We start from the raw sequence: 68,901 nt of genomic DNA, 5'->3' as shown, positions 1-68,901 counted from the left end.
CTCAGCCCCGCTCCTTGCCCAGGACCCTCCTGTCCTCCTTCTCCCCGGGCCAGCCTCAGTGATGCGGGAACGGGCCCTTCTCCCGCGCCTCTGCCACCGGCAGTAAGGTGTATGGGCAACGTCTTGCTTAACCCTGGGAACAGCAGGGCAGGAAAAGGGAAGGAAATGAAGCGCGCCTGATGACACGGCGGGGGCCAAGCCCTGGGACGGCAGCAGTCACTTCTCACACTGGCCGAGGGCTCTGTCGTCAGCCCATTTCACGGGTGGGAAAACCGAGGCCCCTGGAGTGAAGTGAGAGGCTCTGGAGCCGTGTCCCTCGTGCCCCGCAGTCCTGTGTCCCTTCCTGGAATAGACCCATTACCCCAGCAGTGTGATAAGCAGGGGGCATGAGCGAGGGAAGAAAAGCCCCCCAGCTCCCATGGCTTGGTTCCTTCCAGACCCTCTGTGCGTCTCAGCCACATGCAGATGTCACGTTGGCCGTTGTGACCCTTGGGGCCTCACAGAGCTGCTGTTGCCCCAAAGCCCCTTCACTTCCTTGTGGCCACACCAGATGTGCAGTGACGAGGTTTTGAAATCTCTGCGGTTCTTTTTTTCTCACATTAAAAATTCTATGTAATTATTGCCAAAAAAATGTAAAAATAGGCAAAAAGAAAGAAAAACCACCTGTCATCCCATGACCATTCAGCAGCGCCCGTCCTTTGTTGATGTTCATTGAGCAGAGATTTACTGAGCACCTACTATGTGCCCAGGGTACAAAAATGAACCAAACAGAGACGTGCATTTACAGAGAGGGCCGCCTCAGTACCTCAGTACCTCTCATCTGTGCCCCGCCCCCAGCATGTCACGGCTGGGGCGCCGGGCAGCTCAGTCTGCGGAGCAACTGACTCTTGGTTTCCTCTCAGGTCTCATGACCTCAGGGTCCTGGGATGGAGCATCGCCTCGGGCCCGTCGCTGAGCAGGGAGTCTGCTCGAGATTCTCTCCCTCCCTCTGCCCCTCCCCTTGCCGGGCGCTCTCACACTCTCTCTCTCTCAAACAGATAAATCAAAATCTTTTTTAAAATAGAAGAATATCTTCTCTTTTTAAAATTATTTATTTATTTATTTTTAAAGATTTATTTATTTATTTTATGGGGGAGGGGCCGTGGAAGAGGGAGAGAGGGAGAATCCCAAGCAGACTCCCTGCTGAGCCTAACACAGGGCTCCCTCTCATGACCCTGGGATCAGAGCCTGAGCCAAAATCAGGAGTTGAATGTTTAACTGACTGAGCCACCCAGGAGCCCTAATAAATCAGTCTTCAAAGAAAACAAAGCGTGTCATGGCGTGGCTGTCTACACCGCGGTATCTCAAACAGTGTGCCTCCAGGCCGCTCCCACACGTGCCATTTAGACGGGTATGCAGGGCATTCCACATCACAGATTTCCCTGCCAAGCCCTTCCAGGTGCAACCCTGTGTCGCCGGAGCGATGGCCCAGCTGCTGGGGTGAGTCTGCGGCGTGGAGGTGACGGGGCCCTGGCTCCCCACCCTGGGGTCTTCCCCGCCGTGCCCTCCTGTGGGGCACACTCTCGCGGCTGGGCTCGCTCTGGAGGAGCCCCTCGTCCTCCCACGGGGCAGACTGCTGGCCCCTCAGACCAGAGCTCCCCTGCGACACTGAGGGCAGGAGGGGAGGGGCATCTCAGGAGGCAGCCTGTGCACTTGGCAGGACGCCAGCCCTGATCTCGCCACGAGGGAGGTGTTAGGACCCTCACTTCTCGGATGCAGAAGCAGAGCTGGAGCGGAGCGTGTCTCCTGCCTCTGGGTTAGCCAGTCCTCGGGGCTCACGGTGCACCGCTGGCCACCTTGTCATGGAGAATGAATGATGGATGAATGAATGAATGCTCCATCTCTGGGCCCATCTGCCTGGGCTGCAGCAGAAAGGAGACTGGCTTCCAGGCCCGTATGCCCTTGGGCGAGCCACCTCCAGGTCTGGTGGCAGGGGACTCCGGTGTGGGGAGCCTGTTCTCTGGGACCCTGGGCATGAAATGCTACTTCTGCTGGCCTTGGAATCCTCAGCCCTCACGTGGGCATGATGAGGTTTCCCGGTTCGGGAGGGTTCAGGGCGATGCCGCTAAGGCCCCGGCACGGTGCCCAGCGGGCAGCAGGTGCTCCACGGAGGCTCAGTGCTGCTGGCCTCGTCCTCACCACTTCCCTCGCTGCCGGGGCCAAGCTGCCCCCCCTCCAGCCCCAGGCTGATGGAGAGCGGGCGAGGTCTGCGTGGGTCAGCCCCCAGCCAGGCCCGGGTGCAGAGAGGGAGTAAAGACAGGAGACAGAGCTGCCCCACGTGCCTGGGACAGACCCCAGGAACAAGCAAGGTCAAGTGGGAGCTTCCACCGCAGGGCAGGTTCCAGCCATGAGAAGACCGGCCCACCTCCCCCAGCATGCCCGGGTACGCACACGCACACACTCATGCAGACGCGTGTGTGCACATATGCACAGTGACACACGTGCCTGCACACCTAGATACAGACGTGCACACACATGCATGCACACAGACACACTCATGCAGACGCGTGCGTGCACATATGCACAGTGACACACGTGCTGCACACTCAGGTACAGACGTGCACACACACAGGCAGACACGTGTGTGTACATGCACACACGCAGCGATACGCACATCCATACACGGAGACGGGAACAAGCACGCACACACACACACACTCCACCCCTGCTGCTTTACTTTGCTGCCTGCATGTATCCTCACCTAACATACTATTTATTTCACGTGTTTGTAATGAACTTGGGGTTCAGGTTTCCTGGACTCACAGCCGGGCTCGGCCCCCGCTCGGTCAGCTTGGGCTACTGTAACGGGCACCACAGACACTTATCCTCAGTCTGAGGACGCAGGGGCCTGAGAGCAGGGAGCCGGCTGGGGGGAGCTCCTGCGGGGCTCCTCCTGGTTCAGTCTTCTCACTGTGCCCCCACATGGTGGAGCGAGGCCGGCTCCGCCCTCACGACCTAACCATCTCCTAACGCCCCACCTCCTAATACTGCCCCAGTGCGGGTCAGGGTGTCACCACGAATTTGGGGTGACACAAGCACGTAGTCCAGGGCAGCGGTGTGCTGGCTGGGGGGCCCTGGGAAGCTGCCATCCTCTCCGGCACCTGAGACTCTCCTCCGCAGACAATAACGCGTCTCCGCGCGGAGCCCCGTGGCCTCTGACTCCCAGGCGGCCCCTCAGCTTTGCTCTGGCTGCACCCACCCCACCCAGACTGGCACCCGCCACGCAGCGCGCATGCAGTCCATGCTCGAGGATGCGGGCGCAGCCCCGGGCAGCCTGCCAGGGCTCGGATGTAGAGGGCGCGGGGCCCAGGTAGCCCCCGGCCCAGCTCCTGTCCATCAGGAAGTCAGAGCTGACTCAGGAGGGTGGACAGCTGGGGCCCAGGGCCAGGCCAGACCCTGGGGAACTGGTTTGAGACGCTCTTCCTCTTCCCAGCACAGCTCGGCATGTGGAGGGGCTGGGCAGGAGGGAAGGCCTGTAGTGCTGCAGGGGGCAGGCGGTGTCCTTCCCTCCCGAAAACTCTGGGTTGCCGAGCCAGGCCGCACTCACCCAGGCCTCAATTCCACCGCAGCAAGGGCCTGGGACTCCCCGGCCGGACAGGTACCCTCCCTGGCAGCACCTGGCACTTTCTCTTGGCCTCAGGGCCCCTGTGGCCTGTCCAGACCATGTTGCCACATGTGGACCAGCTGGGAGCCAGGGCTCTGGGCTCAGAGAACCCCAGGTCAGACCCTAGCTTTGCCAGTCTTGCTGGGTCACCCGTGCAAGTCCCTCAGCTTCTTCATCTGTGAGACAGAGTACCCTTCTGTTTGTGTTCGTGGGATTTCCAGCTTTGCAAACACTGATCAGCTCCTACCATGTGCCAAATGTGGCACGTGGCTCTGGGGCGGGCTCAGTGCCACATGGGTTTGTGGCCAGCTGGCTCCCAGCTGTGGGTATATTCTTGGTCCCCTAGCTGCCCCTCTGTCCTGGGCTCCCGGGGGTGGGGGCCTGGATGTGGGGTCTCTGACCCTCTGAGTCCTCACCTACCTGCCCTGACGTGGCTGAAGTGGCCCCATTTCTGTCACCTTTGGGTGTTGGTCTACGCAGAGAATGGCCGCGTGCTCTGTGCTCAACAGCAAGGCCTCTGTGGGGCGCCCACTGCCGCGCCCATGGGGACCCACACTCTGTCACACTCTGAGGTGCAGAGATGTCCGTGAGGCTGCCTCAGCCCAGTGTGAAGGTGCAGGCCAGGGCTCCAATCCCCTCTGTCCTCAGTTTCCCCGCATTCTCCGGGGTTTCCTCATCCCCACCTCACTGTCACAGGGGACTCAGCCGGGGACGGAAGCTGGCTGGCCTGCACTGTGGGAGGCAGGCCGGGCCGGGGGCAGGCAGGTGCCTCTTACCCATGTGTTTCTGCGGAGCGCGGAGCGCGGAGGTGTGCGGCGGCCTGCAGCCGGCTCTCTCGTTCTCTGTGAACTGCTCCGTCAGCCCTTCCCCGGGCCGGGAGCTTGGAACTCTCCTCCAGGCCGCGGCCAGATCCGGGAAGTGCTGCAGGTGGCAGGAAGTCTAGGGGAAACCCTGAGCGGTTAGCAGCTCATGAGTATCAGCCCGCACACAGCCCTGCTCAGATGTGGCCAGAGAGACAGACATGAGGAAGGCCAAGATGGTCCAGAACGCCCCACCAGGGGGCTGGTCCGGGTCCTTCGGGAGCAGGGAGCCCCAGAGGGCTCTGGCTGTATGGACACTGAACGGGTATGGGGTGAAGGTAGAGACCACACAATATTCTGTCGTCCAGGGAGCAGCGGTGAGGTCCCGCTAGGGGCAGTGGCTGGTCGGCGAGGTGTCTGGGTGGAGAATCAGCAGGTGGTGGGGGCCACAGTCTGGGCTGCCCAGTGGTGAGTTGCCCTCCCCACCCCCATCCTCACGCGGGGTGTGGCACATGGTAGGTGCTCAGCAAGTGAGGGATGCCGGGTGGCTCGCTAGCTGTCAGGTGCGGTGCCAGGTGCTGTCACGGCCCACGATGTCATCTCCCGAGACAAATCCCAGCTGGCCACAGGTCAGGTGAGGGCCCTTGGCCAGGTTGCTTCCCCCTCGGGGCCGGTCACATGGCATGCTGCTCCGGGTTACCGGGAGGAGCAAATGGAACAGGCATAGGAATGGAAGGGCTTGTGAAGCCTCCAGGTGATGGCAGTTTGGAGGGCAGCCTAGCTGTAAATACCCCCGAATCCCCATGTTAAAAAAAAAAAAAAAAGAACAATTGGAGAGCAAAATCAAAGAACAGCATTTATGACAAGACTCAGATAAAGATGTCCCCATGACCCCCAAAATAGAAGTAAGTGGAGATAAGCTGACAGTGTTCAGGTTCTCCCCAGAAAAGGGAGCTCAGGTCCCTCTGATCTCAGTTTCCCTAAACCCATCTGGAGTTCCGTCACTCCACCCGTCAGAGGATGGGCCTCAGAGTAGGGGCTTGGCCCCCAAAGGACCCTACATCCATATGGGTGGAAAAGAAGGATGCAGCTGGGCGGCCTGACAACAGGACAGCCCTCAAGCGGCCCCAGGACCCCTCCAGCAGCGTGCACAGCCTCAGAGGACAGCCGCTGGCTGCAGGAGTCTCACTGTCCCAAAGCAGGTGAGCACAAGGGCTGCAGGAGGTGTGGGGGCCGAGCCTCGTGAACCCTCAGAATGACCAGGGAGCCCCGAATGTGAGACACCGAGCCATGTGTCTTGCCCGATGCAGGCAGACGCAGGCTCAGAGAGTTAGAGAAGCAGTCCCAGACCATAGCACCTAAAAGCTCAGAAACCAACTAATCTCACCCAAATGTGAGCAACAGAAAAGCACTGAGATTAAAATTCCATAATGATGTTCTTATGTAAAAAGAGAGAATAAAAGGCAGAATAATACCCCAGGTAGACAAGGAAAGCAGTCCAGAAAGACACACCACAAACCAGACCAAAGTTGTGACCTACCGTTTTCAGGACCAAAAATGATCCACATGAAATGAAAAAGGAGAAAAGTAACCTGCTCTTCATTCCAAGGTGAGCTGACAGATGTTAAGGACACAGTAAAAGCCAGGAAAAGAGCAGTGTAGACCGGAGATAGAAAACCCAGGATAGGAGGCACCAAAATTCAGGAAAGATTCAAAACAAAGGAATAAACAACTGTGGAAATAAAGACTAAAATAGAAAGAGCACGGTAGATAAAGCCTTGCGAGAAACAAAACAGTGACTAGGAGGAACGCTCTTAAAATCCAAAAAGAAACAAAGGCGCAGGTAAAAAGCATTCCAGAGAAAGCTGACCCTCGCCTACCAGAGGTCCGTTGGCAAAGAAGACCCAACATAGAGGTAGCAGGAGCCCCTGCACGAGGCGGTCACGGACGAGGAATGGACAAACGCTAACACTGAAATTCCAGACAACTTCCCTGAAATCGGAGCTGGAACTACGTATCAAGAGCACACCGTGTATTTGAGAATATAAACACATTCTAGTAAAATCCTTTAAAGAAAAAGGAGGAAAATCCCTCAGGAATTTAGGTAAAAAGAGTGAGGGACTTACAGGGATGAAAATTCGATTGTTTTCAGACTTTCCAATGGCAATGCTTCCTGCCAGAGGAAAGTGGAGAAGCATGTGTAAGATACCCAGCAAAGTAAATGTGAGCCCAGTACCGAGCCTCCAGCAAACCAGACCTTCTGGCAGGAGAGGTGCGCGGGCACGGGCTGCGGGGAGTCAGGGACTGCTCCCGCCAGGGTCTGAGGGTCCCAAAAAACCATCTGGAGAATGAGCAACCAGGGAAAGTCTGGAAGGAAGATTGGCTCTAGGACCAAAGCTAAGAGACGTCTGTGAGGATCTAGGATTGCACAGGATTGCACAGGATCGCAGATCCTACCAATGGCATAGGCACAGGAGAGACATAGAAACCAGAGTGAGACTGGGGAGAGCCTGCGAGACGGTGGGTTGTCTCAGGAATCATCCCTGTGGTAGTAACACTGGTATTGTTACTCCAAGCCGGTGGAGTGTGGGATGAGGGAGAGAGCAAATGAGTAATTATGAGATACTGTGATGTGATTATCAGGTTCTTTGAGCCTGAATTCTAAACGTGCAAGGAAAGGGGTAGCAGGTGTGCGACAGACTTTAAGTCAAAATGCTGGAGGCCTGGAGTTTGAGTTGGAAGTATCAGTTTGAACTCATGAAGCACTTTATAGTTAAAAGAAATATTGGTATATTTCCTAGCTCTGTCCACCAAAAAAGCTTCTAATTTTTTAAATTTTCATTATTATTATTTTTAAGATTTTATTTATTTATTTGACAGAGAGAGACAGCCAGCGAGAGAGGGAACACAAGCAGGGGGAGTGGGAGAAGAAGAAGCAGGCTCCTAGTGGAGAAGCCCAATGTGGGGCTCGATCCCAGAACGCCAGGATCACGCCCTCAGCCGAAGGCAGACGCTTAACGACTGCGCCACCCAGGTGTCCCCAAAAAAGCCTTTTTTAAAAAAAAGGACTAACTCAGTATAAATGAGCGTCCCTGGGTCCACACTGTGCTCTTGAAATGCAGTTTCTTACAGAAATAAACCAAGGCTTTTTGGAGAAATGGCTGATTCGGGGTTTGCAGCAGGAAATAGACAAGATGAGCCTGGAGCATCTGGACACACCAGAGAGCAAGAAAGCCACCACAGACCAGGGTCGTATTGAAAGATCTCTGGGTCCAAACTTGCAGACGTGTCCACTGGCCAAAGATGGTCAAGTTCAGCTGGAAAAAGCATCGTACTTGCAACTGATTGAGACTTTCAACTACGTCCACATCCATGTGTCCACGCTGAGTAAACAAAGACCCTGACTGGTCACCTGCATGGGGTGAAAGCAGGTCAGTTCATTACTCCCACACTGGCAACGAAAAGGAAAGACTCTAGTATTTCCAAAGGGCGCAGTTGAACCACCTTGTCTGGCGACGGCAATGGGAGATGACAAGGGGAGACAGAGCCTGCAGGAAAGCCATTTCTGTACGGGGCGGCGTTTGCTTCAGGGCAGGTAAGGCTATGACGTCACGTGGCCCGTCGAGCAGCTGAGGCGGGGCGACAGTTTCCTTTCCTGGCCTGGACGGCAGTTAAAAGGGATCCCGTTGATGACACTTCACTAAGTTGTACATAGGTTATGTGTGTTTCTCTGTAGATGTTTTATCTTACGATACAAACGTGAACAAAGAAAGGTGATTTTTAAGGTGGTAGACGCTGTTCCCCTCGTGGGGGAGGCTGGTTACTATTGCTGGAAAACCTGATTAAAGGCCAGTAGGAATAATCAGGGACAGCAGACCAAGGATGGCTTCCTGGAGGAGGTGAAGCTTGGAGAGTGGATGGGATTTGGTTTAGACCAGGGCTTCTCAACCTTGACACTGTTGAAATTTGGGGTGGAGAATTCTTTGTTGTCGGGCTGCCCTATGCATTGCAGGATTTCAGCAGCACCCCGGTCTCTATCCACGAGACACCAGCAACCCCTCCTCCCCCAGTTGGGACATTAAATGTTTCCAGGTATTACCAAATGCCCCCTGGGGACAGAATTCCCCAGTTGAGAATCACTGGTTTAGAGAAGCATAAGCAAAGAAGAAATGAACAAGAAACCCAGAACTTTTGGGTGTGTCTGCTTGTAGGTCCTCCTCTCCTTTCTTTGGATTTTGGGCCTGTGAGAGACCAGAGTGGCTGCTGGTCCAGGCCCCATGGGAGTCTGTTTCCCACCCGAACTCCTGCAGGCCTGCCGGGAGTCATGGCTGGGGGCCCCATGACTCCAGCTGTGGCCAGAGTCAGGAGGCAGGATGGTCACAGACACCCCCTGGTGCTAGAACACGTGCTTCCACCCTCGCCAGCCTAAGAAGAACCCGGAGCCGGAGAGAGAAGTGCCAGGCTGTGGCCGAGCAGGGGCCCGCAGGGACAGCGTCCCTGACCCCAACAAGTCCAGTCTGTGCGGCCCGGAGCCATAGCCTGGTGCCATATGGGCTCTTCGGGCACTGAGCTCAGGCCCCTCATTTCACTGGTGGGGAAACTGAGGCACACCAGGGGGATGGAGCCGCCAGAGCAGCACTCAGGTGTTCTGATTCCCGAGGAAGCTGAGACCCCTGAATCATTGTGAAGCACCTATGATGTCGTACGAACGTCCCCTGGTCGGTCATTTCTGAGCAGCTCCCGCACGCTTCGCCCTGGGCTGACTTCTCTCTATACCCCTTCATGGAATTCCGTAAAGCCCCCTGAGGCCAATTCCTTGCAGGGGCAGAGGACTGGAGGGGCGGGTGACATGGCCACTCTGTGTCCTGGGGCGTCGAGGACAGACTGCGAACCAGAGGCTGGGTGTGACGTGTGCAGCGAGCCATCGGCCAGCAAGGCGGCTGCCGCTGCGGTAACGCCCCCTGTTGCTGATCACGTTCTAGTTCCGGACAGACAGAGAGACCCTCCTGTCCACACCAGGGAGGACTGCGCTCCCGGGGCCCCGAGTGCCCAGACCGCCCAGGGGCCGCCGTGCCAGGGGGTGGGGGGCGGCGGCGGGGGAGGGTCACTCAGGCCTCACCACCCCAGTTCCACTTGGATTTGCCTGAGATTTCATTTGAAGCCAAGAATCCTGCCATTTTAAAAACAAGTTCTTGGGGCGCCTGGGTGGCTCAGTCGGTTAAGCGTCTAACTCGTGGTTTCGGCTCAGGTCGTGATCTCAGGGTCGTGGGATCGAGGCCCGAGTCGGGCTCCCTGCTCAGCGGAGAGTCTGCTTGTCCCTCTCCCTCCGCCCCGCCCCCGATCCGTGCTCTCTTGCGAGCTCTCTCTCTCTCTCAAACAAATTAATTAATTAATTAAATCTTTAAAAAACAAGTTCTCAAACCACAAGTTTAGATTATCTATGGTTAGAGACCACAGTGAGGGCTAGAGAAGACAAGACAGGCAGATGTCCTGAGGAGTGAGGACAACGTGGGCCAGGCGGGCGTGGCTGATGTCACGTCAGGGGCGGACTCTCCCCATCCTCTGTGACTGTGTCCCAGCCCTCAGAACTCGTCACTGTGCTGCTGGGCTCACGGATTCTGGGGGCATGAGTTTGGATGGGGCTCAGGGGGAACAGCTTGTCTCTGCTCCATGACACCCAGGGCCCCAGCTGTGACGGAGCTCATTCAGCGGCTGGAGGCTGCAGCCACCTGCAGACTTCTTCACTCCCATGCCAGGGTGACGGGGCTCAGCTGGGACAGGCCGCGGGAGCCTGCCGTGCGGCCTCACCGTGGGGCCTTGCTTCCTCACCACGTGGCGGCCATGTCTGAGCATCCCAAGGGGAAACATCTGGAGACGAGTTGTCCGAGGAAACCAGACAGACGGTCCAAGGGCTTTCGTGACCCAGCCTCGGGAGGCCGTGCTGCGTGACCTCGGGTGCACAGTGCTAGAGCGCTCACCAAACCGGAGACTCGAGGGGCCAGGACACACAGCCCTGCTCTCAGTGGGATGAGTGCCCAAGATTTTGCAGTCATTGTTTTAAAAACCACCACACTGACAGTTACTGAGCACGTCCTCCGTGCTAGGTACCGTGTAAAGGCACGAATAGCCAAAACCATCTGAAGTTGTTGGCAGTGTGGGTGCCGTTCTACAGAAGGGGAAACTGAGGCACAGACAGGGTAAGGAGAGCCTGGTGCAGAGCTAGTAAGTGGCAGAGGCCATGTCAGACCCACGTCCCTCCCCTGGTTGAAAACCACCTATTTCTGCCAAGTGCACTTAGAATAAACTCAGCCTCCCCACCCTGACTAGGAAGACCTTGGCTCATCTGGCCCTGCCTCGTCACTGCCTCCTCTCCTGTCCCATTCTTCCCGCTCAGCACACTCTCCAGCCACACCGGACATGACATGTGGGCCCGTTGGGGGCTCTGCCCCAGTCTGCCTCTCTCATCATTAGATTCCAGCTCCCTCGGTCTCTTCTCCCGCATCCTGGCTTCTGATACAGACTGAAAGGCTTTCATTGTTGTATTTGTTTTATGTCCCCCCCCTGCTGGAGTGTAAGATCCAAGAGAGGACACTATGCCCTTCTCGTGGGTGGTGGCACCTTCAGCCCCTGCCACGGCCTGGCACATAGTAGGCACTCCGCGGACACAGAGGGGGGTGGTCGGTGAGTGTGTGTGTGTCTGACCCGGCGCCTGCTTCTCCACCACTGTGTAATCGCACACAGTTGTCCGGCACGCTCATTCACTGGTGCCTGCTGCGTGCACAGAGTGGAGGCGTATGTGATCATGGTGGGCTCAGCGAGAGCCTGCTCCGTTGTGGGGGGCCTTTCAAGTCCGTGCTGCCCAGTTTTCTTTCTGGCCTGAACTGCTTTGAGCTGCATTTGACAGATGAAGAGATCAAGGTCTTGACCTGCCCAGGGCTGCGTAGCTGGCCGGCGGTGCCGGGATCCACACGGGGCCCTTGGGGTCATCCGGTTTCCACCTTCCTGGGGAGAAGCGCTGTTACTAGATGCAAGCGACTTGCCCGGGGTCACCTGGCTCCTACATGCAAAGCTGGGGCTGGAACCTGTCCCGTCTGTGGTTCCTGGGCCCTCCGAGGCCTGCCAGACTCACCTGCAGGACCCTCCAGCTGGCCTCCTCCCCTGCACTGAGGGCCACCCCCGTGGGATGTGCTGGTGAACAGGACCTGACTGACCTCAAGGAGCCGTCCTCCCCTAAGGAGACCAGAAAACCCTCTGAACGGATCTCCAGCCCCACACCAGCATTTCCTGTTTCCAGGAGAGCCGGCCCAGGGCTGTGTATGTGCCCTTCCGGAACAGCAACTGAGTGAGGTGCTCCCAGGGGACGGGCGGGCCGCAGACCCGTAGGTTCTGCACAAAGCAAGGAAGCATGATGTCACCAGAGGGAGGTAAACACAAGGACACTTCCTCTTTCGCTTCCACAGGGCTCCTGCCTGATTCAGAAGGTTCTCGAACCACAGAAAAGTTTCCCTCCCAGCCTGGGCAGGGGCTCAGTGAGCTTCTCTGGGGCTGCCCCCTTTGTGGGACAGGGAGGGTTAGAAACAGACAAAGCAGGCAGAAGTCTTCGAGCGCACAGCACCAGAATCCCAGAGCCGGGAGGGGTTTCCATGGCTGACAGCAGCCCCACCCATCCCGCCCCCTTCAAGGGTGGGGAGACTCAGTCCCCAAGGGTTCAAGCCACCACTGCACAGATGACTTGTTACCGCCATGAACAGACAAGGCCTCAATCCTGTGGTTTGGGGCTCAGGATACTCGACTTACCCAAGTCGCTTTCTCGCTGTGTGTCCAGAAGCCCACATCTCCGGCATCATGTGTTTACTCCCTGGGGTGTCTCGGCTGGAGCAGGAGGGACACCCCGATTAGGGGGACTTCAGTTCTGCCGTGGCAAGTCCTCTGTTCTCTCTGGTCTCAGTCTCCTCCCCGATATCAGGGGCCCTGGCAGCTGCCTCACAGAGCCACAGTGAGGACTACTGAGGCAGAGTGTGTGCAGATCTCAGCTTGGGGACCAGCCCAGAGTGGGTGCATGATGCTGCTTTCTGTACAACGGAGATCAGGATTATACCTTCTGTAGCCATTAAGACTAGGCAACAAGTGACAGAAAACCTCTAATAGTGGCAGTTTATGCAAGATAAAAGTTTGTTTTTTCTCATGTTAGAAAAACCTGGAACTACAGTCGCCAGAGACCCAGGGGCCTCCGATCTTTCTGCACTGCCATCCTATCATCTTGTGGTACAAAATGGCTGCTAGAGATCCAGCCATCACATCCTACCTCTGGGGAACAGGAAGGAGGAATGAGGAAGAGGGTCATGCATTTAAACTTTCCTAGAAGCCTCACATAATGGCTCCTCACTCCTATTTTGAAGAAAGGATGGGAAATGTCATTTTTCAGTTGGGCACATTGCCAACCCCAGCAATATAAAAGTTCTGTTAGAAAGGGAGAAGGGGATAATGGATATTGGGAGACCAACAGTCTCCTACACACCCTCCTCAACCTCATGGTTAAGGAGCTCTATTAACTGTAATCGTTAATCAAATATAAGGAACTGAATGTCAGAAAAAAAAAGAACTAAAATAGATTTTTTTAAAATGACCCTCTTTTCACAAGGATGGCACCAAAAGCAAAGAAGGAAGGCCCTGGGGCCCCTGGGTGGCTCAGTTGGTTCAGTGACTGCCTTCAGCTCAGGTCATGATCCTGGAGTCCCGGGATCAAGTCCTACATCAGGCTTGCTCAGCAGGGAGTCTGCTTCTCCCTCTGACCCTGCCCCCATTCATGCTCTCTCTCTCTCATTCTCTCTCTCAAATAATAAATAAAATCTTTAAAAAAAAATGAAAGAAAGAAAGAAAGAGAGAGAGAGAGAGAGAAAGAAAGAAAGAAAGAAAGCAAGCAAGCCCCTGCTCACACTGGACCCTGAGCCAAAGCGAACATGGAGGAGGCCAGAAGGCAGTGCAGAGGGGACATGGGGAAGAGGAGGGGCTGCATGTCACCACCTTCGGCAGCCCAGATGCCCTGAGAGGGAGCCCCCAGGAGCAGCGAGCTAGAGCCCTACTCCCAGGCCACGGAGTGGGCCATGAAGAGAGAAGAGTACCCCATGTCCTTTCTGGGTGCCCGGGCTGGGAAGGCGCTCCGTGGCATCGTGTGGCCAAGGCCAGCTCCCTGTGGTCAGCTGGCTCCAGCCTGTGACGCTTTGGAGGTTCTGAGCCCAGAACGGCTCTCATCCCATGTCCTCCGTGACCTCTGCCCTGGCTGCTCGCCCCTGGCTGCTCGCCCCTCGCTCCCCTGCATCAGCCACCCTGGCTTTGCCACAATTTATCCCAGGCCACCCGCCGCACTTCCGGTAGGGCCTTTCTTCTTCATGGTGAAAAATAGATACGTGTAGAATTAACCAGCTGGATGCGGTTTCGATGACACCAATGTTGGGAACACTGGGAGTTCTGGGCCAGAGCGCTGCCTTAGGCTTCCCAGAGCGGCTCTGGCTGCTGTCCCGAGAGGGGAGGCAGGGCAAGGACAGGGTCCGATTAAGGGCTGCTTCTGTCAGGGGAGGGGCAGGGGCGAGGCAGGAGTGACCTGGGCTCAGTCCTTGATTTGCAAAGCAGCTTTAAAGAGAAGGGGAGGCCCCATACTCACTCGTTCATGTAAGACCACCACCCAGGCCCAAACCTGCTGTCTCACGTGACTCACACCGAAGCCCACCCAGTGGGGCTCTCACTGTCCGATGGGGCCCACGTGTACAGGGTCTGGGAGGGTGTGTAGAATTGTGTGGGGAGCACCCAGCTCTGAGCTCACTGGGAGTTTTCAGTGACCTGGTCAATAACAAGGGCCCATGGCAAGGTCCCCAGCCTGTTCGCCTGATGGTCCTGCCTCTGAGCCACGAAGGGGCCTCCACGAGGACCTTTTGGATGGAGGGGATCCTGGGGAGTGGGGCTCTCAGTGCAGGAACAGTCCTGGGTAAGCCAGGCGGCAGGCAGCCCAGCTTCTGCTCACATGCCCCCCCCACCCCGCCCACTCCAGGGGGCCCCTCCCTGCCTGGCAACACGCTGGCGACCTCACTTAGCATCTTGTTTTGGGTGAACTGCTTCTGCGTCCGTTTGCTGGGCCAGCAGTTAAGCTGTCTCCCCTTGGTGCCTCCGTGATCTGGCTCCGTCCGTGTCTGAGTGCCCGCCATCCCTAGACCCCGACTTAGCACCCTGTTCTCAGAGTCACTCCTTCTAATTACAAAGTGAGATAGGACACGGGCCGGGGTGCACCTGCTGGGTGAGCCAGGGCACTTCCAAGGAGGAGGCTTGCTGCCTGGGGACGTGGGGAAGGCAAAATGGCATGGACGGGTCTGGAAGGGCCTGGAGAATTAGACGCTGCCGAGCCTCTTCTAGTTGGGAGGCAGTTGGGTGTGTGGGGAGCAGGAGTTGAGACCGCACAGGCCAGCCTTGCATGGGCCACGCCGAGGGCTGCAGGTCATCTTGAGGGCACCAGGGAGCCATGGAGCACCCTAGGCGGGGAGGTATAGGACAATCCGATCGTGGGCAGAGCAGCTGGACAGCCTTGCCAGACTCTGGGTGCCACCCCCCAGCCTTCTGCTCAGCTCGGCCTGCACCAAGGGCCACGTCCCACGGCAGGCAGCAGTGAGGACTGGACCCCTCTGCCAGCAAGCAGCTGTCCAGCAGGGCAACTGCTATTAGGGGGCCTGGCGGGCTCCCTATGGCCATAGCGTCCGCTCAGGAGGGCAGTCAAGGTCAAGCCAAGGCCCCAGCTGGGGGCAAAGGGGGCTCCACCAGGCCAGGCTGGGGACCTGAGTGCCAGGCTGGACAAGGAGGGCAGCCCTGTGGCCACCAGTAGCCCTGGCTAGGACGCAGGTGGGGGACGTGCCGGAAGTCCAGGATAACAAAGATGCCCTGAGTTAAGGTGCTGGTGCGTGATGGGGATCAGATTTGGTGGCAAAGGATCGATGCTCCACTCCGCTGTGCCCCGAGGGCTCACCGGGCCTCTGGGGATGGACAGACACGTGGGCCCGGCTCCCATCTCCAGAGCTGCCTCGGGACGCCTCCACGCCTGACTTTTCTGAAGTAGGTCCAACGGGAGTCCTGGCCCAGAGCGTGCTGTGGGGTGGGGGTCAGTGGGAGAGGCTTGACCAGAGACCCTCGAAGAGAGCAGGCATCCAGGAACCCTCGGCTCCAATAATCACCAGCTGCAAGACGCTGGGCAGCTCTAGCCCCCGACGTTCTATGGTGTGAAATGGGATACTCGTTCTTATCTCAAGAAATGTGGTGAAGATCCGATAATAAAGTCCGTAGATAACGCTACGATTTGACAGATGGCACTATCGTCACCCTGCGGGTCTCTCTGCAAATGCCGAGATTTTAGGAAGAGCTCTGCTAAGGTTTGCAAGCGTAAAGGATCTGAGAGCGTCGCGGCACGTGTCTTTCATGTGTTTCTCTGGGTGGATTTTTTCCCACAGAATCATCAGCTGAGCATTCGTCCAACACGTCAAACACAGATAAACCAGGAAGTTAAGCCAGGGCGCCGATGCGGTGAGGGCAGGTGCTTAGCCTTCGTGCTACGTTGGCAAAACTCAGGGTGAGAACGAACTGCTTTCGGGAAGACTGGACCCCGGAGCCGGCTGCCGCCAGCACGGGGAAGTGGTGAGGCGGCCTCCTGACCCGTCTGGGGGTTGGGAAGACGGATGCAGAGATCAGGGCAGCACTTGGTCTGTTGGAGGAGAGGTTATTTTACATCGATGCACTTTTGACTAAAGAAAGGTTTCACAGTAAGGGAAAGAGCAGAATTACGGGTCGACTCGGCACTTCCATTTATGATTCTTTAAAAAGCATTTCATTAGAACCGGTTCCAAATGGTTGTAGGAAAACCCCCACAGTACCCACGAATCCAGAGTCCTCTTTCTGTTTGGGGCAGGGTGCCATGGCGTTGGGGAGGGTCGCCCCGTTTGACTTAGATCCCTGCAGTGGCACGAGACGGTCACTCGGTCACTCAGCTGGGGAGCAGTGCAGGGGGGCCACGCCCTGCTGCTTCCAAGCTCTGTGCTTCTCTGTGCCTGGCACGGGCTGAATGGCTGTCTCTGAGAAGGAAGGACTGACACCAGGCTTAGCAAGCCTCCTAGCACCCCTGGGGGCAAGCATGCAGAGCAGGGGCCCTAGACCCGGGCCTGAGGCCTGCCTCCCCACCGCCTTGGAGCGTGGCCTGGAGCAGGGCCCTGGCACTGTGGGGAGGTCTGGGGGTGCGGGCACCTGCTGACTTGTCTCTGCATCCCTGACACACACAGTGGACGCTCAGTGAACACCATTGTAGGTGCATTGGGGAATCTGTCTCTAGATCCCCTTTCAGAGACTCATTAAATACGGGCCAACACTGTGCACGAGAAACAGAAGGGCAGCTGTCCTCAGGTCGGGTTTAGGGCCTGCCCTAATCCAGGATGACCTCGTCCGACCGTGGCTTCACATCTGCAAAGATGCTATTTCCGAGTAAGGTCACGTTCCGAGGCTCAGGGGATGTGGATTCCGAGGGACCCTTTTCCCTCCGGCCGAGGGTCTGATGGGCGCCCCTGCTTCTTCCCTGTATTATCTCACAGTTGTCCCCTGATACAGTCCCATGTGAGGTCTGCTTCTCAGGGGCACAGGGCTGACGCACAGAGCTGTGGGGTGAGAGGCTGGGGCTTGTCCAGGGGTGGGGCGGGTGAGTGGCATCCAGAGTGGCTCCCACAGGCCCAAGACTGGCTGCCAGCTCGACAGGCATCGGGGGGGGGGGCTCTGTGGGGGCAGGTTTGGAGGAAGGAGAGACACCGGGTGGTACTGAGAATGCTCAAGGACAAGTCCTGGGGCCCAGAGGTCATTGCAGGAGGCTGGCCTGGCCCCTGACCTCCTCAGTCCCCAATCTGGTTGCTAGGGTGAGGGACACAGAGGGGCCCTGAGGGTGTGCCACGCCCCCACATGCAGGGGCTGCCTCGGAGGGCAGACCTGGTTCCGTTGTCCAGGGAACCCAGGTCATGGTGCTGACCTGAGGCTGGGCATTGAGGCCCAGGTCAGAACCAAGAATGGCCAGTCCAGGAGGGGATGCGGCTAGAGAGCAGTAGAGGAGGGGTGGGGGTCAGTGTGGGATGCTGCAGGTGAAGGCTGCGGGCAAGTTCTGCGTGGGGGGACGAGGTGCAAGATGCCCCTAGGTTCCTGTGCCCCCTCTCCTGGGTTTCCAGTCCCTGATTGAAAGGGGAGCAGGTGGACACCATCCTGCCTGCAGCCCCCTGTCTGGCGGGGGAGGAGCTGTCTCCTTCTCCAGGGTCTGATCCCCAGTAGGAGCGGGAACGAGCTCTTAAACCCACTCGCAGGTCAAGGGCTGTGTTTCAGGTAATGAAAATGCCTGGGACCCAAAGCCTGTGTTGCTTTTAACAAAATGCACCTTGGCTGACTCTCCCGGCCAGGCCCTTCCAGACCATTTGATGTCAGCGTCCCCAGTCCTCCCATGCAGGGTGGGGTGTCTCTCCCATGGAGCCCCTGCTCAGTGCCTGCGGCCTCCACCCTCTTAGCAGGAATGTTCCTAGATGCGTGGGGGGAAGTGGAAGGGGCACCTTCCTTCTGTAAAGCCCCGAGCTGAGCTGAGCGTAGGCCTTGGAAGGGCTCCAGTGCTTGATAAGGACTAAGGACGTCTCTGGGTCAGGGGTGAACGGAGGAGGGGGTGACCCGGGTCCCAGGGATAGCTGTCCACCAGCTAGCTCTCGGTCTCCCTCCTCCCAGGTGTGCACGTGCAGAGGCAAACACACAGGTGTAAGTGCACACCTGGAAAGGAGGGTTGGGGCTAGGCAGCAGGGGGGCCTCCAGGCCTCTGCCCCTCCCTGACCCTGGGGTCAGCCTGGCTTTGGCTTTGGAGGTGAAGAGGGACAGAGATGGGACAAGAGAGCCCCACTGCCACTCTGACCTGAGCTGGCCCAAGGGACCCAGCTCCTGGCCGGGGCCCAGGCAAGCCCAGCACTTCCGAGCCTTCTCTGTGGGTAGGAGAAGGACCACCCTCCTGGGCTGGTGAGAGAGAGTGTGACCTGCATGGACTGGCCTCCACAGGCTCCCTCAAGAGCCCTGAGAGAATGAATCCCCTCTCTTTTGGGAAGGTGGTATTTCCAGTCTGGCCTTGGAGGCCCTGCTCTGGGTTCCTGAGGCCCTGTTCTGTCCTCTCTGAGCTTCGTTCAGGACCCAGCTGAAAACACTGCCCTGGGTCGTGGGGAGACAGGGAAGCCACCAGGCCACCCCAGTGTCTATGCCAACATGCACTGTGTGTGCGGAGACAGGTCCCAGTGGATTTACAGAGCACTGTGAGGTGATGGCCTTGAACTCTCACGGTCCTGGAGCTATAGATTTGATCGACTTTGGCCAAATGGTCTGAAAATCCCTACTAATACAGTATTCCAGTGAGGGAGCTATTGTTAACTGCCAAGCGAATGCTAGAACCCCCTGAAGAGGAGCTGAAGGGCCCACGGGGTGAGCCTGTCCAGCCGGGGAAGGCTCCAACCACGCACAGAGAAGCAGGTCGGCCTCAGGCAGGGGCCTGGGCTTTGGGGGCAGACTGACCCAGGTGTGTATCCTCACACTGCCCACCGTTCGCTCCTGGGTCAACAGCTAACCAGATGAGCCTCGGTCCTGATCTACCAGATGGGGTGGCACATTGTCGTCGCGTTGCAGGGACAATCGATAAGAGAAGGCCTGTGTATGCATCAGGCACTGAGCAGCGATTGGGCGAGCAGTCCGCAGACTTTGCCGTCATTACCACGCCTGCCCCTCACCTCCGTCGAACCCGGACAGGCTGGGTAGCACTGCAGACGGTCCCAAGGAGGGGTGAGTCCAGGGCAGGGTGGAGCAGGAGCGTCTGACTTTTCCTGAGGGTCCACCTATCACTCATGCCAGCCTCGTGGGGTCTGCCTGGCTCTCCCCCCTTGCAGCTGGTGAAGGGTTGAGGGTGGGCTTGTAGGGGTCATTCTGCCTCTAATGCCCATGCTCTTTGCACCAGACGGGATGTAGGGCAGCACCCTGTCTTCTGAAAAGTGCCGTGTGAGAGGGGCTGAACCGAGGCTCCGGAGCCAGGAGCCAGTGAGGGGGAGGCTGGCCAGTAGGTCGGAAGCCCAGGGGCAGGCACAGAGGACATGAGCCTCATGGTCAGAGGGACGTGACGAGGGACTGAGGGGTGTGTTGGGGTGCAGAGGGTCACCCTAACTTGGGAATCAGGGAGGCAGGTTCAGGGGGCTTCCTGGAGGAGGTGGTATCTGAACGAATGAAAGGTAGGTCAGAGTTATCAGGGAGGGAAGGGGAAAGAGCGTTCTAGGGCAACAGGAACAGCAGGTGCAGAGGAAAATTACCTTGAGTCACCTTGGGCCTCTCTCAAGTGCAGGTTAGCGCCTGACTTCCTCTTTTCCCCCCATTTACTGTTAGCTGTCTATTTTTACTTGTCTTAATTCCTGGTCTGGATGGGTTAAGATAGTTCTCGCATCTGTCCTCTCCTCCCGCCTGAGCACCCGGCAGCAGCCGACCACAGTGGCAGCCAACGACCCGTTGGGCAGGGCTGGCTTCCCTGTTTCCTGTGGAAGTCACCTTGTGTCCCCATTCTCTCAGCCTGCCCGCTGTCTCGGGGCGTCTGGGACAGGTGCACGGTGTCTGAAGTGGGGAAGTACCCTCCATGCAACTGCATCGTTTCAAACACAATGGTGCTCCAGAAATAGACGAGACCGTTGGCTTTCTCTTTCTTCATATATACAAAGTATTTTTTATTTACAAAGAATATGTCTAATTGTCACTTTTCCAATGAAAACATACAAATGGCTAACAGACACATGAAAAAATGTTCAAAATCATTAGCCATCAAAGAAATTCAAATCAAAACCACACTGAGATATCACCTTACGCCAGTTAGAATGGCAAAAATTGACAAGGCAAGAGACAACAATTGTTGGAGAGGATGTGGAGAAAGGGGATCCCTCCTACATTATTGGTGGGAATGCAAGTTGGTACAGCCACTCTGGAAAACAGTGTGGAGGTCCCTTAAAAAGTTAAAAATTGAGCTACCCTATGATCCAGCCATTGCACTACTGGGTGTTTACCCCAAAGATACAGACGTAGTGAAGAGAAGGGCCATATGCACCCCAATGTTCATAGCAGCATTGTCCACAATAGCTAAATCATGGAAGGAGCCGAGATGCCCTTCAACAGAGGACTGGATTAAGAAGTTGTGGTCCATAAATACAATGGAATATTACTCAGCTATCAGAAAGAACGAATTCTCAACATTTGCTGCAACATGGATGGCACTGGAGGAGATAATGCTAAGTGAAATAAGTCAAGCAGCGAAAGACAACTATCATATGATTTCTCTCATCTATGGAACATAAGAACTAGGATGATCAGTAGGGGAAGAAAGGGATAAAGAAAGGGGGGTAATCAGAAGGGGGAATGAAACATGAGAGACTATGGACTCTGAGAAACAAACTGAGGGCCTCAGAGGGGAGGGGGGTGGGGGAATGGGATAGACCGGTGATGGGTAGTAAGGAGGGCACGTATTGCATGGTGCACTGGGTGTTATACGCAACTAATGAATCATCGAGCCTTACATCGGAAACCGGGGATGTACTGTATGGTGACTAACATAATAAAATAAAAAATCATTAAAAAAAAAAAAAAGAATATGTCTAATTGTAACACGGGCACCGCTGGCCCACCCGCTGAACCCTCAGACGGCCACTGCGCCCGGCCCGCACTCAGCGTCAGCACCCCGCTCTGCCTCATACTCTTACCAAGGTGTGTCCTGTCCACGCTTGGACTTTGTTAAATGATGCCATAGCGGGGGTTCTCCTGTGACTTTATCCTTTTACTCAGTATTAGGCCGGGGAAAATCCCTGCTGAATGGCAGGCACCCTGCAGCCCAGCTGGACCCTAACCAGTGGACAGGGGGACTTTGATCTTCTTTTCATCAAATACTCCTTGAACCCCTATTACTCTGTGCCCGACGCAGAGCCGGGACCCGGGAAGTAACGTGCCCAGAGCACAGAGAGCCTGCCTGGGGGCCCCTAGCCTGCTGGAGCCGGGCTGGGTCCATGTCGGGACAGGTCCGATTTCAACCCCACTACGCCCCAGAACAGCCAGGCACAACGGCGGCCCGCACACAGTAGACACTCAATAAATGTTTGTTGTGCAGACCGAATGTTGCTCTTAGGGGAGGGAAGTACTCTCACTTCATTTCACCACTGACGACATAGAGCATTGACCCTGTGCTCGTGAGGCCTGGCTGGACCCAGGCATGGCCTCGATCCCTGCAGGATGACAGGGCCCGGCCCGACACATGGCCCTCCACCGCTCGCGGGGGTGCCTGGCGGAGGGCTTGTTGGACCTGAGGCCAGGGTGAAGGGCTGCCCTTTGGACCCGTGCAAACCCTGTGAGATGCTGAGCTCAGAGATTACGCAGTCTCCGAGTGAACCGGCGGTAAGCATTTACCAACACATGGCTTCCTCTCATTTACGAATATTTGAAAGAGAAAACTACTTTCGACAGCGGGGCTCTAGCTGCTTAGGGTGGGCTGTCTGGGCAGGTCGGAGGCATTTGGCAAGGCGGCCCCCCTGAGGCGTGGTGGCCCCGTGGCTTTGCCGCGACCCCATCTCTCCGGAGGGCGCTCGGGCTTCATCGGCTGTGCAGCCGTTCCGCGTCCCCTCTGCTGGAGCTGCGCCCTGGCTCTCTCACAATCCCTGTCCTTCTGCACCGTGGGAGCGGACGAAAGAGGCCCAGCCCGAGGCACAGGAGTACACGAGTTGCTCACCACGCGTGCACACACATGCACACACACACCCAGCCCCCAGGATGCCCCATTTAGATGCTCACAAGTCCGTCAAGGTCATCGGTCCCTCTGAGGCTCCTCTGCCCCGCTCACCCGCCTGGTCCCGACAAGAGAGATCTTCCTGTGCGATCACTGTGCTGGGCTCCAAGGGAGCGGGCATCTCAGCCACAGTCCCTGCCCTGGGAGCGGACGGACCAGCACGAGGGCAGAACATCAGGCCTCTAGAGGACGGTGTTGTCCACGCTGGGGAGGTGGCACGGGGGCCCGTCATCTGTGGGGCCACAGAGGAGAAGCCTGGACTCACACCTCCCCCCCCCAGCCCCGTCCCTGTCCTGCCATCCTGCCTCCCAAGGGTTCCTCACTCTGGGCCCTCCCCACTCTGCACCCACTGCTCACTCGGACCCCTCGCTCACCAGCCTGATTACTGTAGAGCTCAGATCCCACTTCCGGCCTCTGCCCTGCAGCCTGGGTCAGTCTCCTCAAATACCTCACTGGCCCCATGTCTTTCCTGGGCCAAGTCCTCAGCCTCTTGCCACCATCCCCAGGACAGATGCCAGCCTCCCGAGCATGGCGCCTGAGCCTTCCCAACCTGGCCCCCGCCCCCTCTCCCGCTGTCTTCATCCCTCCCCAATGTGCGCTGGAGCCCATGCACTGGACCCTGTTCCGGGGCCAGGGCAGAGCCAACAGCAGGACAGACCTCCCCACCAGCTCCTCAGCTGCGGGACCCAAGGACTTGCTTGTGGGGCTCTGCACACGCCACACCGTCCCCACTGCCTTGCCTGCCGTGCTCTCCAGGCCTTTTCTCCCTGGAAAATGCCTCTTCACCTTCCTGGCTGGTCTCAGGGCTTTCTCCTCTTGCCCGAGCCCCCCGCTGGAGCCCTGCTCTGATTCCTTAGCGCCTCTGCCCCCCTCTCTTCCCTGGGTATGCACTTGCTGCCCAGGGAGCTCCGGGGGGAGGCCCGGGGAGGGCTTGTATTTTATTCTTTGCGGGCCCAGCTATTATCACAGGACCAGACGTATAGTAGGTGCTCAGTAAACATCCCAATAGAACCGAGCACGCGAAGGCTCAGGAGGGGAAGCGGCTTCCCAGCGAGCGCCTTCAGACAGCTTGGGTCTGGGAGCGGTCACGTCTGACTTCTTCATAGCGAACATTTTCTCCTGATGTGCTGGCCCTCTCGTTCCCCGGAGAAAACTCTTTATTCAGACTCATGTTTTTCTTTGTTTATGGATATGTAAACTTTACCAAGAAAAGTCAAAGCCTGGCTTATATTTTCACGTGGAAAACCAGCTAGCCCTCAGCTCAGGACTTTTGTGAGGAATAAATAATTTAACTGTTTTAGCTGTAGTGCAGTTCCGTGTTGCTGGAGAAGGAAAGAAGTGACCCAGATCCTTCCAGAACACTTGTTCTCCTGGGCCCAGGGGGAGGAAAATGCTCTGGATCCCTGCAGGATTAATTTATTCCAAAGAAATAGAAGAATGCTCGGTAGGCGAACATCGGATGAAGTGCCAAAGGCCAAGACAGCCTGTCCTCCGGAAGCTATGCCCTGGGAGCAGAAGGAGGTCACACAGAAAACCTCCGGGGAGGGCGGACCTAGCCTGGCCACAGGTGGAAAGAGGACACGCCCCTGGGGCATTTGGACCCTGGAGAAAGGACCAGAGGAGTAGCTGAGCCCGAAAGGCTTAGGGAAGAGAGAAGATGAGTCAGAAACAAGTTTGTGTTGGTGCCTCGTAGGCCAAGACACTCCCTCAGCTGTCCTCACCGTGTGTGCTCTAGGCCTTGAGTTCCTGCTTTGCCTCATGTGAAAATCTGGCCCCTGATTTCTTTCTGTTAGCGTTTCTGGGGTACCCCTGACCTTTGTTTTACTTTTAATCATCTGGTGGAATTTCGTGTTAGGTCCTTTCCTTGTTACCAGCATCGCACTGGATTTTGTATTTTGACCTGTTCTCCAGGTCTGTTTTTCAACTGGAAGATTTCACACATCTGCGCGAAAGTATATTCATTCTAGATTGTAAAGCAAAACACAACAGATTACACAGCAGTCTGTTTAGTATCAGCTCACAAATGTAGGACTAAGTCCCAAACTGTGTGGGCGGAGCATGTGTGTGTATGGACGTACATCAAAAACTTAACTGCTTATCCTGGGTGGTGTGAGCGTTTTCTTTTTGCTTAAATGTATTTTCTCATGAACACGTGTCACACACACACAAAGGATTAAAGTTTCATAGGTTAAGAGTCAAATAATTTGCAACCAGGTTTAAGGGCAATGGGGCACCTCAACTCTTGATGGAAGAAACTCACATTACCTCTGGAGCTCTCGGCCAGAGGAGTAAAAAGGGCAATGATTTGAGGACAATAAACACCGGCTGGAACATGGTGACGAGCACCCGAACGCTGCAGTGGGCATTTCGGCTCTGTCGTGTGTGGACGCTTACGGTTATACATGTCAACATGACCCAGCGTCCACTTACCATTAAGTCAGAGGACTGGCCCTGTAGATGATTCCTATAAACCATGAGAGCAGAAGGTCATGCCGATCGCACCTGACCATCGACCGTGGTGTATGTGACGCTGGACCCTCAGAACAGCCCTGCAAAGTAGGTAGTACTATTCCATCTTACAGACAAGAAACCGAGGCCCAGAGAGAGAAAGTCACTTGCCCAAGGTCAAAGACAGCACATATTGGAATCAGGATTTGCAGCAGGGGTATGAGAATGAGGAGGCCGGAACCCTGAGTTCAGGGTTGTAGCTTGGAGGGAAATAGCCCCTCCCACTGGGGGAGGAGGTGGGAGAACACAAGTGCAGCCCTCGGCCGAGGTGTGTTCTGGGCAGCCCTGCAGGGAGGCGGAAAGCACCATGCATTTGGTGGGGGGGCCCTGACCAAGTCTGGGTAGTGCAGGACAGGCTCAGGGAGGGGTGGGGCTGGCAACATGGGGGCCCAGATTTCGAAAGGCCCATATGCCTCCTGGGTCGGACTTGTAAATATTCAAATGTCCCCGCTCTCTGCACGAGGCTCTTCCACAGTCACCGGTAGGTTCAATTTTTCCAACAGCCGGTGAGGTGGGGGTCGTCCCTGTTTTACAGATAAGGGAACAGGCAAATATTTGTCCCCTTCGGTGGATTGCCTTGTCATGCTCTTAATAGAATCCTTTGATGCACAAAAAGGTTTTAATTTTGATGAAGTCAGTTTCTCTCTCTTTCATTGGCTGTGTTTTTTCTGTCATATGCAAGAAATCATTGCCAAATCCAACGTCATGAAGCTTCCCTCTATTCCCTATATTTAAAAGAATTTTAACACCTAAACCACCGCTAAAACGCACAAGGCGTGCTGCTATATACCACAGTTTGAGACCGGGTCCTCCTAAACTCCGTTAGAGGGATGCCTGGGTGGTGCAGTCGGTCGGCGTCAGACTCTTGGTTTTGGCTCAGGTGGGGGTCTTGGGGTTGTGGGATCCAGCCCTACCGGAAATCTGCTGGAGATGCTCTCCTTCTTTTTGCCCCTCCCCCACACTGCACGCGCTAAGTAATAAACCTTTAAAAAAAATAAACTCCATTAAAAAAAATTTATTGAGATGAAACTCCATAGCGTAAAAGTAACCTTTTTGAAGTCGACAGTTCGGTGTTGTTCAGCATTACTCACAACGGTGTGCCCATCCCCCTATTTTTGCCTCTGTCCTTTACGGTTTACAAACAATTTTCATATCTATTTTCTCCTTTGCTCTTCACAGTAATCCTGAGAGTGAGACAGAGCAGCAAGGCTGCTCCTCGGGATGGGGGTGCCCGCAGCAAGAGCCCCTGTAACAGCGAGCTCTGCAGCCAGTCCGACCTGTCCCTTCCCTGGCTCCAGCGTGGGGCGGTGTTACGCCCTTGCAGGTGGCCCCGTTAGCCAGGCTCTGCGTGCTCCCGCTTCTCCCTTGCCTGCATCTTCTGCCTCTAGATGGCCGTTATGTGGCTTTTCCACCTGTGCCTTTGGTGGCTGGTTATCTGCACTTCTGTGTCCAATCCCATCAGCACTCAAGGACAGGGCAGGCGTCTGCAGCACGAGCACTGGGGACTCACCGAAAAGCACAGGGTAAAGAAGGAGCCCTGTGGAGGACCTGTGGCCTTCTCGGGTGTTAAGGGTGAAGCCCAGAGAAGCAGAACCTCGCAGGCCCCGTGCACGGCGGGAGCCAGGCCCGGACCCGTTGCTACCCGGAGCTCCCTTCCTCAAACCCACCCTTGCACCTCTTGGAGGAAAAGGGACACTGCTCTCGCCCGAGCCTCACTTAGGTCTTCTTGACAGCCGCCAAGTGTTTACCTCCCCGAGTCCTGACCACACCCAGCAGCATTTGAACAAACAGGAAGGCGCCGAGGCTTAGGGCCAGTGAAGAGCTTGGCTGTCCCACAGCTCGCACAAGAGCCAGGCTCCAGCCCAGGTCCCTAGAGCCCAGGGCTTTGCTGCCTTCCTGGAGTGGCTCATGCCTCCAAGCCGCATCAGTGAGCCTTTCCTGGGCACTGGGGGTTCATGGGTATCTCCACTCTGCCCTGTGCTGAGGCCACCAACAACGAAAACACCACGGAGAGAGCCAGACAAGTATGAGCAAAATCTGTCCTGCTTTGGAAGTCAGTGACTGTAACTACTTGGCTCATTGGTAACTACCAATGAGATCGCGGATGCCAGACCTAAGTGAGAACCAGCAGTGACCCACAGCCAATAAATAGGTGACTTAGTGAGTGAAACTCGGAACCCATGAGTCAGGCTGCGGGCAGTGAGGGCCTCACCAGGCTGGGAAGGTTGGAGGAATACTGCACTCCCAGGTCCAGGCCCACCCATTCCCCTTGTGATTCTGACATTGCTTTGTTCCTTTTCATCTTAGGCTGATGACAGATGTTTGACATTATCATTAAACATTTGTGGTTTTTAAAAAATGAATCATGGATTATTAGAACTAGAAAAGTTCCTTTCATATCATTTCCCGCTTTTTCTTTTTTAAAGATTTTATTTATTTATGTATTTGAGAGAGCTAGAGTGAGAGAGCACAAGCAGGGGGAGCAGTAGAGGGAGAAGCAGGCTCACCTATGAGCAGAGCTCTCAATGTGGGGCTCAATCCCAGGACCCCAGGATCATGACCTGAGCCCAAGGCACACACTTAACCCACTGAGCCACCGAAGTGCCCTACCCGCTCGGTTTTATAGATGCTTATGCTGGCCTGCAGAGAGGGATAGGGATGTGCCAAGGTTGGCGGGCAGGCAGAGCTGGGACTGGGACCAGCCACGAAAGCCAGCCTCCTGGGCCCAGTCTGTGGCTGGGGGAGGCCCACGGTCCCCCGGGATCAGGCCAGTCTGGAGCTGGCCAGGTACGGGCCCTGTCTCCTCTCAGACCCTCCTCATCTCTGTGCTCGCAGGCTCCATCCATTCCAGCGGTGCCCACCCCGCGGGGTTTCCTGCCCAATGTTGCTCAGCCTCTCACTAGACAGAGCCAGCAAGGTTAACCGGGTTAACCAGGAATGGATCTTTCTACCCCTTCCCCGCCAGCCTTTTCTGCCGTCCACGCCCGACCAACTCCGCAGTCCAGGGCACAGGAGGGCTTCCAGGAGGCAGCGAGAGCCGGGGTCGTGCCAGGCCTAGGTCTCTCCTCGCCCTGTAGAGCCGGCCCGGGGCTCCCCAGAGCAGGTGACTTTCACGCCCTGGGCCCCGGGGGCTGGGCGCCCTCGCCTGCCACTTGGGGACGCCGCCCACTTCCCTCCGTTCCCCGGGAAGGGGGCTGTCGGTGGGGCGGGGCCAATGGGGGGAATGCGCGCGAACAGACACGGCGCACGCGCCAGGATCCGCGAGCCGGTAAGGAAATGACGACCTGGCGCGGGGCCCCGCCGCTTCCCCCACCGGACCCCGCGCGCCGCAGCCGGCCACGCCCCCATGGAGGCCCCGTCCCCACCGGACCCCCAGCGCCGCAGACGGCCACGCCCCCATGGAGGCCCCGTCCCCACTGGACCCCGCGCGCCGCAGCCGGGCACGCCACCATGGAGGCCCCGACCCCAGGAGGCCCCTCCCCGGGGGAGGTTCCGCTCCACAGACCGCTCATTGCGCGAACCCGGCGGCTGGCTGTGGGGCGCCTGGGTGCTGTGCAGGCGGCGCTGCGCGGGGCGCGGGGCTGGGGTCGGGGTCGGCGGCCCCAGGCGCCCGAGTGGGGTGCGCCCAGGGGGGCGCAGCCGCCAAGCAGCCATGGCGGAGGCCGCACCGCAGCACCTGACGCTGCCCTCAGGGCTGCTGGAGTCGTGCGCGCTGCTGGGGCCCTCCCGGGACAGCCTCCGCGGCCCCGAGCGGGTAGGGGCCGGTGGGGAAACGAAGGCGGGGCGCGGCCGGGCGGCGGCTACGATCGGAGCGCGGGTCTGGCCCCGGCATCCCGGGCGTCTGCGGGGTGGGGGCGGTGCTCGGGGCTCCGGCCAGACCCCCCCTCCACCGCAGCCCGCCCGGTGCGGGGACCGTGGCTGTCCTGGACGCGGAGGAGTCGCGGGGGTCTGCGGACTGGGGAGCCCTCGCCGGAGAGGAGCGCGGGCTCGGAGGACGCGCCTCCAGGTGCTCCGCCTTCGGCCGCTCGGTCTTCGGGAAACACACCTGGGCAGGGTGAAGGCGGCTGATGGGGGGAGGCGGGGGTGCGCCGGGGCGCCTGGGGTTACGTGGGGGAAGAAAGGATTTCATTCATTATCCCGGACTTACTGTCTCCTCGGTGGTGGGTGCTGTGCCAGGCACAGCATCGTGAGGTTTGGGGTTTTAGATGTAAGGGGCACTTTCAAATGTTCTGCATTTAGTCATTTTGCGATGAAACCTGTTTTTCTCGCTTGCAGAAAAGGCTGCCTACTCCCCCCCCCCCCCCCCGGGGCCCTTTTCTCTTTCTCTGTGTGCTAGCAGCCAGAGTGACAAACCCTTTTCCCGGAGAGCAGCAGTTTTGGACACTCTCATTCTCTGTGTTTCTTTACTGTGCCCCTGCTTTTTCTTGGTTGTGTAACCCAGGCTTTCTTTTGAATTGGTTTGTGGCCCTCTTTTTCTCTTGGTCCAGGATGTCCATATGACCCTATCTGTGGCATTTTTCTCTGGTTAGTGGTGATGCCCAGAGTACTCCGAGATTCCGGCTCTACTGCCCAGTTACCTGGGCAAGTCCTCATCTCATTCTGGACAACAGCAGTGAGAGGCACAGGAAGGCACCCGAGTATTTAGGGGTGCAGCGGAAAGGGTTGAGGTCATCAGGAGAAGCTAGATATTGCTCAAATTAACTGGATAAATGTCTCTTAATGTCTTGGTATTCTCCTTAGCTTTTTTTTTTTTAAGATTTTATTCATTTGAGTGAGGGAGAGAGAGATAGAGCAGGAGAGGGGCTAGGGGCAGAGGGAGAAGGAGAAGCAGACTCCCCACTGAACAGGGACCCACAACCCCGGGATCATGACCTGAGCAGAAGGCAGATGCTTAACTGACTGAGCCACCCAGGCGACCTGTCTCCCTTAATACAGAGCCAACTTCGATGGGTTCTGCATTTCCCTCCTCCTTTCTTACTCCCCAAATCCCGGTGATGTCTGCATCCCCTTTTGACCTCTGTCTCCTCTGACCCTCATCGACTGAGTTATCTCCCTGCCTCTAATTTGCCAATGGCATTGCCTCCTTTTTCTTCTGATAGGAAATGACCTGGTTTCAGTTGCTTCTTGGGTGATTTCGGCATGCATGTTGGTTGCCCCAGGGTGAGACGTGTCTCGAGAGCAGGGTGAATGGCACGGTGGTGCTTTCCTGCCCCAAACAGGCCACGGCTTTCCCAGGCAAGTGGCAGTTTGCTACTCTGCATTTTAGCTATTACCCTTTTTATCCTACACGCTGATTCTGTTAGGGGTTCAGCAAGAGGTGGAGCGCAAATATTTGGAGTAGGAAAAAGGCAGCCTTTCGGGACGGATCCAACTTCCTGGGCTGAGCCTCCTTTAAGGCCGATGTTGACGTTACAGTTACCTAAACATGTGACTTCACTTGGCCACTCTGCTGTTATAGCAGTTCTATTTCTAACGTCTGAGGCTTTTTTTATAACTTTGAAAATCACCATTTCTCTGTCGTTGAGACATTCCTGCTTGGTGACAGATGAAAACAAGCCTGGAGGTATGAGAAACATTCCACTTACTGGTAGGGTAGTAAGGAGTCCTAACTTTCCATTTCATTTCTTAGATGGGTGGTGTTTTGTGAGGGTAGTGACAAAGACTTGGAGAATACGTCCACCCCATGGGAGGTTCTGACTTGGTTACATCTCTCTCTACTCCGTGGTTGCCGTGGAGATGAGGCGTGGGGTGTGGAAGGATCCACCACTAACCCTCCGAGTGGGCCGAGAGCTCCGTGCCTCGAGTAGCTCACTGGCGTAATTCTTGGTGTGAAGGCAACATTGTAGCGGTTCTTGGTGGAGAGCGTCCCAGCTTTCGGTTTCTAGAGCAGCACTGTCCACCAGAACTTTCTGAGTGATGACGCCAGTGTTCCTCATCTGTGCCATCCGTGTGTCGGCCACTAGCCACACATGGCTACCAGGTGCTTGAGGCATGGCTAGTGCCACTGAGGAACTGGATTTTACACTTCATTGAATTTTAATTTCAATTTCAATAGCCACGTGGCTATTAACGGTGGTGGACAGCAAGTTCTAGAGTGCTAAACAAATCTGTTTTCTGCTTTATTTCACAGATTATGGCCCATCCTGTGTGAAGATCAGTGCCGCTCTATAATCTAACAGAAATAAATCTGTGGGGGCGCCTGGGTGGCTCAGTCATTAAGCGTGTGCCTTCGGCTCAGGGCGTGATCCCGGCGTTCTGGGATCGAGCCCCACATCAGGCTCCTCCGCTGGGAGCCTGCTTCTTCCTCTCCCAGTCCCCCTGCCTGTGTTCCCTCTCTCGCGGGCTGTCTCTCTCTCTTTCAAATGAATAAATAAAATCTTAAAAAAAAAAGAATAAGAAATCAATCTGTGATGCTATCAATTAGGGTGTGTGTCTCTCATTTTGTTTAATTAGCTCTGGTTTTTTGGACTGAAATGGTTGTTCCCGGGGAGGGGTTAGTAAATCAGTGTGGGCGAGAGAAGAGCAGGAGTGACTGTCCCCAGGCTGTGAGAACAGACCTTGTCTCGCCCGTAGGGGAGGGGCCGTTGCAATGCTCTGGGATCCAGGACTGTGCGTTCAGGAACTTACTCTGATGACCCAGTCGGACACGTGCACGTATGTATGGCAGACACTGCTCACCGCTGCCTTTGCTCAGGTTGTGCGTGTGACGAAGAAGAGAGCACGCCAGCTGTCCCTCGGTAGGGCTGTTACTGCGTCGTCCCCGTGTGGCACCATACAGCTGTGACAGGGAATCAGCCACCCCATATGCTGAAGTGGAGAAAAAAGCTAGTGGAACCAGTAAAAGGAGATGATTGTATGTAGGGGGACAAATCATATTGATATATACGCACATAAGAAACGGGAAGGCTGTAATCTCCGCTGTGCATAGTATTACCCACCCTTTCGTGGAATTAGGGGGAAGGCCTTTCCTTTCTGTTCTTTTGTATTTTATTCTTCCTGTATTGTCGTTAGCTTTTAACATGGGACTGCATTGCTTATCCAACCAGAAAAGACGCAAGGACATACGTTCGGTGGAAAAACAGATGTGTGATGTATGGCCAAATGCCAAGTTGGCTGAATTTAGGCCATCTTACTTTAAGGGACTAGATAAATGGCGGGGCGAGAGGTAGTCTCCTGCTGTTAGCATGATGACCGCATTCCCTTCAGCATCCGGACTGCTGCGCTCTAAGAGGTCGCGGAGCGCGAGGATGTGAATGGATGAGCAACCTCCGCTGAGAGCCGTCGGCTGGCTGAATGTGGGGACACAGAGAGACCACACAGTCCCCGGCCCAGCCCACCAACAGCTCTGAAGGTGATAGAGTACAACGTGGAGGGCATCAGTGCTCTAGGTGCTGAGCCAGGGCAGGGGGAGGCGGAAGGAGGTGCTCTAGGAGGTGAGGAGGGAGGAGGTGCAGGGGAGGTGGAAGGAGGTGCTGTAGGAGGTGAGGAGGGGAGGTGGAGGTGATGGAAGGAGGTGCTGTAGGAGGTGAGGAGGGAGGAGGTGAAGGGGAGGTGGAAGGAGGTGCTGAAGGAGGTGAGGAGGGGAGGTGGAGGTGGTGGAACGAGGTCCTGTAGGAGGTGAGGAGGGAGGAGGTGCAGGGGAGGTGGAAGGAGGTGCTGTAGGAGGTGAGGAGGGGAGGTGGAGGTGATGGAAGGAGGTGCTGTAGGAGGTGAGGACGGGAGGTGGAGGTGATGGAAGGAGGTCCTGTAGGAGGTGAGGAGGGGAGGTGGAGGTGATGGAAGGAGGTGCTGTAGGAGGTGAGGAGGGGAGGTGGAGGTGGTGGAAGAAGGTGAGGAGCCAGGGGCTTGATGGTCTAGAAGAGGCGCCTTGTCCTGGCTGCAGGTGAGGAAAGTCTCCCTCCAGTGGGGGTAAGGGGGGGGGTCCCTGGTGAAGAGGAGGAGCGGGGAGGGGGTGAGCACGAGTCCGGCGGAGTGGAGAGCAGGGAAAAAGCACAGCGTTGGACCATGGGCGCTTGTGTCTGGAGACCGAGAGGTTCAGCGGGGCACGGCTTTGGGGGCACCCTGGCTTTGGAAGCAGGCTGGCCTGCTGCTCAGGCGTACGATGCAGGTCGTCGTCCTGCCCTGTGACGTAGCACACGTGTGCCACATACATGGAATACGTGGTAATAACGGTAATGTATGGAAACAGATTCCGTTTTCATTCTCGTGGTGGGACGGAGATGGTGTGTGAGGCTGGTTTGGACCCATCGAAGGGTCTGCAGGGGTAAAAAGCTGGTGCCAGTGGCAGGAGCCACCGCCCGTTGGGGCAGGTGATGAGGTCACATATGTTCTGTTTTTTAAGATTTTTATTTATTTATTTATTTGAGAGAGAGTGAACACAGCGGGGAGGGGAGAGGCACAGAGGGAGAGGGAGAGGGAGAGGGAGAAGCAGGCTCCCTGCTGAGCAGGGAGCCGGACCTGGGGCTCCATCCCAGGACCCTGAGATCATGACCTGAGCCGAAAGCAGACGCTTCACCGACTGAGCCACCCAGGTGCCCCCCCTTTGTGAGAGTGGACAGTGCGGGTCGGGCGCCCTGGGCCGGGCGGGAGGAGGCGATGCCATTCTCATGGCAGAACCCTTGAAGGATTAGTTTGTGGAGTCTGTAGCTGCTCTAAGTCCCGGGGTGGGTGGCTGCTTGGTCTGCAGGTGCGCAGCTGGGCTGGCACTGGGGCTGCTTTCAGAGACCTTTCTGCGGTTGGTGGCTCCGAAGACCCGAGGGTCACTGTCTTTATCACAGGCAAGCATATGGGCGGAAGCTTGGGTTTTAGGGAAATCAGCAGGAGCTTAATTTTTGAAGCTGTGAGTTTAAGGGACCCGCCAGGTATGTCTGGAGGCAGCTGGGTGCGGTCTGGGACTGGCAAGAGGTCTGAGCTGACAGTGGGACTCTGGGCGCCGTCCCTAGGTGAGGACACCATGTGAGTGTGGAGACTGCCAGCCAGGCGGGGCACTTGAGGAGGGGCAAGGAGTCAGCCCTGGGGGGGTCACAGCCTGGAAGGAGGGGTCTGCCGGGGCCCTACCCAGGAGCGTCAGGGCAGAGGGGAAGAGCAGAGGGGGGTTTGCAGGCAAGGGGCCGGCTCCACGCTGTGCTCACCGATGTGATGTTTGACGTGAGGAAGGAGCGGACGTGCATACTTTCATAGTTAAGTAGGTCCGAACTGCTGGATGGTGATAAGGAAAGTTTTAGAAAGCTTTTATAGAACTCAAGACGTGGTTTCCTTTCATGCCTGATACACAAAGATGTAAACATTATCCAGTACTATGGATTTCCCATGTTTGGTCTTTGTTCCCACTGGTACTAAACTTTTTTCCCAAATATAAAGAAATTATTGCCTGAATTTAAATTATACAGAATAAAAATACGCTTTTTGAGTTTAGAGAGTGTATTTACTGATGGGAGTTCCTTGTATGAATCCTCTCAAGGGTAAGAGTTCCCCTTTGGCTCCACGATTCTTACTGAAACGGTGATGCTGGCTGTCCCTTCCCTGCCGGTGACAATTCCATTTCTCCTGGTGACAACGATGTCCTTCCTGATGCCCTCTCTGAGTCCCTCAGAGATCTTTGATTCCGCGCAGCCCACCCCACCCCGGCGTCCTCCCACCTTCCCACATGCTTGCCACCCAGCGAATCCTGCCCTTGACTTCTGTTTCTCCACTAGCTTGGAGCTGACCTGCCCGTTTCTCTGTCACGGCCTGTTGACCTCTTCTGGGAGCTCGGGGAGCAGCCCGGCAACTGCCTCTGCGGAGTGGCCCGTCTCAGGCATCGTAGCTAGACAGAACGGAGGTCGGAGGCAGAGCCCGTGCTCTTCATATTATCTGGGGGAAGACAGAAAAGACAAAAGGTTTTGTAAAAATCAGGTACCAAGTTAAAGTTCGAAAGTGTTCAGGCTGAACGACCCTGTTGTGTAGACCTGGGGTGACCGTTTGGTTGCTGGAGGAAGGGTGTGTCTCTTCTCTCTGAGGCCGGCAGTCCTTCTTCTCACCCCTCGGTCCGTGTCCCCAGGTCAGTGGCAACAGGACCACTGGCATGGGGCATGACGCCGGCACCCCATCTGTACTGGGCTGGACAGTATGCGGCCCCCCCCAACCTGGGAGGGCACTGGGGCCTCTGGTGTGGGGGCTGGGGTTGAGCCTTTGACCTGCGACCTTGCCCCCTTGAGGGAAGCTCAGGGATGCGGCGTTCGCTGCTGCAGTCCAAGCAGAGCTGGATGTGAACTGAGGTCTGCCTGTCAGTCCTGGGCTGGCAACTGCCGGGCTGTGTGCCCAGGGGCAGCCGGAGAGCCAGACCCTGTGCTGTGGGTGACTTGCCTGAACGCATGGCCTGATGGGTCCCTAAAAGCAGCTTCTGTGCCGTCCTTCCTGTCCTGGGCCACTGGTGGGTGAGGCCACACACACACGTGGGTGCAGAACCGGCACTCTGGCGGGTCGAAGGGGAACAGAGCGACAGTGGGTGCTTGGACAGAAGGCGCACAGCGGAGCAAGGGTGAGCGCTGTTGGCTTACTCGTATTACTCCCTTTAGGTGTCCCTGAAGCAGGGGGTCAGCAGCCCCTCTTCTCTCGATCCGGAGGTCCTGTCGGTTTTTGTGCCTCCTTTCGTCAGTAAGGATGACAGTCAGACGGCTGGCGCCCCCTCTGCGACTCTGAGCAAGACCAGAAGGCGCTCCTTCAGAAAGAAGAGGGACAAGCCCAAAACGGAGCCCTGGAAGGGCCTCCCTCCTGAAGACATTAGTGTCCCCAACGGTGTGGACCTGCTTGGCCTGCCTCAGCTCTGCTTCCCAGGTATCCCCCGCCCTGCTTTCCCAACTCCCCCATGGTGCTTTCTAGAAACCAAGTCAAGAAAGGGTGACAGACGGGGGGCTGGTTACCCCTGGCAGCCCCGAGGCCAAACTGCAGGTCTCAGTTCTCTTAATCTTGGGGGTTTGGGAGCTGAAGGACGTGCAGCCCAATAGTGCAGCCCCCGTGTTTTGGAGAGCGAATCCCAGACGAAGGGCTGTCGGGATCGCCAGCACGGTTGGTAGAGGTGCTTTCCAAGGATTTTCACTTCTGATTGACAGGCCCGTCTTCCAGAGGTCCGGCCGGTGGGTCAGGATGAGTCCAGTTAGCCTGCAGCATCTCCCCCCAGAGTGCACTTCCGTCCGGGCTCCCTGGCCCCTTTTTTTCCGGGGACCCCGGGGCCTGTAGCCCGGGCTCACATGCTTTCCCCACCTGGCCTGTTCCCGGCAGTGGGTGGCCCTCATGTTTTCCACTGGTCTTTGAGAAACGCTGAGTGGCTGGTGTAGAAGACTCAGACTAGGGACTTCCCGTCTGTCATTCCCCGTCTGGGAAGTTCCATCGGGAATGGCTGCTGTCTCCCGGTCTCAGGGATTACAACCCGGGGATAGCTGGGACAACCCCTGCACCTGCCATGCTCAGAAACGGTCGCCTCCCCCAGGCACACCCCAGAGGGTTTGTCTGCGGTTGTTCTTATGTTCCTTCGCTAAATTCTGCAGAGCACAGAGGGTGGCTGAGAAATGGGCACCCACGGAGGGACGGAGGGGGCCACGGCTGGCTGGCGGCCCGACCCCCCAAGTGCCACAGCTGGCAGGGCGAGGACAGGTTCTATAGGCCGCAAAGTGGGCTCACGGAGAGCCCAGCCTCGGAGGTGGATGCCACGGGGCCGTGCCGAGATTTCCTCTCCTTTCTCTACCCGCAGGGGGCGTGTACGTGGCCTCCGAACCGAAGGAGGACTGTGTCCACTTCCTGGTGCTGACCGATGTCTGTGGGAACAGAAGTATGCCGTGGTTGCCCAGTACTCCCGACCCCCGCACGTACGTGACCGCCGTGAACTCCCTCTGAAATCTGCTGGTGTTTATTTTTGCTGAAACACGCTTCCCGCAATCACCGCGATTGTAATCATTTTAGCGTGTGTGGGTCAGTGGCACTAAGTACACTCCCGCTGGCGGGCAGCCCCTGCCGCGTCTGGTTGCAAAAGACGTTCATCACCCCGGAAGTCCCGCCCCCGGCCCCCGGCCCCCGTTCTGCCCACATGGGTTTGCCTGCTTCGGACACCTGGTGTCAGTGGACTCAGGCTGCATGTGGCTTCTGTGTCTGGCTTCGTGCACTCAGTGGATGGGGTCAGAGTTCATCCACGTTGGGGCAGCAGCGCCTCTGTCTTACGGCCGAGTCCTACCACCCAGTGTATGTGAGCCACAGCTTGTTTCCCACATGTCCGTGGAGGGACATTTGTGTTCTTGTATGCGGGGGTGACGGCTTTGGGCCTCCAGAGCATGACTTGGCCCTCCCCCGCCCGGCACGGCCACGAGTGCGAGCCAGCCGGCCCCTGGAGGTCGCAGGGGCCGCCGTGCACCTGAAGAGGCGGGGTGACCCACGGCCTGTGTCCAGAGGGTTTCCAGAAGCAGCAGTGCTTTACCCCGGGGAAGTCCAGGAATCCCACACCGAGGGGGCGGTGGCTGCCCGGTTGTTCCTCCCCACTCTGCCATCAGAGGCTGGGCCAGGTGTGCTGGGAGAATTATCCCTAAGTGTCACGGCATAAGGCTCAACTCGATGGGCTCTGTCCCTTCACGCCTGTGGATGTGCCTCGGAAACCTGTGGGAGTCCAGCATTCTGCTGATGTCTGAGTGCGCGACCTCCGTGTCTGGACTAGGTGTCCCCTGTACCCCTGGACTAGGGTGGGCAGTGGGCAGCGCGGGGAGGCCACCCCTCATGGCCGTGTGTGCGGGCTGCTGGGCCTGCGGCGTTGGCGGCCTGCCTGCTTGCCTGGGTTAGGTAGGGGTGGGAGACGAGCCGGGGGCCGAGTTCCTGCCCCTCCCTGGCCAGCGCTTCCGGCAGAGACAGGATGGGAGGCTGGATTATTCAGGAAGGTGCTTGGGAGCCTGTCTGTGAAGTGATCGCTATGAGAAGTACATGTTATTTCTCTTATCCTTAAATACATTTTAAAAAGGTCACAGCCTCTGCTTTGCCTGTGACTCCCCCACTACACCTGGCTGCTGGGGTGTGCGTGACCCCTCGCCCATCCTCTCAGTGCCTGCGTGGTTTCGGGGTGACTCTGGGCCCTACATGCTGGCCTCCCCACCTCCCCTCGTGCCCAGTGACCAGCCACGCCCTGTCCTGCGCTCCTGTCTTTCCGTGGACTGCACGCGCAGCCCCGCCCGGAGTGCAGACGGCACTGTGGTCCTCATATGCCAGCTGCCCGTGTGCTCAGCCCGGTGCCGACGACCCTCCTGCACAGTCGTTCATTTAATCCACAGCGAACGGGGCTGGGAACTCTCAGCATCATCCCCGTTTTACCGCTGAGGGAGCAGGCAGTCGCACAGGGAGGTGAGGGGACTTGCCTGGGGGCCCAGCACACTGACTTGAGGGCCTTGGTTCAATGTTGGTGGGTAGACGAATGGCGTGCCCACTGCTTGCCGGGCTCTCCCCCTGTCTTGCAAGACCCTCGCGTTCACACCATCCCCAGGTGGAGCTGTTATCACGGTCCGCCGTCCCTACTGAAAAACCCCAAACAACCCTCCACGGGGGCCAGACTGTGGCCCTCAGTGAGGCGCCACTCGTAAGCTCTGCAGTGGTCTGTGCCTTCTGGAATCTCGGTGCCGGTACTTTTCTCCAGCTGAGAACACCCCCTCCCCCGCCGACACACACACATATGGCCCAGTGCTGGAGCTTTTTTCCTGTGTAAGCAGAGCCCATGGCCCCTTCTGTGTCTTACTGTGTTCTCACTGTGTTCCCATCTGGGGTCGGGACGTGTCATTGTCTCTGCCACCTCAGCACATCACACACTGGGGGAGGGGAGCATCTGCGAGGACTGGGACTCCCAGTGACACAGGGGGGGCATCCACGCTGACTGGGACTTGCGGTGACACCGGAGGGGGCGCCAGCCGGGTGGCGGGGGAGCAGGATGCTGTCTGGGCCCCTGCCCTCTCGCTTCTGTCTGCAGAGGCCCACACTGCTGAGGATAGAAGCTGGGACCAGCTGGATCGGAGGGTGACACGGGCCTGTTGCTTTCTCTCCAGGACGAGTCGTGTTTCTACAACGGCAAGGCGCACTGGGAGCCATCCTGGCCGACCGCGGGCGTGGCTGGCTGCTTCGGACCGTTCGCGGTGTGCGTGGTCTCCAAGCTCCCCTACTACAACGCCCTCAAGGACTGCCTGTCCTGGTGAGCCCGTGCGGTGCCCGCGTGTCTGCGAGGCCACGCCTGGCGCTGGCGGTGGTGGGCGGGCTCTGGTTTGGTGACGGGAGCTCCCGTGAAGGCCCAGAGGCTTCCCGAGGCGGTAGCCTGTGGGGAAGGTCTGCCAGACAAGGGAAGATGAAACCAAACTGTGGGAAGTAAAATTAGTATGGAGGATTTTATGTTGTTTGGTTTTTTAAAAAAGACGTCCATCAGAAATAGCTCTCCTCCTGTTATCTGAGAAAATCAGGCTGCCGCTGCTGTCAGTCCTGTTAAGTTCATGACAGTTAACGAGTTATCTTTTCTTGGGGTGGAATCTTGAAGTGCCTTAATGCTGATGATATTGAGTAGAAAGCCTGAGGACGTAGAGAAGTTTTGAAAACTCTAGAGAGAATCGCGTCGGGCGCACTTGCCGCCTGTCGTCGGGGGATGATTGTGGCGTGTGGACACGGTCCATCCCCCGGCCACACGCGCCCTGGCCGCCTGGTTTTCGTTCTCACAAAGTTCTAGTCTTGGAATTCTCAGTGGTTTGGTTAACAACAGAGGCGGCCAACGGAGGTTTGCCTTAATGCTGTAATACCCACCCTCCACCCCTGGCAAGTCGCAGACTTCTGGAAAGACCATCATTTTGGTTCTCACACTGTGGTCAGAGGGATGAGCAGGAATCCTTCCTGACCAAACTCACCACCTTCGGAGCTCAAGTTCCAGCGCCTTAATGTTTTAGTTTTCAAAATGTGGCTGGTGTTTGCCCGTAGTTTGGGTCTAGCCCGCGTTTTATTGCCCCCGACACAGAACAGAGCGCTCGCCGGGTCTCCCTCCGGGACTGCGTGCTCAGTAGGGCATGTCTGCCCGGGCGTGGGCAGTGATAGGATGATAAATTAGGACAGGGTCCCTTTTCGTTAATTAACTGGTAATCTTCAGCACCTGAGGGTAGGTGGCTTGTGCACCCATCTCGTTTCCTCTTCTGTGAATTGGGGGTGGTGTTGCCACCCTTTCTCGAACGGAACGGGTTCGGGCCTGCGGGGAGGACAGCACCTGCTTCACTTTCTCGGCCTTTGTACGCGTGATCATTCACGTGTGACTGGCAACAAATACCATCCTGCTAGACGTTAATGCAAAGGAACATTTAACTCGAAAAACGTGTTCAGTTTCCCTGCTCCTCGAGTTTTCTGTCTCCTGATGGTCGTTGCTAAATGACCCGAACTAGAAAACAGAAAAACAGATGACAGAAATGCAAAAGGCAGTTTATAAATACAGATTTATAGATTTTTAAAATCTGTTTTTCTGCTATAATGGTGGCGTGTAAACTAGGCCTCTGTGTGGACAGAAATTGGGAGAGAATGCTTAGTTGTATTTGGGGAATTAGATTATGGAGAGTCTGGTTTTTTTTTTTTTTTAACTCGATACTATTCTTTGACAATAATTAAAATATGGAAGAATATTGAATTATCTCCATTTCCTGACACTAACTTCAGGAAGAGCTATTATTATTTTTAAAGATTTATTCATTTATTATTTTTAGAGAGAGAGAGAGCAGGGAGGAGGGACAGAGGGAGAGAGAGAGAGAATCCCAAGCAGGCTCCATGCTGAGTGCAGAGCCTGACATGGGCTTGATCTCATGACCCTAAGATCGCGACCTGAGCTCCAATCAAGAGTCAGCTGCTTAACCGACTGCGCCACCTAGGCGCCCTGACTGACCCCAGGCGGACTTATGATTTGTTACTTAAAGTAACAGCGTAAGCGCTTGGCTTACGGGACACGCGTGGGCCCTGCTGTGGCCCTGCTGTGGCGAGTGAGGCCGGGGACTGCCCCAGGGCACAGAGGTGGGGTTTCCAGGGCAGTTGGCTGAATTTTGCCTAATGTAGACACCATGTCACCACCACTGCCATTAAGACAAAGAACATTTTCACCACGCCCCAAAGTTCCCTTACACCCTGTGGTCGCTTCCCAGCCGCCTGCCCCCAGGCACCTGCTGGTCCGTCACGCGTTTCAGTCACTTGCCGCTGTGCCTTGAACAACGCGGTTTGAACTGTGCGCGTCCACGTACACCTGGATTTTTTTCAACAAATACAGTACAGTCCTGTATATGTATTTTCTCTTCCTCAGGATTTTCTTAAAAACATTTCCTCTTTTCTAGCGTATTTTATTCTAAGAATACAGGATATAATGCATATTACATGCAGAATACCTGTTAATCGATCGTTCGTGTCGTCGGTAAGGCTTTAGGTCAGCAGCGGGCTATCAGCAATTAAGTTTTTTGGGGGGTTGAGAAGTTCTATGCAGGTTTTTAACTGCGTGGGGGAGAGCACCTTTAACCCCTCACATTGTTCAAGGGCCAACCGTACTTCAAAAGTCAGAATGCATTTGGGAAACAAACGTGGCCAAGCACTTTCCTTTGAGATGTTTACTCGCTGCTGAAGTATGACCCAGACAGAAAATTGCATGAATTCCAGCTGTGTAACCAGCACCCACAGCAAGAAACAGAACATGACCAGCCCCCATCCCCCCCACGCCCCACCTCTCCTGTGCCCCAGTGCAGGCAGGTCCTGACCCTGGGCAGCCTCACCTTGCTGTCTGAGGCCTAGGGTTGTCGTCAGTGTCCTCCCGCCACCTCCCCCGCCCCCAGCCTGGAAGGCCCTGGGGCTGCCGGCACTGGCAGACAGGTCAGCGCTGATTAGAAATGCTAAGATGTCCTCCAGTCCCCTTCATGTCACTGCAATGTTGTGTAATCGTTCTTTCTGATGGCTGAGTAATATTCCATTGTGACGGGTAGTAAGGAGGGCACGTATTGCATGGAGCACTGGGTGTTACACGCAAGTAATGAATCATGGAACTTTACATCAAAAACTAAGGATATACTGTATGGTGACTAACATAATAAAAAATTATTATAAAAAAAGAAATGCTAAGATGACAATTGGATACTCATACTTATTTTGTGATTTGATTTTTTTTTATTTTAGTTTATTGACTCATCTAAAGCTCTGTAAAGATTTTGAAGTTGACAATCACATAAAAGATTTTGCTGCAAAACTGTCTTTGACACCTAGCCCGCCGCCTGGACCGCTTCATTTGGTCATTAAATCTGGAATTTTGTCTTTTCTTTATGAATAGTAAAAGTCCTATGTCGACGATGGTTTTAATGTTTTAAACTGTTTCTTACGTTCCAGGGTGTTTAAATTACGCTTCTCAGGTTCCTTACAGAATCATCTAATTACGCTGTTTCTAGAGATGCGTTTGCCGGGCGGCCCGTGATACATGGTGTGGAGCTGGTGATGGGCCCCCTTAGTGCTTAACACACCGGCTCATTTGGTTTATTTGTCTGGAATATTGGGTATTGTATTAAACTGATTCATGTTTTCTCCTGTCCGGGGTGATTAATGAAAAGTACCTGGCTTCCTATTTTTTGGTTTTTCCCAGTGCCACCGTGTTGTTGAATAAGTGGCCAAGCGTTTCCGTGGGTCTGGGTTCCCTGGCACGCTCGTCCTGAGATGTTGTTGGCTCTTTCACCACGTGAGGGTTTCGGGCTAAGGACAGTTCCAGAAAGGCAGCCCACGTTCCCCCTTTGCCGAGTAATGGGCCAAGACGGCTGAGCTGTGATGACACCTGTCTGGCCTGGCATCTTCCAGACTGACGCAACCACCGGGCATTTCCTCGTTCTCAAACAAGCACCTGCCAGATTAGTGTCTGGAAGAAGGTCATAGATGTCGACTCTGCTTCACTCAGTCCTTTCTGGAAGCTTAGACATAGAGATCTCGGTTCTCTACGTATTGATTATTATTCACAGTTGAAAAATTAATTTTATTTCGCAGGAGACATGTGATCATGAACTTAAAATGTATATTTTTAATATCACACTACAGTGTGTGGGATGGGGGAGAGAACCCTGCCAGATGCATTCCAGGCCCAGAGACAGAGCAAGTTGCCCCAGGACCTTGGTTCCGCTCCCAGAAACCTTTGTAGGGACGTTTATTGGGTTCTTGTTTTGTGCAAGGCTCTCATCTTTATCATGTGGATAATTGGTATTTTTTTATGGTTCAGTGAAGTCATCAAAGTTTCTGTTCTTGCTCTAATCACTCAACAAGTGTTCCCTGAGGACCGGCTAAGCAGTGAACAAAGCCGAGTTCAGGGCAGTTTGAGGGTTAACCGTATGTACTATGTTCCGCCTTTGAGCATGAGTAATGCACGAACCGCACCCATACCCATCTTCTGTACCTCGGAGTCTTGGATGAATTCATATTTGGTTCTCCGACTTTTACCACCCCCGTGAGAAAGTTTCCTGGGGGTCGTTCTTGATGCCTCTTCTCTTCACCCCTGCATTCCATCCATGGCTCATCCCTGACCGGCCAGCTCCCGGCGTTTGCCTCTAGTTGGCCACGGCCACCACCCCACGCAGGGCCACTGGGTCCCACCTGTGTGACTTGGGGAGCCATTGGTCTGGTCACGTCCATTCTTGACCCTTCATTCAGTTCATCCTTTGCATAGTGGCTGCAGGGACTGTTAACATCTATCCATTGGACTCTCCTCTTGTGCGTAAAAGCCCACAATGGCTTCTCGCTGCGTAGCTGCCGCAGTCCTGCATCCCTAGCCCCTGTATCAGTGTCCTGCTCTGTCTCATGTCCTCACTCCCTTGCTGACTGTTGTCCAGCCACACTGGATTTCCCTCAGTCCCTCGCAGGTGCTGCCCCCAGGCCCTTGCATATGCTGTTCCTGGAAGTCAGGTTCTTCGGGATGGCCTCTGTGTGACCTCCCACCCGTCTCTCTGTGCCCTGCTCCCTTCCTGCAGAGCCCAGCATGGTCTGCAGTTAGGGCCCGCACACGTGTGTGTTTTGTTCAATGTCCATCTTCTCCATCGGCCTCCAAGCTGCATGAGGAAAAGGCCCCGTTCAGAGCTGTGTTTGCGACGCTGTTACCATGCCTGCTGCTCCCACAGCTGTCGAGTGAATGAATGAACGGATGGGTCGTGTTTCGGTGTTAGCCTGTCCTGTTCACAGAGCAGGGCCTGCGTCTTGGTTCTTGCGCATTTGTCCGAATGAGCCGAGTCTGGCTCAGACTAGCCGCTGTGATCCCCCTCGTGCGGCCTCACCAGCTCTGGGGTCCTCATTGATACGTGGCCCTGACCCATCTTTGGGAGTGTTGAACCACTGTGGCTGTTCCTTGTTTTGGAAAAACGCAAGGCCAAGATTCTTCTCTAACCCCGGAGCCGATTCAGCATGGAATTCCAGAACCCACTACAAGCAAACATTGATGGAGAGGCTGTGTAGCTAGTGGTCAGGAGCTGTGGTTCCTGTGAATCAAGCGTGTGGGCGCCGGGTGGGGCATCTCCTGTCTGCGTCAGGGGCGGTGGCGCCCAGCCTCCACCAGGCCTGGCTCGGTGCCCTTTCGCGGACGGCGCCTGGACCACCAGCCCGAGAGCAGCAGACACCCGCGTCCCTGGGCCCGCTCTGCCGCTTCTCTGCCCACCAGCGGGTCTGATTTTACGTGCTTTCAGAGCATGGCCAAGTCGCTGGGTGTGCACGCGAAATGCGCCTTTTCCGTCTCACTCTACCGGACTCACTTCCTGTGTTGCTTTGTGTGTGGATCCTATTGTCTGCGTGGGGCTACAGTCAAAGCTGAACTTTGGAAAGTGTTTCCCCGAAATCTCTCTCCCTCCTCAGTCTCTTCACCTGAGAGGTGGGGTGGACAGCAGAGCCCAGCTCAGAGGGTGTGGATCTCACGCACGTGAGGTCGCTGGCATCCCGGGGGCCCAACAGCGTCCCTGGTAGAATGACTGGTGTTTGTATTAGTTTCTACCTGTAGTTGGGAAGCTGGTCGATACGTTTATTTTTTGAAATATTGAGGGGAATTTTTCATATAAACTTTACAATGATTCATAGTTCATCACCGCTGGGAGCATGTAACTCTGCTCTACCGTGTTTTGTTTTAAATAAAAAGGATGTTACTGTCCACACAGCGCGTCCGCCTTGATTCTGATGTGTCTTGCTTCTGTGGGCCAGTGGGTGACAAGACGGTGCCGTCGGGGGGCCCTTGCAGAAAGAAGGCTTCTCCTGCCCTCAGGTTCTTTGCACGAGCGTTCACGCAGAGCCGTGGTGATGCAGGTGTGAGCACGTGTGGAACGCGAACATTTGTTCTCCAGCCAGTGCTCCGCATCTCTCCGTGTGTCCTCCTTCCACACTTTTCCTGGCGGGAGCTTCTCTGTGCTCAGATTCGAATCTTCTCTGTGCTTGTGGCCCGGTGCTCCTCACACTTGGGTCACTCTGTTCTGCTGGTCCCCAGGGCTCCAGGGACACTCCTGGGTGCCCCCCAAAAGGCTGACACCCACGGTCAGGAACGAACTTGCCAATGAGCTGGAAGGCTTCTCGGTGGAGGGGCCCCTACCGTCCCCCTCCGTCTACCGCGTCCTTTTACACAGAAGGGGCATTCTGCAGATACTGAATTTGAATCAAAGTGTAATTTTGAGATACCATCATTGAGAAAAATAAAGTCTTTCTCAGCGATTTCTTAAAGTGCATGTCTTTAAAGAGCTTTGACAATTACGTTGAAAATACTAAGAGAATTTGTAATATGCAGTAAGTGTTCTGAGATTAACCCGATCGTGTTTGACTTAGAACCTGTGCTGATCGGGACAGATGTCCAGGTGTCAGTTTATCTTTGCCGATGGGCAGTCTGCTAATGAAGTAAAGAGTTTAGGGAAGTTTGGCCGAAAAAGACATTCAGCACTTGATTCACGTCTGAGCCTTGCTCAGCAATTCTGTGTCTCTGGACTGTTTGGTTCTGTGACATATACGGGGATAGCGTGAGTCTTCAAACACGTATCCTAGGTCAGACACCCTCGGTGCCAGAACGGAGAGTCTCAGTGCATTTCGGCCTCTGCTGGGAGCGGCTCTCTGAGCTAATTACGGAACTTGGTCGTCACAGATATTTAACATGAAGCCACTACAGATCGTGTTTCCCTCCCGCGTGGACCCTGAGAGCCCGGTCATCGACTTGGACCTTCACCTGCCTTTGCTGTGCTTCAGGCCCGAGAAAGTGCGGCAGGTAAGCGTCCCTCCGGACCTGGGGCGTCCGTGCTGGTTGGCTTGGTGGGGCATCTAAGCTGTCATCGTCTGGAGGGTGATTCCAGGGCACGTGTGTTCCAGAACATTCCAGAATGTTCCGAATGTTCCACAACGCACTGGGAATAGTTGCTTTTTGGCTTCAAGCAGACATTCAGGACTGTGCACACCGTTTACAAGCAGTGCTTTTGGGGGTTAAAGGGGCTTTCGTTTTGGCAAACAGCAGGGAAACCGGGTGAGACCTAGGCTCCACGTGGTTTTGGTGGCGCATTCACACGCATGTTCAGTGCATGGCGCGTGGTCAGAGGTGTGTACACGGTGTCGTTGATCTCCCCCAGATCCTAACGTGCCTCCTCATGGAGCAGCGGATGGTGTTCTTCTCCTCCAGCTGGGCGCTGCTACCGCTGGTCGCCGAGTGCTTCCTGGCCTACCTGCACCCCCTGCAGTGGCAGCACACGTTCGTGTCCGTCTTGTCGCGCCAGATGCTAGACTTCGTCATGGCACCGACGTCCTTCCTCATGGGCTGCCACCTCGACTACTTTGAAGAAGTCAGCAAGGTTAGGCCTTGGCCATTTGCTGTAGAATGTCAGATCCTTGTGACCCCTGCGGGGACTGGCGGAGAGGGGCTTCCAAAGGGCCCTGCAGGGAGGGCCACGTGCCCTGGCCACAGGGAGAGGGTGGGCACTCCTGTCCCTGGGGCTCGTGCTCTGGGCTCCACGCACGCGGGGTGCTGTCGCGGGTCTGCACCATCCTCCTGCAGTCCTCCGGGTCTTTTCGAGGCTGGGGGGTTCTGGGCGCTGGGACCCCGTGTCACGTGCCAGTCCCCTTAAATTCCCGGGGCTCCAGCGAGGAGAGTGTGGGTGTCGGCACTGATGGAGCCTGCTAACCGGCCTGGCCGTGGCTGCTTTCTAGTTTTGTGGCCTTGAGTGAGGTGCCAGCCCTTACTGAGCCTCAGCCTCCTTGGCTCTAAAGTGGGCATGTCCTCCTGGGCCGGGCTCTGTGTGGGGACCACCCCCACCCGCCAGCACAGGGGAAGGGCTTGGCAGACCCCAGCAGCCAGTGTCCCGGTCCAGATCTTGTGTTTCTCTGGTTAAGCTTCTGTTGTTCGTTCAGTAATGCTGTGGACCATCCTACTGGAAGACGCCCCGTCTATGGAATTCCCTCCTCCTCCTCCTTCCTCTCTCCCCCCTTTTGTTTTTGAGGCAATCCGCTGGCTCCCAAGAAGGCCAGCTGGCCTCCCCAAGCCCCCAACCTCCCTGTACGCTCCGGCCTCGAGCCCCTCCGTCTCACCGAGACCCCCCGAATCCACCAACCTCCCCATCTTTCACGAACCCCCCCAGGCCTTCTCATGTCCCCCAAACCTCCCCGTTTACCCGAGCCCTCGGCCTCCCCTTGTCCCCTGGCCTGCCGGAGCCTGCCGACCTCCCCACAAGTCCGTCCTCCACCCATCCCCGTTCTCCCAGAACCCGCCCCCTCGTCCCCCTTCCCTGGCCTCTCTTGTCCCCCCGCCGGCCTCCCCACATCGCCGTCCTCCCGGAGACCCCCAGTCCGCCCCACATCTCCCGACCGGCCCGCGCCCCGGTCCTCCCCACAGCGCCGTCCTCCCCGGGCCCCTCCCTCGTCCTCCCCACTTCTCCGGCCTCCCCACATCCTCGGCCTCCCGAGCCCCGCGCGGGAGGGGCCCGTCTCCGCCACATCCGCCCTGCGGACCGGCTCCTTGGCCCCGCTAGGCCCTGCCAACCCCCAGCTCCAGGAGCCGGCCCGCCCGCCCGCGTCCCGGCCCCCTCCCCAGCCCCGCACTCACTCGGACCGCGCGGGGCGCCGGGAGGCGAGGGCAGACCACTGCGAGGCGGCGCCGCGAACCGACGGGCGGCGCTCCCTCCCACGCCTCACGCAGCAGGCGCACAGCGGTCCCGGCCCGGCGGCGGCAGCGGTGGCAGCGGGCTTGCACCCTCGGGGCCGTGCTGCGTCCGTCGGCGCGGGCCGCGCGTGCGCGGCGACCGGCTGAGCCGGGCTTCACCGCCAAGGCGCGCGCCGGGCCGAGTCCCCGCACCGATCTTTGCCCCCCCGCTGGGAGGACCGGGCATGCGCCCCGCGGCCCGCGCATGCCCTGCACGCCACGGGGCTCCGCTCCCGAGACCGCGCCAGACAGTCGCGCCCGGAATTCAGGACGGCAAGGGACTCAGCGCGCATGTGGTGGCCGGGTCCAGGGAAGCCTCGGCGGAGGCCGGGAGGGGCGGCCCGCCGAGCTGAGGTCCCGGGGCTCCCACCAGCGGCACTCTGGGCCGGCGGGGCTGGACCGACCTCGGGGAAGCCCTCCCACCCGCTGCCCTGCCCCCCACAGCCTGGACGCGGGTCCTTTGCAGGGCCGCCCTAGCCCGCCGCCCTGCAGCCCAGCCCCAGGGCCGGAACCCGCGCAGTCGAGCCCCGCAGTGGGCCGGGGCCTGGCCCGAGTCCTCGCGCGTGTCTTCGCCAGGCTTCCTGCCCACCCCGAGGAGTTAGGTGTCCCGGGCCCCTCTGCACACAGGAGAGTGAGGCTCAGGGGTGTGTTCCGTGGCATCACAGCTAATGCTGGGCTGTACTTAGATTGAATCCTGGAAGACGGCCTGAAAGAGGCTGTGGGAGGCGGCTGGAGGTAGACAGATGTGGGGCCTGCGCGCTGGTCTCAGGGCTGGAGACAGAAGAGGAGGACCCCCGGGATCTGGGAGTCACCAGGCCTAGGGCAGCTGAGCAGACCCAGGACACGAGTGGAAGGGGCAAAAATGCACTCGTCCAGGGGCTTCTTCAGGCATCCTTAGGAGCCTGGCCTTTGTTCTTTAGGCCGCAGGGAGCCTGGGGAGGGTTTCAAGCAGGAAGTAATATCTGATTTGTGTTCTTTAAAAAAAAAAAAGACAACCTTGCGGTAGGAAATGAAACCAGAGGCAGGGCAACTTTCATCTTTATGGTGTCACTTTGATCCTCACCACAAGCCAGGAGGCAGGTTAGGGCCACACTCCTTTTCAAAGGTGAACTCCTGAAGCCCAAAAAGGTAACCCACCGTTCTGTCCTCAGAAGCTATCATTTGACTCTAGTTGTAACAGAAGCAGGTAAAATAAAACAATTTTGCGTAGCAAGAGTTTTACTATATATGTTTTTGTTGTTCTTTAATGAAATGTGTTACGGTTATTTGTAGAATTTTTTTAACTCCATCCAAGTTTGCAAGGAAGTGTGTCTCTGAATGTGAGCCCCAGGGCCTTGGTCCCCAGAGTTTGCTCCACCTGGAACTCTCCTCCCTCTGGAGTGTGTCACTCCCTCATGTCTTTGAGGCTTATGTGTCACCTCATCAGATGCCAACTGACCACTCTGTGTATAATAGGAACCCCCACCCCCCCCACCCCCTGACTCTGCTCTGTTGTTCTGCAAAGAAGCTGTTGTCCTCCACAGCCCTACACTGTGTACTTGTTTATTTCTTGGTTGTGTGTCCCTCTCCCAGAACGTTAGATTCATTCAAGCGGGGACTTTGTTCACTTCTGGGTCCCTGGCACATAATGAGATATTGTGGAGTAACTGAGTACAGCTTTGGGTGATGGGAAGTAAGAAACTGTTATTTAAAGTATAAGAAGGGAGTGGGAGTCAGGGAAGGGAGTGGAGGGACAAAGGGGATTATTGTGAGGAGATCTTTGCAGGGCGGTGGGGGCGCTTTGGTAGACTAAAAATGGCCACCAACTTGTTGACGCTGCCCCCCACAGGAGATTGAATCCAGTCATTCACCCCTTGAATGCGGATGGCTCTTGTAACTTGCTTTGACCAGGAAAATGTGTCACAGGGGATGTGGTGTGACTTTTGAGCCGAAGCTGCAGGAGATGGTCTGGCTTTCTTGTCACCTGATTCTAAACAAGTCCAAGCAGGTCTGGTGAGGAGGCCGCATAGAAGAGCGCAGATCCTCCTTGGCTGACAAGCTGCCACCTGCCAGACACGTGGATGAGGCTGTGCTTGACCACCCAGCCCTAGCCAAGTGGTCAGCCAGCTGCGGCCACCAGAGACCCAGGCAGACCAGCACAACTGTGGAGATGCACTCAGCCCCAACCAGCCAACCAGAGAATCACGAGCAAATCAAATACTTGTGGTTTTAAGCCCTAGATGTTAGCGTGGTGACACAGCCATGGATAACTGACACATTTGATGACCTCAACCTTATCATGATGCATTCAAAACTGATGTTCTGGAGGCCGGCTTTGATTATTCCTCTGCCTAATAAAAGCAGAAAATCAGGAAAGGGCAAGACAAAAAGTGATGCAAACAGATACAAAGAGGACGAAAGGTAGACGGAGGAGATGAGCAGCAGGTTGTGCAGCAGAGACCCTCCTCATCCCCTGAGCATACTTTGTGGTGCCCAAGAGCTCAGGTTCAGGAGTCCATGGACAGTGAAGCAGACCCAGGCTCCAGTTCAACTGTTCCCCAGGGTCAGACACTGAGCAGGTGGCATAACGTCCTTGCTCATCTGTTAATAGAGGTTACAGAGAAGCTCCATAACCTTAGGTTGTTGTGGGGAGAAAATGAACTGTTCCTGTCAAACACTCGGCAGAGTGCTTGGCACAATATACCCTCCATAAGTATCATGGGGTAGCAATAGCATTCCTGTACAGGTTACTGTTCATCTTGATCATGGAGGGGCGATCATTCAAAGGACCGCCCAGAGTGCAGTGTTAATAAAAGCTGATTTTCCTCAGCTCTGTGGGTCAGATGCTGTGTCCACAGTCTCCAAACCTCATAGCAGCCCTGCAGCATGGGCATGTTAACATCATCTTCATTCTATTGTTGTGAAAACCATGACAAAAGAAAAATGCAAGCGATGGAACAGGTGGCAGGGCTGGAGCTCAAAGCTGCAGTCTGTCCCACTGCAAAGCATGCACTCCTCCCTCTCCCTGTGCAGCCTCTGCTATGCTCAGACCCCACATAAAAAAACAAAACACACAAGACCATGCGGCTTCTCCCCTTCCTGCACTGCGCCACACAGGCTGAGCGCTGACCTTTTGTGGGAAGCATTCAGGAAGGGCTTCCTGTGTATTGGCAAAGCAGCTGCATCCTGGGAGCACTTCCTCCTTGAAAAGCACCCTCCCACCTCCCTAGTCTGATGAGGGCTTGTCCCTAGGAGGGACTTGCTCATAGTGGAAACAGAAGCACACTTTAAGACTGGGGGTGGGTGCACAGTAAAGAGGGTGGGCGGTAAGAAGCTGGTGTCACCAAGGACACACCGAAGCCCACATTATTGCCCACATCAAGGCGCTGACCAGCCTGCAGATCCACACAGAGAAACTGGAATGAGAAAAAGTGGGATCCAGGAAACTGGTGCCCGGGGCACTCGAAGATCCAGTAAGATGGGCCACTGGGAGGTATGGGTGTGCCACCTGCCCTCCGGGGATGCTGGCCCTCAGGTGGTCAGAACCAGGAGACTGGTCAGGGAAGAGGGACACCCTGCAGAAGAACAGAGAGAGGAGTCCGACCAATCTGGTTCAAACCCCAGCTCCCCCATGTGACAGCCCAGTGGCCCTAAGGGGACTGCTCTACCTCTCTGAGTCTAAACTTCCTCATCAGTGAAATGGGGAGGGGGGAGGCTGCAAGAGCAGAAGGGAAGGGGCCAGGGGGCACCCCTAGGGAAGATGCTCAAAGGGGAAGCATAACAAAGGAGGGACAATTTGAGGGACCAGAAGCCAGATTCCCTCCTTCAACTCTGGCCAGCGTAAAAGCAAGATGGGCCACAACCACCATGTGCACCTTGCCCAGAAGGGAACATTCTGGACTTTCAGAACTAGGCTGCTGATGGACGTTTTACAATATGTTTGAAATTTCACTTCCCACAGGAATTTAATGTAGGGATGTTGGAATGTGGGACTATTAACTCCTCTGGGTGGGGGGAAGGGTCATGCCCCCCAGTAGTGCCTGCAGTGGATGCAGCTCTTTTGAGGGGACATGTGAACGATTTGCCCCAGGTGTGGTTTCATCCTCAGCTGGAGCTAGGGGTGCCCCAGCCACTCCTGCTCACCTGCTCACACAGATCTCCCCACTCCTTGCCCCGCCATGGCGTTCCAGGTCCCTGGGATACAGGGCACACTAGCTGGACCTCTTCCAGGCCCTGTCCAGAGGCTCAGCCCTAGGGGCTAAGCCGCCTATAGCAGTGACCCCAGGACCTCACCCGTGGGGCTCTCCAGGGATACTGCTCTCAGGTCTGGGCCACACACCCACTTCCCATTACTCACAACCCGCCCCCCCCCCCCAACACACAGAGGGGAAACCCTTTCCCTCTACAGCACTCAGCAGGTCCCGGACAGGGACAACCTCCCATCTTCCTGACCGGAAATGCCCGTTTGGCCTGGAAAACTTGCAGCTAGGGCTCAAGTTAGCCTCCATCCAGAGCACCCACATACCTGCACCAGCCTCTAGAGAAGAAAAGATGTACATTTTCTGGGAAATTCTGCCCCAAACCATTGGTTCTCTCATTTCATTGTCACAACTCATCAGATAAGTGCTATTAAATGCATTTTCCAGATGGGTAAACTGAGGCCAGAAGGTGATGACTACCCAGCTCAAGTCTACCCAGCAAGTAAATGGCAGAGAAAGGATTCATACCCAGCTCGTGTGGCTCCAAAGTTGTGCTCTCAGTTACTGAGCTCCTCAGCCTCCCAAGGCAGGGCGGGGGAGGGGAGGACCAGTTCTGAGTCCAGAGGAGGCTCCCTCACCTTCTCTCCAGGGTGAACAGGCAGTGCATCCTGGTTTAGCAAAGACAATGCAGTTGCAGGGGCTCCCCTGGACCTGTTTCTATCGTGGGCTGGACAAAAGTCATTATCAGTATTAAATCCCCACGAAAGCAGTGTTCTCTCTGCAGATTTTGTCATGCTCAGCACAGAAGGCTGCCCGCTTTCCGGTGTCTGCAAGGTGAGCAGACTGCCCTTGGAGATTTCCCACTTCTCCCATCTTCTCAGCTTTGTTTTTTCTCTCCCAGCTTCCACTTTCCTCTCCCCATTCTATCTCTTTCTCTCTCAAATAAACAAATAAAAGCTTAAAAAAAAAAAAAAGGACTAGACTCACTCACTCATCGAACTTCGGGTCAGGCTGGCTAAGGCCCATCTCTCGAGGCTGCTTCCCCACCTGAAGCTCTAGGGTCCAGTCTCACAGTTTCCAGCTTGTGACGGCAAAGTGGCCCCATCCCGTGCTGTCTGCTGATAGAAGTGTAAAACCACTTGGGAAAATAATTTGGCAGTTTTTTAAAAAGTTATGTGTTTCCCATTCGATCTAGGTATTCCATTCCCAGAGAAATGAAAGCGTATGTCCATACAAAGATGTGAACATGAATGCTCATAGCAGCTTAATGTAGAAAAGCAAACTGGACAAAACTGAAATTTTCATCAACCGGTGAATGGATAAACAAATTTTAGTATATCCATATAATGGAATATTCCTCAACAATGGAAAGTAACAAACTATTGGTGCACACAACAAAGGTGAATCTGGAAAGTATTAGGGTGAGTAAAACAAACCATACTGGACATACTGTCCATCCTGTTTCCGTGTATATAAAATTCCAGGGGATGCAACATTAACCTAAAGTGACAGAAAGCAAGGGAAACAAGGGCAAAAATGAATTATCGGGACTTCATCAAGATGAAAAGCTTTTGCACAGCAAAGGAAACAGTCGACAAAACCAAGAGACAACCGATGGAGTGGGAGAAGAGATTTGCAAATGTCTTAATCAGATAAAGGGCTCATATCCAAAATCTATAAAGAACTTATCAAATTCAACACCCAAAGAATAAATAATCCAAGCAAGAAATGGGCAGAAGACGCAGATAGACATTCTCCAAAGAAAACATACAAATGGACAACAGACACATGAAAAAATGTTCCATATCACTTGGGAAATACAAATCAAAATCATAATGAGATACCACCTCATTAACAAGTCAGGAAATGACAGATGTTGGCAAGGATGAGGAGAAAGGGGAACCCTCTTGCCCTGTTGGCGGGAGTGGAAACTGGTACCTAATTCTGGAGAAGAATTTGGAGGTTCCTCAAAAAGTTAAAAACAGAACTTCCCTATGACCCAGCAATTGCACTACTAGGTATTTATCCCAAAGATACAAATATAGTGACCCGAAGGGGCACCTGCATCCCAATGTTTATAGCAGCAATGTCCACACCAGCCAAACTATGGAAAGAGCCCAGATGTCCATTGACAGATGAATGGATAAAGAAGATGTGGTATATATGGAATGGAATATATATACGTGGTGTGTATAATGGAATACTACTCAGCCATCAAAAAATGAAATCTTGCCATTTGCAATGATGTAGATGGAACTGGAGGGATTACGCTAAGCAAAATAAATTAATCAGAGAAAGACAATTATCATATGATCTCATGCATACGTGGAATTAAAGAAACAAAACAGAGGATCATGGGGAAGAGAGGAAAAATACAACAAGATGAGAGAGAGGGAGACAGGCCATAAGAGGCTCTTAATCATAGGAAACAAACTGAGGGTTGCTGGAGGGGAGGTGGTGGGGGATGGGGTAACCGGGTGCTGGGCATTAAGGAGGGCACGTGATGTAATGAGCACTGTGTATTATATGAGACTGATGAATCACTGGCCTCTACCTCTGAAACAAATAATACATTATATGTTAATTAATTGGATTTAAATAAAAAAATAAAGAGCACCCTTGCATAAAAATAAACCAACAAACAGACAGACAGACAGAAAGTAGACCAGTGATTACGTGGTGACGGGATGGTTGGGGGAGGGAAGGATTGTAAGGGCATCAGGGAATTTTTTGAGAATGATGACTATGTTCATTATCATGGGTATATACATGTGTCAAAACTCATCAAATTGTGTTTGTTTAAAAACGTCTTCCCCTATGGACTCTGGGAAACAAACTGAGGGTTTCAGACGGGAGGCGGTGGGGGATTGGGCTAGGCCGGTGCTGGGTATTAAGGAGGGCACGTATTGCATGGAGCACTGGGTGTTATACGCAAACAATGAATCATGGAACACTACATCAAAAACTAATGATGTACTGTATGGGGAATAACAAAACATAATAAAAAAATTTAAAAAAAAATTCCCATTATCCTGGCAAGAGAGAACCCATCCCTGATCCTTCAGATGCCAGCCAGGGAACAGTAGCTATTGTGCATCTGACCCAGAGCCTGGGGCCTGGAGGGAACTGCTGCTTCAGAAGAACCGCATAAGGAGATGCACGAAGGCTGGAAATCTTGGCTCCTACGTCAGCATAGATGTTCATGGAACCAGGCTCAGATGTGCCCTTTAAGGTACCCCTCCCATTTTCTCCCAACACACAAAACAAGCAGGAAAGGGAATCCAGAGATCATTGACAAGAATCCCAGAAAGATTCCAAAGTTGGTAAACGGCCAACGGGGAGACTGAGGCTGGAAAGTCCTGCCTGCCCTGAGTCCATCTGCAAATTATCTTCCTCTGGCTTTGTCCCCTTCACACGCAGGATTTGATCTCCTTCCGTGTTTTTCCCCACTAGGTGCTGATGCAGTTCCAGAGATTGAACTACAATAGGACAAGTTCCAAAACCAAACACAAAACTAAAAAAGCATCTCAACGGAAGAAGCAGGACACAGTCTTCCTGGCCTTAGAGTGGAGAAAGGCAACCCCAGTCCTGGGGCAGGAAGGAGTTCTGGGGCAGAGAAGTCTTAAAGACTCCCACTTTCAGTGGTTGTTTCTACTCCTGGGAAAGTCCCTGCAACCCCTAAATCTCAGGAGTTCTGAGGGGCTGTCTCTGCTGTTTGCCCAAATTCACTGACTGAAATGGACCCGTGCTCTGAGTAAGGGGGATTTTGGGGTGCCCTCCAGTGGCTAGGGAGAAGGGTTGCCACTTCTCCTTCCTCCCACATACAGTAGCTGATGACTCTGGAAGATTTCCTAGGTCAGGAACGAATATGAGAGTCTGTGCAAGTTTTCCATTACTGCAGGAAGTAAAAGACCCAAACCACACACATGGGCTCTAAAACAAAACAAGGGCTTTAATCTCCTAACATGCAAATCTATCACGGTACTATTTAAAACAACTAAATGGTGCCCCCTACATAAGGAAATAGATGGGGGGAAGGGGTGTGGAGTAAATGGGCGCAAGGATGCAGCTGCTGAGGAATCCCTGCAGGGCCACTGGACACTTGCTCAGCCCTGAGGTTGACTGCGGCCAGTTCTTCTCCTTCTTGAGTGCTGCTGACCAGCTAGGACCGGGGCTCCAGCTGGCAGGACAGGGTGTAGCTAAGGACAGAGGGACACCTGTGAGTTGCCCAGGAGCTTCCATTCAAGAGTCCCTGCCAGTGTTTGCCCACAGCTGGAGTCTGGCGCCCCGGCAACAAGGCCTGAGGCTGCCCAGGGAAGGAGGATCCCAGGAGTGGCCAGCAGAAAGAGTCCACCCCGAACCTCACCGACCCAGCTCCTGATGGGCCTCACCTCTCAGCCTCGCTGAGCGGCTCCATAGCCTGGAACCAGGCCCAAAAAGGATCCTCGGGCTCTAGGGTGTAATTCTCGGCAGCCACCTGGAGCAGCATGATGTCCGTCATGACTTGGTATTCCTGAGCAGACAGAGAAGCACAGGATGCATAGGGAGCCTGGGGTGGGGGGGGAGCTGCAGGGCCTGGTGACGGTTGAGGAGCGGGACCGGGGACCTATCCCAGGTCCTGGCACACATGGCCACCCTCCTGCTTGCAGATTCATCTGGTCTCCACCTGTTCTCAGAGGTGAATATCAGTAGCCCCTCCTCCGGGAAGTTCTCCTGGATGCCATGCTCTGTCCCCATCTCCTAACGGGATGGGACTTGCACTGCTTTCTTCTCAAGGGATCCCAGGAAATGTGAGGTGGAGGGCATGGAGCCCAGCAATGTTCTTCCCAGGGACATCTCTGAGGCCCACTCCCTACCCTTCCCTGCGGGAAGCGCCACATATGCTCACCTTATTTCTTTTGCGGTGGTTGATCTCATTCCCCTGGAATGCAGACAAAGTCCATCAGAATGAGGCCCCTGGTTCTTAGGAGCACTTGATTCCCATCCCTTCTCATGCTGCACCATGGCCAGGACCCATGAGGGGGCCGTGCATACACAGATAGTGGGCCTGGGATCTAGGCCAGGCTCTGGGGTCCAGAGAAAGGAGGACATGGGGCAGATGGACTGGCTACAGGTCGGGACCCTGCAGCACCACCCTCTTGGAAGACAGTAGGGGAGGCCGAAGCCTCAGGCAGGAAGGGGCTGCTGCGGCTACTGAGGTGCTTGCTGACGTGGAGGGTCCTGACTTCATTCTCCCGCCACGGGTAAACTCACCGGGGGAGGCTGAGGTCCACTCAGACAGACCTCACGCAGCTTTGCCTTCAGGAAGCTCTGCTGCTTCACCAGTCTTCGGCACCGGGAGCCGTGGCCTAACTGCAGCCTCACCTCACTCATCCCTGAGATGGGCAACAGCCCCCAGGCTCACAGGGTAGCCGTGAGGCTGTCATGACGGGAGGTTTGCCGAGTCCTGAGAGCTCAGGCCTCAGTACAGGGGCGTTCTGCTCCCAAACCTCCGGATTCTGGTCCCTCCCCCACAATCCTCAGGCTCACCCACCTCCAGATAGTCCTCCATGGCGGTATCTAACATCACCAGCTCGGTGAGGAAAGTGCCAAGGAAAGGCACGACACCCTGTGTCATGAGGGGGAGGGTTGGGATGAGTCCCTGCTCGCTGGTGTCCACAGGGACCCTCCACTGAAAACGCTCCAGCCTCCTAGCCCACCCCAAGAGCTCACGTGGAGCAGCCTAGGACCCTTAGCAGCCTCCCCCCACGGGTTCCCTTTCCCCTCCCCCCCAGAACATCAGACTCCTCCTCATCACCTTCAGGGCCTGCTTTACAAAAATGCCAGGGAATGGAGCACTAGGCCGGTCCCTCTCCACCCGCAATACCCATTCTCTATGGACCTTTCTGGACCCTCCTCCTGGTTCTTTTGAAATAAGAATTGTAGAAGCTGTGGCCCCAGGAGCCGCAGCTGGAGTGGGAAGGACGCCGCCCCCTTCCTGATCTTTCCTTTTTGGGAGGCTTCCAGCCCTCAGGGAGGAGCCCTCCTCCTCCTCTGACTTTGGAGGCCCTGGGCCTCAGGCACATTCACCTTCTTCTGCATCCTCTTCTGGGCTCCACGGAGGGCCATCACCAGGGTGGCAAATCTATTGGACGGTCGTTCCTGCAGGGCCAAGGACAAGTTCCTTGAGACCATCATACCCTCAGGCCACTTGCCCCCACCATCTTGGACGTCAGAACCTAGACATCTGACCTAACTCATACTGATCCTGAGGCCCCATTATCCAGAAGCAGGCCGTGAGTGATTCCAGAACAATCTCACTCCAACGTTCACTCCATGTGTGAACTTGACCTTGCAGCCTGGCCTCCCCGAGCCTGTTTTCTCATCGGGAAACGTGACAACTCCACCTATCTCCCATGGTCTCCTGAGGACTCAGGGTCCTATTACTCTCATCATTGTTGTGGCCCTCAACCCAGCCCAACCCCATCACTGAGCACAGGTCTGTCCTCTGGGCTCTCCAGGTTTGTAGAGGCCCCCACCCGGGCCAGCTGTCGACACAGAGAGAGAGGGTGTCTAGGCTAGGGAGTCTGCTTGGACACCACCTGCTTGCCCCCTCGCCACCAACGTCATCCTCACCTAGGCTGTCGCCACATTCATGACAAAGGCTTCCCCTCCCCAAGGAATGCTTCAGACCATTCCCGACTTCATCCACTCAGGACCCTGTTCCCTCCCACCCCTCCTCTCTTTCCAGACCTGCACCTTCCAGGCTACCTTGATGAGCAGGTTCCTGCCCTGTGCGGTGTCCTTGCTGCACAGCTTTTGAAAGATCCTCAATGGCTTCCTGAAGAGAGGCAAGGGAGGCACGATCAATGGACGAATAATGTGGCAGGGTTGAGTGCGAGTGCCTTTTCTTTGAGAACCCCAGAGTGTCAATCTGCCTGGTTGAGGGTTTCTTCTGGGATCCTCTGAGCACTAAGGTCTTTGTAGGACATGGGAGGGAGCTCTCATGTGGCTCGTCCTGGGCCTCCCTTCCCATATTCATTGAGAAACGCTGTTTGGGTCAATTTGGGGTTCAAATGGGCAGAGAACTTAGTGGCTGTCAAGGAAACACGTGAAGAGATTTAATGCAGCTCAGCCCCGTGTGGGACATTTGGCAAAACTGATTTCTAAAGCGGGAGGCATGGTGACCTCCTCACCAGGGAGGCTGAGAGCCGCACCCACCAGCCCAGGTCCTGTGGTCGGGGTTTGCCGCCTCCCAGAAGGTCCAAGCTGCCTGAGGGGGAAGAGGACAAGCCTCTGGGAGCTCCCTCGTCCATCCTGGTCCCTCCATGGAGAGAGGCCTACTCACCTGGAAACCTTCCCCCACGTGTTCTCGAGGCGGTGAATGGAGACACTCTGCAGAGCCGAGAGGATGGCACGTAAGGACGAGTAGTTCCTCAGGGTTTGACAGGCCTGGGGAGGGAAGAGAATGGGCTGTCACTTGGGGAGCCGGCACCTGATTGGCTCTCAAGCTTCAGTCCCCCTCAGGGGAAAGTGCTCCTGCTGGAGGAAGCCGCTGTCCAGGGACCTGCCGAAGGGCACACGTGAGGCCCAGAGGAGGAGGAAGATTTTACCTCACTCCAAGGAAGGAGCCAGGCAGAAACGGAGCATCCCAGCATGGGGCCATGCAAGGGGAGGTCAGCATGCCCCTGGACGGAAGAGCCTAGGGACTGCACAGTCCCTAGGGCAAAGACCAGGGCCTTCCACCCTGAGACCTGATCAAGGGAAGAGCAGTGCCCGAGACTCAGGAGAGCACCTCGGCTGGGCTTCCCGTTGCATACCTTGGCCACCTTGATCCAGTGCTCCACCACCATGGCCCTGTCCCGGGCTGTCATGCTTGGGTTGCCAAGGCAGGTGGTGATGACACACTTGGCCACACCGTTGAACTGGGCGACAGTGGCCCGGACTGTGGGTGCCAGGTGCTCATTGCCAGGCTTGTTGCGCTTGGACCAGACGGAGCCCAGGCACTGATGGGGCAGCAGCTTCTTGAACAGCTCCTAGAGAACAGGCGGACCTTGGTTCACCCAGCCATTTCCCATGCAAGACTCATGTCCTACGTAGGGGTCACAGGTCAGAGCTGAACCTCAGGGAGCTGAGAATCTGGCCTGAGCCTGGTTGGAGACCGTGGATTTCATTCCATTGCTTTTCCCTGAGGGAACCCAGTACACAATGACCCAGGAGCAAACAGAGCAAGGGAAGGAAGGAGGGCATTGGCACCCTGATCATGCTCAGGAACTCCCAGCTCCTGGTGGCACTGCAAGGTGGTCCAACCCAAGGGGGCTTCTTCCCCTCCCCTCCAACTGGTCATCCCCCTGGTCCTTCCCCCCTTTCAGATGCACATTCTCACACGGGAGCTGCAACCACACGTTTTTCCGTCTGCCCTGTCCTCATGGACACATCAGATGCCTAATCAATGCTGAGGGTACTCATCCTCCAAGGCACATGAGTGGGTGACCCATGGACTTGACTGAACACAGGGAGCTGCCCTCCTCCACCCACGGGACCAGGGCCTGCCCATTGGTCTCTCCATTCTGGCTCATTTCTTCTCCCTAGTACCTCCGTATCAGTGCTTATCAGGGTCTCTCGCTACAGTCCGCAGCTGGACAGTGAAAGCTTGGGGCTAAGCGCCTTGATGGGTTGACAGGGTTGGGAAGTGGTGGAGCTGAGATTTGGTCCCAGACCATAGGAGTCCACATCAGGGAAAGGCAGGTGTGGGGCAGGTGAGAGCAGAAGGAAGGCCTGCCCCTGGCCCACCCTGAGAGCCCAGCTGCTCACCGCATCCATATACGTGAGCTGCTCTGCCACCAGCCTGGGAGGGAAGTCCAGGAGGTCGGGCTTCTCCTCACCCAGCTGGTTCTTTGGGGTGACACAGCGGTGGCAGGAAGCCTCTGGGGCCGCGGTGGGCTCTGTGGCTGTTGCCTGAGTGAAACTTTCCAGCAAAAAGGGTGGTCCAGCTGACTGCTGCTCAGCACCCGGCACACATGCAGAAGATGGGAGCACGGGTTGCAGTTCTGGAACAGCTGACGGAGGGGAGGCTGGCTCTGACACCGCAGGTGACAGTTGACACAGAGCCGGGGTCGCCTCTAGCTCTATAAGAGGCCCTGTTCCTGGCTCTGCCGCTGGAAGGAGCCCTGGAGCTGGCACTGGGGCAGGAGACACAGAAAGGTTCATCCACATCACTGACTTTCCGTATGCCTTTGCAAACCCAGGACAGACCCCATGGCCTTGAAAGGAATACCCAGCCCATGAACCGCATCCCAGTTAGCCTTCCCAGCTTGCCATCCCCCTTACCCTCCACCTCTGCCTCAGTGAGCGCCAGAAGTTCCCGCTGCATCAGGAGAAGGGGGACATGGTTTGTCAGGTCCCAGGCATGCCACTTCAGAACCATGGCCCCATGCACATAGGCCACCTTGATCTCGACACGGTCACGGCCCAGGGACTGATAGATAGCCTGCAAATTCTGGTCAGGCCAGGTACCCAAGAAGGGAGACAGGGTGCTGGGGAGAGTCATATGTGGAACAGAGTCAGAGGCCTGGCCTTGCATTGCACATGCTACTCCCACAGCACCGTTCCTTCTGTATGGGTCCCAGAGGATGGCCCCAGCCCACTTCCAACCCCTCTCTAGCTGTCCTCGTAGTGGAAGGCCTGGTCCTCCAGAAAACCTGAATGAGTCTGGTTTTTCCACTTCTCCTCTCCTCTACCTGGCCATGGGCCTGATCTACTCTATCCTCCATGCACACCAGTATCAAGGCTCAGGTTGGAGGCAGATTTGTGAGTGGTCGGCTCAGCACACCCTCGGTTCTTGGCCCCGGTTGGGGTGGTCAGCAGGGAGGGGCAGGCAGAGCAAGTTGGGACCGTCAAAGGGATGGGTGTTTCAGGCACCCACTGAGCCCAGACTGTGCTCTGCCGCCCAGAGGGCCCGGGACCCCCTCCACAGCCTTCTTTGACTCATTTGCTTCTTCACATGAAGCCCCCCAGATGAAGCCCACCCACTGGAAATCAAGAGATCGGTGAGATCCCTGGTTCGGCAAATCCCTCCCCAGCCACCACCCCTGTAGTCCCCCACCCTGCTCTGTGGAGGCAGCCAGCCCTGCTTCTGGACCCAAACCCCTGTCCCAGTTTTACTTGATCATTTCATCTGTCCTATGATCCAGCTCTCGGTGGATCCTTTCAAAGCTAGAGGAGGCTACGAAGATGTAACATCTAACAACCATTGGACATGCATGCTTAGGGTGTGCAGAGTGCCTATCTGACCCTCTGACTAGAACTGAGACCCAGACACTGTATCTCCTCTCTCCATTCACATTCCTAGGTGCTTAATATACATTCTTGAACGACTACTTCCCAGCCCGCACTTTCCAAATCCTGAGTGGCCCGTGGGCTGGTCTGCCTGCTCCCAGTATGCCCCTGAGCTGCTCACACAAAGGACAACTACCAGAACCATCTAGATGGAATCTCAGAAGTCCTTTGCACATAGAGAAACTGCCTGCTTTGCATTTCCTTTCGTCAACCCAGAAGGGCCACCGGCCTGTGAGGGTTGCACTTGAGAGCTTCTTGACCGGAGAGAGAGAACTATTAAGCAAGAAGATGCCCAGCACGTCCAGGAGCCCTTTCTACAGAGCCAAGCACCAGAGTAGCCCGTGCCATGTTTCCTCCCATGATTTCCTACAGTAACTGTATGAGGTTCATCCTCTTAACCACCCCAGTTTTCAGAAGAGGAAAGGGAGGGTCAGAGAGGGGTAGTGCCATTCCCGAGATGTACACCCAGTAGATGGGAGGCTCACCCTGTGCTGTGCATGGGGTGGGCACTCACCGATTGAACTGCTGGCCCAGGACCTGTGTGGCTGAAGTGAACATCTCGTACATGCAGAAGATCGTTGAGGTGGTTGAGATGCTCCCATCTGGGAAGGATGGCACCAGGGACTGTACGAAACGCTCCATTGTGCCTTCTCGGAGCCTCAGCATCGTCTGGGCCTCATCCAGGGACAGGGATGATTCCTTTTCCCACCAGGTAGAGAAGGGGGGTGTGGGGGGCAATGGAGTCAGCTTCAACACCACGCACCACCAGGATGATCAGTGTCTGGTGCTCAGACCAGAGAGTCCCATCCCTTCGGGAATTTGTGCAAGAGAAGGGACTTGAGGGCCCACCCAGAAAAAGGCTCTAGGCTTGAAAGTACAATTGCCTTTAGGGGTGAAATGAGAAAGCATTGGTCACTTCAACACATCTTGTTAGCTGAGCCACCACAGCCTTTCTCTCTCTGAATAGGCTTTATTAAGAACTGTATGCCTTTGAGTCATCAGTCAACATCCCTACTGCAGACAGGAGAAAGCAGAGGCTTAGCATCTCCAACGCTGCTCAAGATCATAGATGTTGGGCCTGAGAACTGTCCAGAGCATGGAATGCATGGCATTTCCCTAGGCTGCTGCGGCCTGGTCTGTTCCTAAGGTGGGGAGAAAGGTTCAGGGGAAATCCACCTTCCTCGGCAGGCCCCAGGGGAGCCGGTTGTTTCTAGTGTGGGTTCTGGCCTTGCCGTGATCATCTGTGGGTCCTGAGATTGGACATCAATCTGGACCTGTTCTCACCCCAGACCAGCATTGGATGCTGTTGTGGGCCGAGGCACCTGCTGCTTGTCAAGGGAGATGGAGTAGCTGAGTCTTTGGAGCAAGCAGCTCCTCAAAGATGGCCTGGATTGAACTCTGAAAAGACAGAGTCCACTACCTGGGCCAGGAGGCATCAGAGGCCTTGCACCCAATCCGTGCTTGAAAGGCTGATTCACGGTGGCAGACAACCTCCCATATGGAGGTCCAAAAAGACATATGAGGACACAGCTTGTGACCCGGGGGACATACAATGAGTCGATGTGTTCTGAGAGGTGATACGTTACAGAGGAACATATAGAATGGCTTCATCCCACCGTTCCTTTTATGTTCAATCACCCTGTGTGGGGTGAGGATTCATAAGGCCTTGGACACGTTCTCCAAGGACAGTGGAGCTGGGTTCTACACAGGATGGCTGGGGTGAGTCAAGAAAATACTCAAAACAGTAGCAAAATGCAAAGACACTCATGGCTGTGGGAAAAGTCACACAAAACAGAATGAAACAGAATAACCCACGCCCCAAACTGCAAAAAACATGAACACTATTCTCTACCATTCCCACCTATGGGAAGAGTGTCTTCCTACCTTTTCCCACAGCTGGTGGTGGAGGTGTGGATACTGGGATGACGTTGTGGTTGGGCCTGCGGGGCACTCATGTGGAAACACCATGGGAGGGCCCCAGGTTTGTCCCCACATTTGTGTGGGGGCCCTGGGCGTGTGGAACCCTCTTCCCATTCTCACCTCAGAGCGGCACTGATCCTGGGTGGCCTGGTGCACCTGCCACTTGTCTAGGGCATTGTAGTTGAAGTCCCAGACCAGCTCTTCGATGACCTCCTGGGTGCAGCTCTGAAAATGCAGTGCCCCATAGACATGGGGTCAAGAGACATTAGTGTCCTCCCGGGACATTGCCACAAGGGGCCACCCGCATTAGAAATCCTGTTCTCCACTTGAGGCAAAGAGGGGCAGCTGAAAAGACATCGAGCAAGGAGGTAGCCGGATGAAACTCTAGAGCTCGTGATTAACATCGAGGTAGTTGAACTTGGTCCCCAGTGCTCAGCTTCTCATCCTGCCTGCTATGACCTGGGGTGTGAACATGAAAGATGGGCCAGGCTTCCAACACCTGGCAGCTTCCTTCTGCCCAGGAAGTGTGTGTCCCACATCCTCTGTCCCCTTCTCTACACATAGACAACCAGCCCCCCACCCCAACACACACACAGGGACACACATAATGAGGGGCAAGAGGTGTGGGCCTGCTGAGGTGACATCACAGTTGTTGCCTGCTCTCCAGTGGGCTGCCCTGAGCTGCCTCGTGTTACCTGTTGGTGTCTCCTGCCACATGTCCAGAGGGCTCGGAAAAGCGGGCTGAGCCGACGTCTACAATTATTTGAAAGTCTCTCTCTCTGGGCTTGCCTGGGCCCAGAGACCCTGAAGGGAGGAAGGCAGCAAGAGAACATCTTGCTCTCTCGAACGTGTCCACCCAAGTGAGCTGGAGAGCAGGTTGTCTTTTGAATCTGGGTGCCCGGTTACCAGAGTTCTAAGTTCAGTTGGGGCCTATCACAGAGGAAGTGAGGTCACTCTTTCAAGATTCTAATCCCTGGGACCATGTGTTCAGTCAGACCTATCCAGAGCCCCTTCTTGGCAGTTGACTCCTTAGCTTTCTCCCCCATGTCATCTCCTTAACTGGACACAATGAGCCAAAAAGGCCATAGCCACCACTCTCTGGAAATGGAACTAGGGTCCGAAGCTTCAGGAGGCAGAGCTGAATTCAGACCTTACGTTCTGTGTTTCTTTGCGCACTTGTGTGTCCTATGTCATTGCGTCTCTCACGTAGTCCCCACTTTCCCAGCCTGCAGTGTGGGGATCAGGCTAGAATCTACTTCCTTGGCACATCCTCTGGTGTCTGTGGATAAGAGTATTTATTACATGTGTGGGGTGATCCCCTGTGTATCTGAGGCACAATTTTCAAGATGGAAGAATTACAAGAAGGGGTGGGACTTGGCATGGAGGGCCGCTCAGAAGAGGCCTGGGTTCCAGCCGTGTAATACTGCAACTGTCACTTTCCCTCTTGGCCTCATTTTAAGGTGGGCACCATGATGGCCTGGAAAAGCAAGAAGATGCAGGCATTGTCATCCTCTATAGTAAAACCATGCAATTGTTTCCCGTTATATGAAGAACGAGACCCCGTTACCTCGTTTGGGTCTATGAGGGGAGCGGCTTTCACCATGGCTCCCAGGGATCCTGACCTGTGGTATAGGCATCAGACTGTAACCGCGAAGTGGTCAGTGACTGGCTTTTGACCCACAGGACATATTCAACGTGATGAAGTACCATGCCTAGAGCTTCTCTACATGTAATGCAAAGAGTTTCTCACTCCCTAGTTACTTTCCATCATGTTCCACTACTCACTCCTTCCCTTTCCCTTCTTCTTCTCTCTCTGAACCAGAACCAAGCACCGATGTTTTGAGCTGCCATCTACAGAGGCTCACAGGACAGAGAACGGAGGCAGTGCCAAGGCCAAAAGACACACAGGAACTCAGGTTCTGAGTCCAGATGGCATCCCGAGTCACGTGAGCCAAGTTATGACAAAATCCTCTTCCAGTATGGCCCTGGTCACAGCCGCAGCCACTGACACACCTTGAGCCTGGGGAACCATGCTAATTTGGGCCCGCATTCTTCACCCACAAATACTGTTAGAAATTAAAGCGATGCACCTGCACATGCAGGGTATCAGGGCAATGCAGTCCCGGGGCAACTCTAGATAAGTAACAGTCTCCCAGGCCTCAGCATCTGTCCCTGCCTTCCTCCCTCCCCTCTGCTCTCCTCCTAGTGTCCCTGCAGCCACCCTGGTTGCCTTTTTCACTCCTCTGGCCAAACTGGCTTCTATTATTGAGTGTCTGCAGCACAAGTCACTTCTTCCTGAAACGCTGCTCCCTGACGTGTGCAGGTCTAGCTCCCTTTGGTCAATCTGTTCTCAGCAACCTCAGCTTCAGTGAGGCCTTTCATATCTTTCCATGCAGTGACTCCCCAGCCTTCCTCCGTAGCACACTTCATTCCTACTACAGAGCGCTTGCTCTTTCCTTTCACGTGCGTTCTCTTTGGAGCTTTGGTCCATGTGTAGACTGGGAGCTCCTAAAGCAAAGGAGCCCTAGGTAATTTCAGCTCCGCGCACGGGCCCAGCAAGATACCTGGCATAGGGCAGTGCTCAGTGTGTAGTTACTCAATGAATAATTGAGAAGATCTTGGAGCCCACCTCCCCTCTTAAGCACCTAGACTGCAGAATGCTACTAAAACTTTCAAGCTGTTTCTGGGCAGGGGCAACAACCACAATGGCCTCTGCCTGACTCTTCCTGCTCCAGTTCCTCCAGCAGAACTCACCAGGTACCATGGACAAGGAAGCGCCCTGCATCCAGTTCTCCAGCTCTGGTGGCACAGCTCCACGCAGGCACACCAGCAAAAAAAGCCATGCCTTTTCTCGGGGGTCCTCAACACAGTGCCTTTGCAGAGTCACAGAGCAAAGGAGCAGGATCTCCAGGCTCCCTGGGCAGAGTAAAGGACCTCAGAACCCTCCCTTTCCTCCTTTTCTGTCCACTCCCATGGTGTCCTCTTTACGATTCCAGCACCCGCACCTCAGCCAGAAGAGTGCTGCTGCACCCACCCCTGTGTGTCTAAACGAGGAACTGAAGGTCTAATGCAGACTAGACTTGTCCCTGGGCCCCAGACACAGTGAACGCTCCTCAACATGACTAACCCACAGAAAAATGCAACCAAGAGCATCATGAGGCATCACATCACATCGGCGGGAATAGCGACCCTCCAAAAGTCGAGAGATAACAAATGCTGGTGAGGATGTGGAGCAAAGGGAATCCTTGGGCACCATTGGTGGGAATGCACATTGGTACTGTCACTATGCAGAACACTGTGGACGTCCCTCCAAAAATTAAAAAGAGAACTACCGGATGATCCAGCAGTTCCACCTCTGGGAACATACCCATAGAAAATGAAGGAATATGTCCAAGCAACACCTGCACCTCCATGTTCAAGAAGCATTATTTTCAATAGCCAGGACACGGAAAACATCAGTGCCCTTTAGTGCTGAGTAGGGAAAGAAGTGGTACCTAGAGAATAGCATAGGAATCAGCCAGAAGAAAAGGACATCCTGCTAAGTGTGCTAACAGTACCGGACTTTGAAAGCATGCTGCCAAGTGAAATAAGGGAGACAGGGCAAAGACTTTCTGTAGAGAAGCATAGAGAGAGAGAGAGAGATCGGTCCTGTCTAGAGAGAGAGAGAGCTATTTTTCCCTTCTCTGTGGAATCTGAGACAAAGAAGAGAAAAGGAGGAAGACTAACTCAGAAAAAGAGATCAGATTGAAGTAACCAGAAGCAGAGGGCGGAGGGGGTGCGGGAATTGAGTGAATGGTGAAAAGGACAAATTCCAGTTTCAGATCAATAAGGAATAGGGATTTACAGTACACCCCAGGACTACAGTTCATTACTGTTCTATGGTGTATTTGAGAGGTGTGAAAAGAGCAAGTTCTGAGAGTTCTCATCACAAAGAAAAACCTCTCTTTCTTTTCTTTTCTCTTTTCTTTTCTTTTCTTTTCTTTTTTCTTTTTTCTCTTCACTTTAACCACAGCCAGAGGGTCAAAGGTAACACACTGTACATATTCACGGGGAGAAAGGAGTACATAGGGAAACCTTCATTCAGTCGTTCAACAAACAGTGGATTTAGCATGAGGTAATCCCCGTTCTTGGCTGGGTTCTGCCCAGAACTCCTGTGTCCCACACACCTCTGGTGCTGATTTGCTGATTCCCTGAGTGAGGCACTTCCTTGCCTCGGTTTCCCCCTTACGGTGACCACGCTGGCTGCCGACACTGTTAACAAGGATGCTGCGGGAAGGAGGAGGTGCCAGCCTCGGAGTGTGGGTTCCCGGGGGAGGGGGTGCAGGCCTTTCCCCTGTAATTTATTTCCAGCTCAGGTGCTTGTGAACTCCTCCCAATCCTCCTGCTGAAGTGTGTGCAATGTCTGTGGGTTGTCACACGCATTAATTATCTGCTGAAGGTTATAAAGTACCCCTCGCTTTGGCAAGATCACCCTAAAGAAAAGGGCTTTATCAACGTCGCCA

General features: G+C 55.3%; 3 protein-coding genes across 3 annotated transcripts; 2 read left to right on the top strand and 1 right to left on the bottom strand.

Moving 5' to 3' along the window:
- Window positions 1-28,175: 28,175 nt before the first annotated feature.
- LOC130543862 (translation initiation factor IF-2-like) lies at window positions 28,176-31,264 on the top strand. Its single transcript, XM_057312904.1, has 2 exons — window positions 28,176-28,583; window positions 30,960-31,264. Exons 1-2 carry the CDS (start codon window positions 28,176-28,178, stop codon window positions 30,978-30,980), a joined length of 429 nt encoding a protein of 142 aa, XP_057168887.1. The 3' UTR covers window positions 30,981-31,264.
- Window positions 31,265-32,930: 1,666 nt separating this feature from the next.
- On the top strand, window positions 32,931-39,548 carry LOC125281941 (DENN domain-containing protein 3-like). The gene is made up of 4 exons (XM_048215834.2): window positions 32,931-32,966; window positions 35,386-35,644; window positions 36,558-36,672; window positions 38,875-39,548. The coding sequence occupies exons 1-4, from the start codon at window positions 32,931-32,933 to the stop codon at window positions 39,092-39,094; spliced, it is 630 nt and encodes a 209-aa protein (XP_048071791.1). The 3' UTR covers window positions 39,095-39,548.
- Window positions 39,549-56,213: 16,665 nt separating this feature from the next.
- Window positions 56,214-59,552, bottom strand: LOC130543864 (ral guanine nucleotide dissociation stimulator-like). The gene is made up of 8 exons (XM_057312908.1): window positions 59,490-59,552; window positions 58,913-58,982; window positions 58,232-58,303; window positions 57,696-57,770; window positions 57,416-57,581; window positions 57,051-57,083; window positions 56,554-56,675; window positions 56,214-56,361 (listed from the first exon to the last, which is right to left on the bottom strand). The coding sequence occupies exons 5-8, from the start codon at window positions 57,533-57,535 to the stop codon at window positions 56,325-56,327; spliced, it is 312 nt and encodes a 103-aa protein (XP_057168891.1). The 5' UTR covers window positions 57,536-57,581; window positions 57,696-57,770; window positions 58,232-58,303; window positions 58,913-58,982; window positions 59,490-59,552; the 3' UTR covers window positions 56,214-56,324.
- Window positions 59,553-68,901: the final 9,349 nt, after the last annotated feature.

The sequence above is a fragment of the Ursus arctos genome, unplaced genomic scaffold (assembly GCF_023065955.2).
Source record: "Ursus arctos isolate Adak ecotype North America unplaced genomic scaffold, UrsArc2.0 scaffold_16, whole genome shotgun sequence".
Taxonomy (NCBI): domain Eukaryota; kingdom Metazoa; phylum Chordata; class Mammalia; order Carnivora; family Ursidae; genus Ursus; species Ursus arctos.
Note: the sequence above shows the minus strand (reverse complement) of the source record. Positions and strands in the feature narration are given on the sequence as shown.

What these genes read in the sequence shown, in the direction of transcription:
- LOC130543862 (XM_057312904.1), top strand. Translation starts at nt 28,176, where the DNA reads ATGGAGGCCCCGTCCCCACCGGACCCCCAGCGCCGCAGACGGCCACGC. An exon ending in GCCTCCGCGGCCCCGAGCGG is followed by an intron (nt 28,584 to 30,959) that starts GTAGGGGCCGGT and finishes TTTATTTCACAG; the next exon opens with ATTATGGCCCATCCTGTGTG.
- LOC125281941 (XM_048215834.2), top strand. Translation starts at nt 32,931, where the DNA reads ATGCAGGTCGTCGTCCTGCCCTGTGACGTAGCACAC. An exon ending in TGCCCTGTGACGTAGCACAC is followed by an intron (nt 32,967 to 35,385) that starts GTGTGCCACATA and finishes TACTCCCTTTAG; the next exon opens with GTGTCCCTGAAGCAGGGGGT. An exon ending in GCCTCAGCTCTGCTTCCCAG is followed by an intron (nt 35,645 to 36,557) that starts GTATCCCCCGCC and finishes CTCTACCCGCAG; the next exon opens with GGGGCGTGTACGTGGCCTCC.
- LOC130543864 (XM_057312908.1), bottom strand. Translation starts at nt 57,535, where the DNA reads ATGAGTGAGGTGAGGCTGCAGTTAGGCCACGGCTCCCGGTGCCGAAGA. An exon ending in GTGGACCTCAGCCTCCCCCG is followed by an intron (nt 57,084 to 57,415) that starts GTGAGTTTACCC and finishes TCTGCATTCCAG; the next exon opens with GGGAATGAGATCAACCACCG. An exon ending in CCGCTCAGCGAGGCTGAGAG is followed by an intron (nt 56,362 to 56,553) that starts GTGAGGCCCATC and finishes CTCTGTCCTTAG; the next exon opens with CTACACCCTGTCCTGCCAGC.